Source organism: Haemaphysalis longicornis, unplaced genomic scaffold (assembly GCF_048455015.1).
Source record: "Haemaphysalis longicornis isolate Haplotype H1 unplaced genomic scaffold, Haemaphysalis longicornis Haplotype H1 scaffold_6, whole genome shotgun sequence".
Lineage (NCBI taxonomy): Eukaryota > Metazoa > Arthropoda > Arachnida > Ixodida > Ixodidae > Haemaphysalis > Haemaphysalis longicornis.
This window is the reverse complement of record NW_027526407.1, coordinates 41,561,929-41,631,481: the sequence shown is the minus strand read 5'-3', so window position 1 is coordinate 41,631,481 and position 69,553 is coordinate 41,561,929. Positions and strand designations below refer to the sequence as shown.

The 69,553-nt window shown below is 45.2% G+C and overlaps 1 protein-coding gene across 4 annotated transcripts; it reads right to left on the bottom strand.

The window, feature by feature from the left end:
• Nucleotides 1-16,496: 16,496 nt before the first annotated feature.
• Nucleotides 16,497-67,227, bottom strand: LOC144142515 (uncharacterized). Of its 4 annotated transcripts, none has more exons than XM_077674083.1 (13): nucleotides 66,957-67,227; nucleotides 66,352-66,411; nucleotides 52,642-52,901; nucleotides 51,422-51,532; nucleotides 48,008-48,163; nucleotides 46,868-47,035; nucleotides 42,715-42,876; nucleotides 36,171-36,275; nucleotides 35,740-35,838; nucleotides 35,558-35,659; nucleotides 32,067-32,150; nucleotides 19,685-19,828; nucleotides 16,497-17,931 (listed from the first exon to the last, which is right to left on the bottom strand). In XM_077674083.1, the coding sequence occupies exons 3-13, from the start codon at nucleotides 52,864-52,866 to the stop codon at nucleotides 17,593-17,595; spliced, it is 1,695 nt and encodes a 564-aa protein (XP_077530209.1). In that variant the 5' UTR covers nucleotides 52,867-52,901; nucleotides 66,352-66,411; nucleotides 66,957-67,227; the 3' UTR covers nucleotides 16,497-17,592. The 4 variants fall into 4 exon arrangements, with proteins under 4 accessions (XP_077530209.1, XP_077530206.1, XP_077530207.1 ...); XM_077674080.1 differs by having other exon boundaries at nucleotides 32,067-32,153; nucleotides 66,957-67,226; XM_077674081.1 differs by lacking the exon at nucleotides 35,740-35,838 and adding an exon at nucleotides 23,462-23,560 and having other exon boundaries at nucleotides 66,957-67,225.
• Nucleotides 67,228-69,553: the final 2,326 nt, after the last annotated feature.

Genomic DNA, 69,553 nt, shown 5'->3' with positions numbered 1-69,553 from the left:
ACATCAGTGATGCTGAACTCCCCCTCGTTCAAGGATACATTTCACACTGGAAAACTGCCACCACATGGTCCCCGACTTCACAAATGTACGTAAGTATCACTTTTGATTTTTGATACTTTTTGGTGCCTTAACGCGTTTGAAGAACCAAACTTATGCCGTGTGGGAATCGTGGGGAACCGCGGTCCGCGATCCCGAGCCGACGCGAGCTTCGGGAGAGACGCTTGTGGGCTGAAACCGGTCCGGCACTCCGCTGGTTCGTCGGCGCCCCCGATAGATGGCACCACCGGTCCGTGCGGCGATAGGCGCATAGGCGCGCGGGTGGCGCGAACCTGTGCGCGCGGGAGACCGGGAGTCTCTCGCCGGAGGCCCGGTCGGTGCAGGATTCTGCGGAACATCGCGGCGGTGGCGGATACATGGATAAATGTATCTCAGGTGGGAACTTTGTCGCGCGCCGTGAGTGCCTGCCTCCCATTCGCGATCACAACCCGGATGGCGTGATTCGTGAACGCCGTCGAGCCTTGTGCTCGCATGCTTTGGGATTCCCCAAATAAATGGCTGTGCTTCGGCACTACTGTCTACTGTGTTCTCGTATCGGCGAACCTCGCTGGGCTCCCGTAGGCATGGGAGCCCGCGTGGTTGACACGCCGGGAGCTAGCGAGGTGGCCTACCTTAGAGTGCTGGCAAGGTCCCCAGGCACACCTGATAATCCACAGCCGAAAGGGCGCCTTTTTGTGAACTTGATGCTGTTTTGTACGCTCAAATTTGTTGAGGTGGTTCTAGCTGGGACAGTGTATCGGGCGGTGACATTCTTCTTTCTCACCGGCGGACACGCATCTGAAATTGCGAGCTTATCTTGAAAAGAAAACTTTTCGTTTTCAGGCAGCAGAAGTGGTCACCCATGAACTAATACCACAGATATCAGTGAAGGCAGAGAAGCAGACCAAGCACCTAATCGAAACCCCACTCACACGTGGAAACACACGGGGGATTGCGGTGCGGACGAAATTCGCTATGATACCGCCATATTCGAGGATGGGTTTTAGAAGCGTTTTATATGCTGCTAATTTGACATGAGGCTGTGGTGTCGACAATTTTCTACGGAGGAAGCACAATTGTGCGAATGCTTTGGTGCATGTGTTTTCAATATGGGCATCCCATTTCAACATATGCGTGAAAGTTAGGCCTAATATTTCATTGAATTTTTTCGCGACACTTCGGAGCCATTGATTGTGTGGGTAAATTCTAGCGGTGACCTTTTCTGAGTTGTGCTCACAAAGTTTGTTTTACTAGTGTTAATTTTTAAGTTCCAGGCCACACGAACGAGATGTACTACAGAGCAAAGAATTTAGTTTTTATTATTCCAAGATATTACGCGCGATTGAATAAACAACGCAATCCTCACCAAACAGTCGAACGCTAACTCTAGTGTCCCTAGATAAGGCTGTAGAGTGTCGGCACTCTTTCCTGCCATTGTTCATGCTGCCGCCGTGATCATTGCTCAGTTCGCATCGCGTGACATTTGTTTACACTACGAGTTCATGGGAGCCGCCATTTTGTTGTTTATGTGTTTTCTGTCGGTCAACTGTGGTAGTCTCAGCTTGTCCTGCCGGCTCTGGGGCTGCGCGCCACTGGCCTTGTTCCGAACGGGAATAAAAAATAACGCGCTTAGCAGCACTTCAGCTGCATAAGTGACTCCGAAGATGCAGGGTTGCTGTGTCTTTGGCAGTGTTTACAAAGGACCTGGTCAATGTTAGCGGTGAGGCCGAAGAAGCGGGACTTTGGCAACACTGATAAACACCGAAATTGGTGCGTGCCTCAGTGACGGTACTCTGTATTTTATCGAATGGCCTAGGTAACTCCATCTCCAACGCAGTAAGCCACCTCATTAAACATACAAGAAAAAGTAAGGGGCCCAAGACGGAAACCTGTGGGACCCCTGAAAAAACGTCAAGATATTCAGGTTCCGATTTGTTCATGGTTATATACTGACTGTGGTTGGATAAATAAGCTGTTTCCCTCGGTATTATTCAAGATTTTATGCTAATGGACTTCAGTTTTCCAAAACTTGCTATGCCGGACATGGTCGAAGGCTTTAGTGAAGTCAAAAATATTGTATTAACTTGGAGATTTGAATCTATTGGTGATGCAATTGAGTTGTTTCAAGAGGCTGAGTGCCCGTGGACAAACCCTTGGGAAAGCTGTGTTGCTTTGAGTAAAGCAGATTGTTTTCTTCTAAGTAATTTATTATTGCTTTGTTGAGAATGTGTTCCAACAATTTGCAGCAGGAACTTGCTAGTGAGATTGGCCTGCCTGCAGTTTGTTGCCGCCTTTATAGATGGGAGTGATTTTTGCACAAAGCCAATCTTCGGGCAAAGTGGTCGTCCTGAGGGACGTTGTAAACATTGCGTACAAGAATGGAAATAGATGTTCAGAGTATTGTATAAAGAAAACATTTGATAGGTTATCAGGGCCGGCACTTTTTTGACGTTAATCTGCAAAAGCAAGTTTTAAATGCCGGTCTCTGTTATCTCTATCCCCGGCATTGCTGATGGAGACGCTGCCAGCGGTGGTACTACGACGACAGTAACTCGTGTAGAAACACCTGAAAATACTTATTGCAGAAGTTTGAAATTGATTTTGCGTCGCTTACAACAGCACCTGCCACTTTCAATGTGGTGATGGGGGCAACTGGCTTAGACAAATATCGCCAAAACTACTCTGGCTGATTTATCATAAAACTTTTCAGTGTTGTTAAAAAAAGTTATCTCTGGCTTTTTTTATTCTGATCTTTAATGTTCGTGCGAGATTACCTTTGTCAGCTGAATCATTTCTCTTTTTTTTGTATTCTTTCTTTCTTTTAATATCAATGATAGCACATGTAATCCTAGGTGTTTTCCGCTATGTAGGATTCCATTTAGTAAAAATGGAGTTGGCTTCGCAAAACTCTATTGCTTGTTTAAACTTTAACCCTATCTATTTAATGTTTGTATCAGAATAACATGAAAATTCCTGACACTATTTCTCGATGATCGATAATGCTTTCGTTGTTTGCCCTGTTATACTGCTTGATTGGAACCCTTAAGAGATTATTGTTGTGGCTGGAATTATGATTTTGGTTGCCAAATGTAAGTAACACCATATGGTGATCAGGAATGCTTTCTTCTATACACACTTCAGGCGTTAATCGTCGGGACGGGATACAAAGGCCACATCAAGTACTGAATGAGCGCTTTTATGCACGTGGGTTATTTTACAAACCGATATAGCAAGTATCTATACATTATATGTAAAAGCCGCTTACAGCCTTTTACGTCGTGACTACCAGTTATAAGCTGATCCCAGTCAATGTCACCGAGGTTGAAATCACAGTTATCAAAAGTTGAGTGCGCTCAAATACATTCTGGTAAAGGAAATCGTGAATTTAATGAGGTAATCTTTAATCGTCATTTGGTTTTCTATAGATTCCGTCTATAAGAATGGAAGTATTATTAAGCTTAATAGTGCACCAGGTACTTGTGTTGTTAGGGACGCCTTGATGGGCGAAAAATGAAAGACTATTTTTATGGCGATAGCTACGCCCCCTATCCGTACGTAGCATTATTCGTACGCCACTATCCGTACGTAGCAGGGTATAGGGCAAAGGAATTAGTTTGGAAGTATGCATGCCAGTATTTAGCCACGTTTCTGTTATAACTATTATATCAGTGGAATACAGCAACAACAACTCTTCTAATTTATCTGATCAAGATACTTCTCGCATTGAAACACAGTAAAGCAAGCGGTGTAGTATTCCTGATGTGTCACGCGTCGGAATTCCTGGCATCAGCAGGTAAATCGTCATAGGATCGGTTTATTACCACTCGCTTATTCTGTGCGTGGTCCCAAACATATGAGCTTTTTTATTTTAGGTTTTCATACACCAGAATGCCTTTATCGGTGTTGTCAGGGTTAGCTTTTGTCAATTGCCACAGGTTCCGATCCATTTCACGGACAGCCAGTGACAAATCCTGCGAAACAAATATAGTTGAACACTTCAGCTTGAAAGAGTTCCGTAGCACTGTCATTTTTTTTTGTGGAGTCATAAAATCAAATCACACAAGTCGCTCTCGCGTGGCTTTTTTCTTGCCAACGCAGTATTTGCGCTCAACCGGCGTCTCTTTTACCCTTAGCCTGCCCGCAAAGATGTTGGTCACGACAGTTCCCAAGAGAGCTCCATGAGCTTCAACCTCCTTTTCGTTTACGCCATACACAACAACTAGGCTGATTGATTGATTGTATAGATTAACGCGCCAACGCTACACAGGCGATATGACGTGCCGTAGTGGAGGGCTAAGGATTAATCTCGACCACCTGGGAATCTTTAACCTGTACTGAAATCTACAGCTCACGGGCGTGTTTGCTTCTCGCCTCCATCACAAAAGCGGCCGCCGCTGCCAGGAAGCGAACCCGGTCTGATCTGATTGTGGGGTTTAACGCGCCGACGCAACGCAGGCGATGAGGCGCGCCGTAGTGGAGGGCTCCGGATTAATTTTGACCACCTGGGGATCTTTATCGTGCGCCGAAATCTCGTACACACGGGCGTTTTTGCTTTTCGCCTCCATCAGAAAAGCGGCCGCCGCGGCCGGGAATCGAACCCGCGACCTCGTGCTCAGCAGCGCAACGCCTTAGCCACTGAGGGAAGCGAACCCGCCTCTTGGTGCTAGCTATGCAGCACAAATACACAACTTGATTGTTCCGACGTGTACGATTGTCTAAATCATCGATATCTTAAAGTCGTCTCCTTGACTTCACAATGAACGGCAGTCACTGCTTCGGCACAGTCATCAACAACCGTCTCGTGGTACTGTTTAGTGTGGCAAGAGCGGACAGTTGTGGTCTCTGTACTCTGTAGACCAGTTTGAAGAGTATATGTTGTCAAGATTTGATCAGTAACAAATAAGAGTATCTCTTACAGCTAAATGTCAGGACAAGGGTTTTCCTCGGTGTCACCACTAAGTTGCAACAACAACCCAATAATGCGCAATGAGTCAGACCAACAATCAATATGATACGCTGAGTCAGCTACGTTTAAAGGGTTCAAACACATGTGCAGGTCGCACCATCGCTTGCTCACAAAGACCTCTCCACGTTTTCCACAAGCACAGCTGTAACCAGAAACCAGCTAGGTACCCAACCTCAAAGCCCCTGTATGATCAGCGCTTCAAAAAAATGCAGGTCGCGCTTTCACAATCCACAATCCACCATCCTAAATTCCAAAATACAAACAGTAAAAGTCCGAAGCCAAACTCCCCTTCAACTATGCCTAAGTCAACAGCCAGCGCATGCGCTATGACCGCAAATTAAATCCGTTGCGAGCCCGAATGCGATGGACGCAAACGATCCCTTTTCGCGCACCGTTTGCCAAGTGAGATTAGGCAGGGTTTTGCCTGAGTTGTCCGTTGCGACATTGTGTATGCCAGGTGGTATCCGTGGCTATATAAAAGATGTTGTGGACTCGTTACGTTTTCTATGCGCACGGTTTTCGTTAGAGTATTTGAGCGCAGTCACTAGGAAGAGACTGTATAACGATCACTGCGACAATGTTTTTCCCGTTCCTATGTACAGAATTGCTCACTCGGCTGGCACGGGTCGAGATGTGTTAAAACGGGTTAAAAGAATGCCAGTTGCACCGGGATGTAAAACATTTTAAAGCAAAGCTTTTTACCTCTACCCCCCAAGAGTTCTTTCGCGACCGTTGGTGTCACCAGAAAACTCCAGCGAACAAATAAAAGATTTCACGGGCATCACCGGGAATCGAACCTGGGACTAATAGGTTAACAAAGCGAGAGCCCGTTGTCTTACCGATTTAGCTACGAGCCCACGCGAAGTCTGGGAAAACAGGTGGTGTACTCACCAAGCACATCTACGGGTTTACACCCTGCGTTCTCGCTGAATGCCACGTGAAAAGTCACAAGACCACTCACGCTCGTCTAGCGGCCCTGTGCGCACCTTGTTCATGTGCTAAGAGTTACAAAAATTAAAGGAAGCTCACACCAATGCATGGCATATCACTTCTAGTACGCCAATGTGCTATAGCCTGTGGTCTCCAGTGTTCACGTAAAAAATCACAGCTCCTTGTCGTCTGCCCTCACGCCAAATCAAGGAATACATTCGAATACTCCTTGATGGCCAGGCCATCACTCCAAGCCCCAGCGTCAAGATCCTGGGCCTACATCAGAGGCTAACACCAATAGTGACGTCTCCTTGCAGCGCCTCAAAAACAGCATTAATCAAATCATACACATGATCAGGCGAGTTGCCACCAAGACGATAGGCCTAAAGGAATCCGGTACCTTTCGATTAATTGAAGCTTTTTTCCTATCGAGAGTCGCTTACGTCAACCCCATGTCTTCTTCTCGACAAGGAAGACATGGAGAGGCTTTATATAATGGCTAGAAAGGCGGTCGAGCAGGCCATTGGTCTTGTCATGAGTGCGTCCACACAGAGGCTGCTTAGCACGGGGCTCCACACCACGGTGGAAGAGCTGATAGCAGGCCATCTTTCTAACCAGAAGGGCCGACTCAGAACTTCGGTGGGTAACCGCATGCTTCACCAGATTGGCTGGGTAGCCCAGAATGTCACTCCACTTGACGTACTCCCAGACTCTTGGCGACTAAAACTAAAGATGCTCCCTTTGCTTAGAAATATGAACCCCTCACATGATGAGGGTCACCGAAAAGCATGGGTTCAAGGGCTCCACACCACCCTCGGTGGGGATGATGCAGTTATCTACACAAACACCTCCAAACATCAAGGGCAGCAATACGCTATCATGGTGGCTACCTCTATGACCAACCTCCTTGCGTGTACCTCGCTTAGGACCCAAGAAATTACGGCAGCAGAAGAGGCAGCCATCACCTTGGCTCTCACTCAACCAAGGGTTCGGAGGGTAGTCACCGATTCCCAGCAAGCCTACTGGAATTACCAGTCGGGTTGGGTGTCCTGACCTGCACTGCAAGTGCTAAAAAAACACTCCCCAAACGGTTCCATTCAGCTCATCTGGACACCCACTCACGCTTCAATGGAGGGCAACAAATACGCCCACCCAACAAGCCTGCGCTTTTACCTCCGGTGCTATGGAGCTGCACGAGGACAGTCACCCGCTTGTCACGTTCAGGGAGATAACTTTGCATTATCGCCTTTTGAGACAGATCGTACCTTCGCCTTACCCTGACCTTTCCAGAGAACAACAAACTACCCTACGGCTCATACAATCCGGGCTCTTCCCCACAGCCTACGCGTCTTCACTTAATTCATCCGAATCGCTACGACGCTGAATGTAACTTTTTCTCAGAAATAGGAACACTCCGCCTCGTAATCGGGGTGTGCGACTTTATCCCTGAGCACCCCCCTCTCTTTCCGTCCACTACCCAGCAATAGCAATCGGAGATGCTGCTGTCCAGGCCCTCTCTACCTACTCGGCTTCAGCGGGTGGACAAAACAAAGGCCGCGCGTACTGCATATGGGCTCCACAGAAGAAGGAATTACTCCCCAGGGCTGCACTCAGGGCCGTTCAGAAATCTGAACAGAACACAGGCCGCGCGGACTGCATATGGGCCCCACAGAAGAAGGAATCACTCCCCAGGGCTGCACTCTGGGCCGTTCAGAAATCTGAACAGAAGTATTTCTTTTCCTCCTCCTCCTCCTTCTCTACCGCAAATCTCGTTGCCTCCGTCCGCGGCGCAGAGACGGAGAAGTCAGATCGTCTAACGCCGGGTTGGAGCTTACTTTAAATTTATTAACAAAGTTTCCACTTTTCTGCTACACCAATACAACTGAACCACACACCGTTCATGCATCATGCATTGATTTAACCTTACCAAGAATATCTCTTTGAAGTAATAAATGGTGTGGTTAAGTGATTTTCATTTCTCTCTGGTTTTACTATTTGTAGAGCGATGTGATTGAATTTAAGTGACGTCGCATGGGTAATCGTTATGGGTGCCGTTTACAGCTTTGCTTTCAAACCACATTCACGGGGTGGATTGGCGCGATTTTTTTCTTTCAACTACACACCGGGACACTCCTTGTGAAAACATGGATGCAAGAAAAGGGCCTTTTTATGCCGTGGGGTGAACAGTGTTGGTTATGCAACAAACCGGAAACCATTGAACATGTTTTCATTGACTCTTGGGACAGGGTCTTCTTCTGGGACGTGCTGCAACGAACGCTGAAAAAAGATCTGCCAATCGATGTCCATGGTATTCGGTATTTGTCCGTTGAACATGATGATGATGGCGTCCCACTAGATCTAATAATGTTACTAGGTCTGCACAGTATATGGAGATGCCGAATGGCAGTCCGCCACTCGGACATTGATGCGCGGCCAGTAAATGAGTATTTCCGAGAGACCATATTCTCTTTCCTTGAAGTTCAAAAGGCACGCCAATGTGTTCCAGACTGGTTGACACAAGTGGAGGAGTTAACAAAAATGAAAATATTTTAGTAGTCATCACTGTATCGTAGAGTGGAACAGTGATTTTATGTCTTAGTGTAATGGGTTTGTTTTGTTGTTGTGTATTATGTTTGTAACAGCGGTGTTTGTCTGGAAATAAAGAAAGAAAAGCGATGGTAGCGCAATCGGATAGACGCCACTTTTACAATTGAGAGACCCTGGTTCGATTCCGACTAGGGGAGGCGTTTTTTTTTCTTTCAAATTGGCTGTACATGTTGCGGTTCCCTGCCGCTAGTAACCCCGTACCCCTCAAGCCTTTGGGATGGCCAAGTGGTAAGGTACCATTTTGAGGGCGTGGAGGTCCCGGGTTCGATTCCCCAGATCCACCCCACCCGCACTTCTTTCTTGAAGCGCGCACTCTCAACACCTGCTTATGGGCTCCTTGTCTCTTCGCCACATCCGCACGGACAGAAGAACGCCTCTACAGCTCTGCTATTAGAAAGTAGTAGCGAGCAGTCGGCATATCCGCTTTGTACACCTAACGACAAATGCCTAAATCTAGCTGTGGTGAAGCAGGCCAATGAATAATCAGAAACCCTTGCCGAGTATTGTAACGTAATTGTGTCGTCCTGCTGGTCTGTGACCGTATTATTTAATGAATGTGCACCGCTCACGCGATAATAAAGCCTTACTAAAGCCGCTTATGCTGCGGAGGCACGTCTATGCTAAGATATCAAGGAAGAGTTGTAGAGGACATTTCGCTTCTTGAGATCTGTGACGCGATATCGTTGTATTGGCGCCCAGGAAGCGTTTTGGAACGGAGTTATTACTGCATTTAAGACTTGCACTTCACGAGCAATGAGTCACTAGAGAAAGTGTAGCAGCAAGTATTTTAGGGGCGAAGCCCCTTAGTTGCACGGGCTGTTGGCGTCTCCTGCCGTCGTTTTATAAAATCGTCGTCTCATGTAGTCACGGTGCTAAAACACAGGGAAACTTGTTTACGCCTCGCGCTAGAACGTAACGCGTATTAAAAAAGAGCGGGACACTCGTTTACGTCTCGCGCAGGAGAGCTTCGTGCTTCGAAGACAAGAGACCTTTACAGAAAAGCCGTATACCCCCCCCCCCCCAAACGGTTTCATCTCCGTTGGCAAAAACGCCAAGGCGCCAAGAATACTCTTATACACTACATGCGTCGCCCTTCAGCAGGTTTTACGTTAGTGGAGATGCCCGGGATTTTTAATCACCGCTTCCGAGGAGAGATAGAGGCCTCTGCGGTTCTGGGGATTATGGTGGGATCGTGAAAGATTGTAGCTGCGGGTGGTTGTCAACATAGAGAAAAAAAGCAGGGTAATGGTCAGTTTAGCGAGAAAGCGACATTGTCAGTGTTTTAAAGTGTTATGCTATATTGTCTAGGCTGGACTGAACGGTGCAGTTTTGCGTAGGGAGAGATTGAAGATGTTGGTAGTGGAAGGAGTTGTTAGAGTCTAGGAAAATGGGGTGGACAGATGGTAGAAAGCTCAAACATGTAACCTTAAGACTAGGGTACAATATGCGAAAGCGAAAGGTAACGAGATAGTACAAGCTGCCTTCCACGTGTTGATAGAAGAGGAATATACCGTATTGACGCGATTCTAAGTACCCCCAATTCTAAGGACCCTGCCCTAGTTTCGGGGAAAAATCTGGAAAAAAAAGTTTGCATGCGAATCTAAGCACCCCCTTTTCGAAGCAGCCATCGCAAGGAGGTGGATTTCAGACGAGTGGAAGAGGGCTCTAGTTGACATTGTGGCCAATTCATTTATGTAGTTTTCAATTACAAACCGTGCACTTCGACGGAACAGAAGAAGATCTCCTGGGAGATACTGAAAGCGGCAGCCCAAGCGATACAACTCACTCGAATTGCAGTGAAGGTGTCTGGGTATCATACGAAAGCGGTGGGTTCACTGTACCTATTTTTTGGTTGAATATTTGTGAAATAAAACATTGTTCCTTGCGCCCGTCTCGTCGGCAAACGGCCGCGAAAAAAGTGGTCCGGGAGGAGAGTAAGTTTTTCGAGTCTAAGAACCCCCCTCTCTTTGGGTATCGCGATCTTGGAAAGAAGGGGGTGCTTAGAATCGAGTAAATACGGTATAATGTTTGAGTGGTTCTCCCCATAGCATGCGCTTGGAAATGGCTGGGTTACGAGTAAGACGATGGATGTGTTTCCGAATTTAGCAGGGTTTAAAGCTTATGTTTCATGTTCCCGCCAAACATCTTCGCCCACGTAGATTTGTAGATACTTGTGTTGGTTTGTCATCTACAGAGTTTGGGATTCGCAGAATTGAGATCCCTTGGGGCACGGTGAGGTATCGTGTTTCTAGAGTACGATGAGGACACCTTCTTGATGTTTTTTTCGGAAATGGATCCTCGATTAATCACCGATGGCTCCTCGCGACCACGATTATTGCGGTAATTGCGGTCGCGAGGAGCGAGGTTCGTGATTTCACGTGCCTCTTTGTCGGTGCCTCGTTCTCTTTCAGACCCTTCTGCCCAGGCGTCCAGATAACATTAACTTCTTTATTGTGGATGGGAGTATCTTACCAAAGCGGTATTCTTGCTGAACCCTAATGCCTAATTATGGCTATTATGGCTACAGCCTAGAGCCTATAATACAGGCTCTAACGCCATTTTAGTCTATAATGATATTAGCGCATATATTCGGTGCTTGAGCTAGTCGAAATGCGGAGAGGATTGTACCAACTTCCGCTTCTTCGTTCCAGTGTGTAGAAGAGTCACGCAGTCACAAAAATTGCCGAAACAGTTAACTACGACAACTGCTTCTTCGTACTTTTGCACATCCTGGAATCAGTGTAGTGCTACCATAATTTTGAAATCCTGTTCTCATAATTTCGAGTCGACTTTGACCCTATGGTTTGACCTACCGGAGAGCGGAAGCCATCGTGGATATTCGCGGCTATCTTGGAACGGCTGCGCCAACGGCGGTATGCCAAACAATACACACGGTCCATTTCGCGAGCGGAACAAGCCAAGTACGCGGCATATGGAAAGGCTCTTTTCGTCGGTAGATAAAGATGACCACAAAAGGAAATATTTCACAATAATCACAACAAAATATTCTCACGGGACATTGTTACTTATTACTAAATCCTTTATATCCAACCAGCCTCACTCAGTCAGTTACCCAGCTTTCTAATCAATCCTCAAATCAATCTCATTGTTTAACCCCGTACTATATGTAGGGGTGTTTCAGCAAACTTAAGCCGGACTTTCGAAACATGCCGATGCACTCTGAGACGATGTGACCAAATGCATGTTGCTCTATTTTATATGCAGTGGGCCCCACTATTTCTTGCATCTTGCTAATCGGATAATCCATCACGCTTAATTACTCAACTTCTGAAGCAACGGAGCTAGGAAAAAAAATTCAATGTAAAGTTGCAGAGCGGTTTGAGGTATGTCCGAATAAACTGTTACGTCTTTCTATCTATTCACTATTAGTGCTTTTCTGCTTAGTGGAGAACTACAAAAAACACAAGGTGACATGCCTGCTTGCGCGCCCTGATTGCAGTGCTCCCAAACGTTTCGCGCGCAAACAGCCATAGGCGTGCTGCCGCTTGAAAGGCGACAGTTCAGCGATGTAGACGTTAGCACGGAGCAAGAATCTTATTCTTGCTCCGTGGCGTTGGCTGTGCCGTTTACGCCAGCGATGTGCTCCGCTCGCCACAGTTCGTTATAGCGATAAGCACAGGCAACCGTTATCGTTTGCATCGGTGACCTGTCGCTTTTTAAGCGGCAGTGTGCTAATGGTTGTTTGTGCTCCGAGCGTTTGGGAGCACTGCAATCACGACGAGCAAGCGGGAATCTGACGTGGTGCTTTTTTTCATCGCGGACATTATGCATGAGTAAGCTGAAAAATACTACAGAAACTATTTGTTCGGGAGCTTTGCAAACCGCTTTGCAACTTTCTATTTGGGGGTTTTTTTTTGCCTACATTTGCTGCTTTAACAGTTAGCTAAATAATCTTCACAAACTATCTAATTCGGCAAAATACAAAAAATTGTGGCTCCAATCCACGCTGTTAACGTAGTTGGACTGCGAAGCTGAAAACGACACCCACATTGATTACCAATGTGACGTCACTTGAATTCTCACACGGAGCTCAACAAAGAGTGAAACCAGAGACAAGTGAAATGTACCCGTCGCGGTGGCTCAGTGGCTAAGGCGTTACGCTGCTGAGCACGATATCGCGGGTTCGATTCCCGGCCGCGGCGGCCGGGAATCCGGAATCCGGAGTCCTCCACTAGGGCGCGCCTCATCGCCTGCGTTGAGTCTGCGCGTTAAACCCTACAATGAATCAATCACAAGTGAAATGTACTTAAAGGGACACTGAAGTGATATGTAAACATTGCGGGATTACTAGCGCAAATTGTAGTCCGGAGTCCCCAGGCCATGTTTCGACCACTCTAGGCGCGTTTACGCGATTTTATTTAGTAGAAAAACTAATTCGAAAACGCTGTCCTCCTCTCTTTACGCTCGCCCATTTTCTGTGGCGTTTTCGTGTGACGTCAGGAGGGGATGAGCTGGCAATTGGCTGCGCCACGGCTGCGCTACTGCACGGCTACCCGGCCGACAGAGTCAGTCGGCCCAGCGTTTCGTCCGCCGGCCGCCGGCGGGTCGTCGCAATCAAGGAGGTTAAAAAAAATTGCTTGGTCGCAATTCGTTCGCTTAGTTGAAACGAAGCCAGGACACGTTTGTGATTGGAAGAATGTGCCTTTATTTACTTGGTTTGTTTGTACACTGTATCTAGCTCCAAGTCAAGGTCGCTTCACACAAGCGCTGCACATGCGACGCTTCGCTGACTGGTACGCCAGTAGGAAAATATAAGGCCTCTTGAAGGCGGGAGAAGAGTCAGCGAAGTCAATATAGGTACTAAGCAAATAAAATCAACTGATATTTTTACCGTACAGCGTAAAACTAGGGCGCGGGAAGCACTTTTTTGCGCTGGGCGAACAAGCACAGCGGTCAGCAGCACGACTACGCATCTGCGAACGCTTTTCCGTCTACGAAATGCAATTGCTAGACGTGAGCTACTGTGGAAACTCGGGCGACGCTTACTGCACGATCGCAGTACAACAAATAGTCACCTTAGCGGCTTGAAATGCCAAAACTAAATAAAAGTGTAAACCGGTTGTACAATATATACCCTATATTAGCAAGCCTTCGCGTCCCGCTCCGTAGTCTGGCAGTCTGAGGCGCTAGGAATTCTTTGCAAATGTTTTGCGAGTCACGAGTTCGAATCCCCGCGGGTACGTGCTTTTTTTTTTTGTAAGTTAACTTTTTTGTTTTCCGCTGATGTTTTCTATATTGAGTTCACCTTTTTTGGGGCCGCAACGTTCATGGCTACACGAACTAGTTCACAAAACGCGCGCAGGCTGGCACTGGCGCGCTAGCGAGTTCTCGTTGGCGTGCTGTTGCCATAAGCACCGACTGCTTGCAGGCAGTGGGCACAGGCCAGAATGAACACCCTTGGCCTGGTGCGAACACGCTTTTTACGATACAGGCATGAGGGAGGCAAGCTCCAAATATGGGGGAAAAGCGCATGACATTTGGGCGTCTGCGGGTACGCGGAGGGCGTTCATGCACTGCGTAGGTCTCGGCTAGTGAATGCTACGACTACAAGCCGTCCTGGGAGGCTTATCTTGTGCATTTTACAGCCGACAACATGGCAGAAGCGCGGTACGATGATTACTGAGATATTGAGAATGCCCATCCAACAAAGCCATTGGTTATGTTTTACAGAACCGAAACCGAAACCGAAACTTGTGTGATTGCTAACCTTGGGCATCGTCCAATCACGGCGCCCCTCCTCTCAACGTCACAGCCTTAGTTGGTGCGGCCGCCGCAAACCGCGCATGGTAGTTTTTCTTCTTTCGCGCTTTGTAAAATAATTACCGATTTGTCAACCGGATAAACGATGAAAAGTGTGCTAATTTGAGCCAGTCTACGCAGTGCAAGCAAAAACGGGAGCTTGACAAATTCACTTCAGTGTCCCTTTAACCAAACTTTCTATTACTGCACAACGACATTTACGACTGCTTTATGTTCTTCTGGCTGTTCCATTGTTGTCTTTACATTGGTCTACCCAACGTAGCCTGTATTGAAAATAAGTAGCTGCACGGACGCACGCACGCACACACACACACGCACGCACATGCAGGCACGGGCGCGCGCGCGCGCGCGCGCGTGTGTGTGTGTGTGTGTGTGTGTGTGTGTGTGTGTGTGTGTGTGTGTGTGTGTGTGTGTGTGTGTGTGTGTTTGCGCACGCGCGCAGACGCACACGCACACACCCCACACGCACACATGTACGCACACACTCACGCACTCACACTTATACACGCACACAAGCGCGCGCGCACGCACACACCGACGAGTTGTAACAGCACCCAAAACCGGAACCACCGCTTCGCTTTAGCTCCACATTATCCGTTTCTTCTTCAACGCGCCAGTAACGCGTTTAGGCTTAAAAAAATGCAACTTATTTGGAACCCGGACTGATACAACGACGAGGCAAAGCACCCACGGAGTGTGGTCTACTGCGGGTACGGCAGGAGCTTTTCCGCAATGCTTGAAGCTTCTCCGCAATACCCACACTCTAAACCTTTCAGGAACCTAGGAGAACCAATATACTGCAGCTATATTTTATGTACTGGTAGTTTTCACTCCCAGGATGACATGATAAGAAAAACATCGCAGAACATTTCGAACATTATGAGTAATCGTGCTGAAAAGATCGCCGCCCATAGAGTTACGCTCGTTCCTGAGCGCCTAGTGACCGATGGCTGAACTAGGCGTGAGCCGGAAAGCTGGGGATGAATTAATGCATTTCGCCAGCCGAGTTCTCAGGGAAAGGGAAAAAGGCATCGACTCTTCCGCGTAGCGAATTTGTTAAATCTAGGTTAACAGTCGCAACTCATTGGTTACATAGAAATCCCAAACACACGGGCTTCAAGGAAGGTAAAGTGGGAAAACGAAAACCTTCTTTAAATTCAGGAATTCGTCACATAGAGGTTCAGTACATCAGGTTTATGTGTACTAAGGTCGTCATAACTATCACCTAGGCAAGTCATAATGCGTTAGCAGTCAAACACCCTAGGCAGGCATGTGCCGGAAAGATTTTTACAGATAGAGATGTCCTGGGCTGCCCGCAAGCTATTAACTATTACGAACTGAAAAATTGAAGCAACCATAGGCTCTCCTTCCTGGTGTAGCGAATGCTTGAAAAGGTACAGAGAACACGACGTGAGGTATTTGCGAAAATCTCTTCTACTGCGAAGTGGTAACGTGCCCAAAATCTGGAATCCCAGGACCAGGATTTAGAAAAAGAACGATAGCAACATAGAGAAAGGACTATAACCCCCGACAGAGAAATGACTATAGCCGCTATAATGGGATCTTTGAACAGCAGATTCAATTGACAAGTCATCGTAAAATCTGCAGTTTCAGGTACCCTGTCGATGTCAATGTAACATCACGTCATGTGTTTCACCTGGACATTTACCATCACGTCATGTCCTCGGGACCTTTGACAGAATAAACTTCGGTGGTTATACGGTACTGTTGAAACTGCTTTTGAATTATTACATCTATGTTCTTGGCCCTGCCACTACATGCTATTGTAACCGCCTTGGGTACTTAATGTGGAAGGGGAAGGTGAGTTGGGGTTAACACACAGCCTTTGGAATCTCAAGTTTCCTCTGTTTGAGGGGGAAGGGAGGAACTAAGGTGACAACAGCACGGGACAACTTCCTGTGTTCTCGTTAGTTAAGAACGCAATGCAGACTCCAAGTAGAACGTGGTGAGAATTCTCGTGTAGTGTTTCCATTTGAGAACGAGCGCTCCTCCTGTCTATTTTTGTGTGGAGGTACCAAGCTCTTGGCGATTTTAGAGCAATGAACATGTACCAACTCGTTCAGCTCGCTATATTGCTGTGATGTACTCATAATGAAATATTCCATAGCTTTGTGTAGACAATAAAGAACAAAGGAGACTTCCAGAGAGGCATTACTTTCATATTTAGACCACATTTATTCGACCAAAGAGTACAGATCTCGGATGAGCCCATTTTGTTTCAGAGCAACGACGTATTCATTTAACCGCATCATTTTACAAGCCTTATAACCGAAAATTGCGTAAAATATTTCATAAGACTGAAAGACTCAGCGATAAAGACACCAAAGTGGCATTTGATGTGCAAAAGAGACCAGATATATACAGAGAAAACATACACTGCTTTAGTCGTTCCTAGACACAAATGTTCACATTCGTGTGCGGATCCATCTTGTACCGAAGCTTTTGAATGAATGAGGGACCAACTAGCGCATAGAAGGTTTCTGGAGTAAGCAGAGGTACCTTGGCGCAATATAAAACAAGTGGTTTCGTATACCTTTGTTCCTTTTTGTAGCTTGCAATACCCTACACTTAGGCAATTTAAAACATTCGCCAAGCTAAGAATAACATCTGATTAAACAAAGGAAGTAGTAAAAAATGCCAGAATACTCGTTAGGCATCCATGAGGTGGAGTGATTGCAGCTGCTTTATGCAAGGCCAATTCTATCCTCTCAAATACCTCTTTCTGGCACTACTAATACTGGTACTGAATTATGTCGCAGACTCACAAGCTACGACGTGTATTGCATCAAATCGAATTAAACCAACAAAACTTTAAGCAAGAACCTTTCGGACAGCTGCAGCAGTTTTACGTATTCAAGGTGCGTAAAAGACATATTAAATTTTAACAGAAATACACTTATAGGCTGAGCAGTTGCGTTACATTAAATATACAATGCAATTAAGCAAATTTATAGTTGTGCAAGACCTTAAAAGGCTTGCTTAGATGTCCAAAGTCTTATGCCTGCAAGCTTTTGGTAACGTCAGTGGTAGTTACGAAGGTTCACAAAGTGTGGTTTAGTTAAGCGATTGCACATGACATGCTCGTTGTGCATCACAATGCACACAAGCAACATTAAGAAGCCTAGCGATCACCATCCACTAAGGGCATACCGTCGCCACTAAAGAGCTTCACTCCATCCCAATTCTTGTGTTTTGATGGCTGCTGTTTGTATTATGTTCTTAAGGCATGGTCATATCACTCCATCCTTTCTTTAGAAGTTGTGTAATATGGTGAATTTGGCTGCACTGTACGGTTCGGGGTTATCCTGTAAGTAAATTAGTGCATTAGACACTCGTTTGGGAATTTTGTTCAGCAGTAAAGGGAATCGCTTATCTTCTGCTGTTATGTCATTCCGCGCTAACCAAGCCTCAAAGTGATCAAACCATTCTGAGATTTTTCGATGGCATGGTTGAGCAGGCCAAGATAGAAGAAAGCTTGAGCCTTCAAGACGGTTAGCCGCACTTGAAGATGATGTGATTCCGGGGACAACGCCCGACCCTTCAGCTGTTTCGGTCTTCATAGAGTCGGACCCAAAAACGCAATTCCACACCTGTGTGATGAAAGATACAAAACAGTAGAAATGGTCCCCGGCATGGCGAAAGGCTGGAAAGGTAAACACTTGCTCAAATGGGGTAAAGCGCGAAATCGAAACCACAATGTAATTTCGCTGCACGCAAATTCCATCACCAACACGTCAGAAATGTGGGATAGCTTGGATTGAAAGCGATGCTAACTTTAAGGCACGAAAAATGCGAGAAACGGTTTGCTGATTCTGAAAGATGTCATATTTCTCAAAATATTCACGGTATGGTATCGTTACTAAGGTGAGGGCTTGACTATGTGGTGTTTCCGTGAAAAAAAAATGCCGCTACATTTGGCGAGGACTCGTACACTGTATTTATAGTAAATGTTACTAGCGGCAAACCAGCGCACACGAAGAGGGAAACGAAAGATTCCGTATTTATTCATCTAAACAGCTAGCTTTTATACAGTTCATGAAATCTAAAAATGTGGTTTAGGTACTGTATTACGAAAAATAGTGGGTAACTAGTCTTTTACTTTAAAGTGTTTATAACCGAAAGTTGTAAAACACCTGGGACAGCCAAGCCGGTATAACGCTTTGTTTAACCCATAAGATCCCAAGTTGCAGAGCACTCGTTACCTTTGTTTTGCTGATTATGATGGTTTGTGTTTAATGGCAGAAGGCCGACCAGAAAACGAGGCTACTGCCATGGCATTCATAGTCAATTTTTAACAAAGTATGGGCTGCCACATTACCCGTCACTCTAGGCCGCACACAAAACTACTATATATTAGAAAGGCATAGTTTTCTAGTTTCCAATGGCACTCAACAATATGTTTTAGCGGTTATTTCGAAAAAAAAATCTTCTGCTGTAAAAACTTGCATGCATGTCCACTTGCATGCACGCCTGCATGTCCGCAGGTTAAAGAAATATATTCGACGTAGTCAAAATCGTTTGAATATTCCTTCAGAATACATGTCAATACAAATGTCCCCTTTTGCATTTATGTTTTAGCCGAAAACGTACCGTTATGCGGCCGTTACAATGTTCGGTAAACAAACAAATGTAACCAGCAAAAAAGCTTTACAGGGCTAAATGTAGAACTAAAAATTTTGGCCTACGCATTGCTAGGAAACGTTCCATTCCAACAAAACTTTGATGCATCGGGGTAAAGTGTGTTTAGCTGTTTAGTCGTAAATACAGCATTTCACAGAACCTGGTGCCCTTCTTCTGAAGAGTAGCTCATTCCTAGTGAAAAGGCACCACCAATATCTTTACAGAAACCAAAAAGCTGTTCCCTTTGACAAATATTTTTTTTTATATAGCAAGAAAACTACTAATAAATAGCATGTTTTGCTCCCCATGTTCCTTATTATCAAGTGAAAGTGCAATTAGCCCTGCATTTTGTTATTGTAGCAAGTATCCTGCAGCAGCTGATGCCTATCATAAGCCCAGTGGCGACTCCACCCCACCTCGTGGCGAAGCTGTGAAGCTGTTTTTGTGCAGTTTTCGTGTTCTGCCAAAGGGGACGCAAGAAAGCGGACGATACTTGCTTGGCGGAGCCATTTCTTCTTTTTATCTATTTTTGGTTGTGTGAATCGTTGGCCGGGTTGCCATTTGATGATGATTGTGCTGTTTAGTGGCGCAAAGGCAACAAGGCCAAAGAGCAACATAAGTTGATGTTGTGCACCGGATTCGACTACTCATTCAATTTTATCCTGTGCAGCTGATTTGTACCCGCTACGTTCAGTCGTCGCTTTCACCAAGATTACTATTTACCCATTCGGAGCTCTGTTCCGTCGTTTGCTGGTGGAGGGAGGCTCCGTCGCCCTCACGAGATGAAGTTTCGTGGTCTGCTCCTTCAAAATATCCTGCAAGGCTTGAAATGCCACCGAGCAGCTGCCGAACTCCATTCAGAGGGACCTGTGGGCAGATTTGTACAGTGAAGCTGTTAGTCTTTCGGTGGATGGGGCTTTCCCGGACCTTCATGCCCAGACAGAGGTGAAAGCGAAGAGAAGGAGCGCGACATAACTGCTTAGTGAACCCGAAGTGCAACAAAGGAAATCTGAAATAAAAAGAGATGATTAACCCGATAAAGCCACTCACGAGCCGTTGAAGTTAAATAATAATGATGATGATGATGATGATTGGGTTGTATGTTAAGCAGGGGAGAGCAGATGACGCAGTATGTTAAGACGCACTGTGTTAAGCAGGGGAGAGCAGAAAATGGAAGGTATGAAACGAGCAGCTTCGCACCTCCGAGGTTAACTTGCCATCTATTTCTTTTCAACTGACCATTTTAAGAGAAGCTTATTACTTCAAGTGCAATCCAAGAAAACACCTGGTAGTGTTCCTTGACCTTCAAGCTCAGCCAAGGTTCGGGAAGCAAGCACCTCGCGTGATTTCGCGAACCTAAAGGGAGTCCCACCGATCATGTTTACAATGACTCTTGGGTTTTGAAAGCAGCACGTATTATTAATCGATACAGAAAAATACTTCGAAAAGCACTTTAGAGGAACGAGTTCCGGTCAGCTTGCAATGTCAACTCCGCATAACAGGGATTCGAACTTATGCGTGATATGCGTATTTTTAAAACTGCGATACGTCAGCACACTTCAGAAGACTGAAATATTCGTACAAAACTTTCAGTGATAGACAAGAACATTTCACTCCCGTACCGAAACATTTTTTCGAAAGACTGATAATTCGCCTCGATTTGAAAATGCGTTAAACAAGCTACATCTTTATATAAGGGAATTGCACAAACGGCAAGGTGGGAACAATCGGAGAAATGCATGAGCATCTGCGTTGTACTATTGGCGTCAAATGAAACGCGAACACGAAAATATGAATCAAAAAACGTAAAATTGAAAAATACTGTTCGTTGAAGTATCATAATGGCGCGCTATTGGTATACTCGGAAAGCCACATTTCCGGACTTCGTTTTGTAACCAAGCCACGCGTCATTTTGCAACGCGTGACGCGTCAAAAAAAAAAGATTTCTTTGACTCATGCCAAGCAACGCGTCAAAGAAATCGCGCTATTTGCGTGTTCTGATTCATATTTTCGTGTCCGCGTGTCATTTGACGCCGATATTACATCAGTTTTTTATGGTTGACTTTAAACAGTACAGAAATGCATTTCTGGGAAAACACTTTCAGGCGCCACATAAGCGGACCATGAAAAAGTAGCTAGGCTCTAGGGCATTTAATTAAATACATCGATAAGAAACTATTTCTACAATAACTATACTCCTGCGGGGAGGAGACCAGAAGAACCACACGAACCTTGTTCCCATCCTCCATAAACGAGGCTCGGGATGATCAATACGGGGTGGTACCTGGGTATTGTAAGGGGCTGCGCATTGCTCGTATTCACTGACTTCACTGACAAGGCGCGTATGCAGACCAACGTGTGGGAACGCCGTCATTCGTTACGTCAGGCTCCCCGAGATGGCCGTACATGTCCATGCTAAGGAAATGACTTTTTTCACATTACAAACTCTACCTCGCCGAACGCACAGTATTGCTTAGAGTCCACTGTGAGTGCAATTACTAACACCTCTGTTCACACCACCGTTGAGAATCGTGTTTAAATGGGGCAGACGATGCACGCCGGTGTTTTTTTTTTTTCCGAGTGCGGGCGCTGTAGCCAAAGCCGCGCCATGTCCGTGGCGTATTGGCCATGTTGTGGCCGTTTCCAGTGTTGCCAAGGGAAGAAATTGAGAGCTTAACGTTTCAACGAATACCACCTATATCGCCGGGCGCGACCATGAACAGGTGCGATGCATGCTGGTCGCTTCGCAGCTTATGCTTGAAGCGATTGCAATTGTTGCCACTTGTGCGAGAGGTGGGCGAGTGCCGCGGATCGGTTTTGCATGTTTCCTGCTTGGGCAGTAGATTTTTGAAGTTATTCGCCGCTCAACCAAGAATTCCGTCTTTCCCGTTCTTCCCACGAGTCGACCACCCTCAGCGCTTCGGCGGCTTTCGCTGTTGAAAAGACAGTTGGTTCCTTTGGCTTGTGCTTTTGGGTTTCTTGGCTTGCCCCGAAAGGCCGGCAGGTACCCCTCCGCGCCCCTTCTAGCTCAAAGGTTGGGTGTTGTTCAATTTCTAGGCCCTACTGCCTCTTCGTCTTCGTGGTCGGAGGAGGCAGTTGCCCGTGAGATTGAACGGTGTGGTTCAGAATAGCTGTTGTTGTATTGTGACGTCCCGTGCCCTAAACGCATTTCGGCAGAGCTATGTGCCCTCTCAGAGGGATTGCTTACGCGTGGCGAGGGCCGACCCTTCCTTACTGCTTGGCTGGCGCGAACCCGTAGATAGCACATTTGCTGCTTTCTCTATAGCTAGGACAGCGCCACGGTTCTTTCGACCCAGTCCTTTTGGCTACGAATGGCTACTCAAATGATCTGTGGAAAGAGGGACCGCGAAGTTAGTGAGCTGATTGAAAAAAAAAATCACACCATCTCCACGCTGTGAACGATGCTGAAGTTGGGAGGCACTGGGACGCAAGTTGTGTGCATTGTGTGGATGAGTGTTATCGTGCGTGCACGATGTTGAACTCAAAGTTTAATTAATGAATTGGGGACGCAAGTTCTGTGTATTGTGTGGATGGGTGTTATCGTCCGTGCACGACGATGCACTCAAAGTTTAATAAATAATTTGGGGCGCAGTAAGTGCACTGTAAATGACAAACGCCACAGGCAAGAAAAGTCGCGTCCCAGTGCTTCACACCCTCGGCATCGTTCACGGCGTGGACATGATGTGATTTATTAGCCCGAAAGGATACGAAGTGAAATGATGGCTTGCGTGTTTTGAATGTGGTCTCGTGTTTGCGGGTAGCGCCCTCTCGTGTAGCTCGCTTTCGTCGTGGGGAGACACCGTCGGACGGCGGACGGGCATTGCGAGGTATTAAGGTGCTTCGCACGTAAAAGGAGCCTTCGGTACAAGGCGATATGTCAAAAATGTGGCCGCAATGCCGGCCGCTGGAAGCGTATGCTCCGAAGCGAGCAGCACTCATCGTACGTCTTCATGACATGGCGCTACCGTCGTCTGTCGGGCGACCCCTGACGCACGAGTCTTCTCTAGTGAGCCCGCACCCCGGAGCAACTCACGTCACACTCCACGAAGTCCACGGACCACCCCGCATTGGTCGCCCCAAACCCGTCTCGGGGAGTGGGGGAGCAAGGAGTAATCATGGCCCCCTTGGAGGTGAGCACCACGAGCTTTGAGTGCGTGCAAAAATGGAGCAGTTCACATTTATATTTCCCCATTATGTAACAAACTAGTCCTGTGTGTACTTTCTTATTTTCTGCTATTCGAGGCAATATACCTCCCTAGTGGCTTAGTTTTTTTTCAGTACAATTGACGACAAAGGGGTTTTTAAACGTGCTTAGAATTTGAAATAATTCCAAATCGGCTGCGTTTTTGCGATGTCTGGTAATTTCTTGTAGGTATAATTGGATCAATGGGAGCGTTAGCTTCACCTTATTATTTTCTGCCGAACTTAATATTCAAAAATATTTATGTGCTACAAAGATGTACACGCATAAAAATTTACCTCTAGAGTTCCTTTGTGGCTGTCACAAGATAAAGGGGTCACTGCACTTGCGACTTCTGTAACACGCTGCAAGAGGCTAGATTGTAGTGCTTCTTCAGCCTGAAAAAGCAGAACGAAAACATAGCGATATAAATGATATAACAAACTATACTTTTGTGAGCACTCCTTTGCAGCCCTGCCCGCCGTTTTCTTGTTTATGGAAATATTACTTAGTTGTACTTTCATACCAAGGGCTTTTATGGGTGCGTGGTTTCCCTGCATCACCGAAGCTTAAAATAATTTGCGAGCTCTAACATGCAATACTGAGAGCTTGTGCCAGGCCTACACTAGCCAAAATTTATTTTCAATTCCCTTTAACTACATAGTTTCTCCTGTGATTGAATATTCGTGTGAATAATGGCAGGAACATTTTTTATTGAAGTGTTGCACACCTTGATTTCCGGAGTACTCCTAACGGGCGTAGTTCTTGTGCCAGTAGACAGATTGGCTGCTATCTTTATCCGATGTAGGCAAACTACAGCAAATGGATGCGAGAAAAAGAAACGGCAGCGGAGCTACAGTGAAGCTTGGATTTATATTGTTTCCCAAATTTGAAAGCATCGGCTGTTACGCTGATTTTTCCTGCACTACAAAATATTGAGAAATAAAAGCGCTGACAATTATCGAAGCGTACTGTCATTTATCAGCAATCGCATGGCTTAATTATTGTGCCTCCTCGGGCATACGTTACGCCAAATCCCAATAAAATATGCTCATAGCTCTCACGAATTACATAAACATGGCTATAATCTTGAGCGAGCGGTATAATAGTTGACCCAGCCAGTAACAATGTTTTGCTTTCCTCAGCAGAGCACAAGCATACTTGCGATGTGATGGGGGTGCCCACCGCAGTGGCTCAGTGGCTAAGGCGTTGCGCTGCTGAGCACGAGGTCGCGGGTTCGATTCCAGGCCATGACGGCCGCTTTTCTGATGGAGGCGAAAAGCAAAAACGCCCGTGTGTACGAGATTTTGGCGCACGTGAAATATCCCCAGGTGGTCAAAATTAATCCGGAGCGCTCGTCTACTGCGCGCATCATCGCCTGCGTTGCGTCGGCACGTTAAACCCCACAATCAAACAAATCAATGTGGTGGTGGTGATGTTCCTGAAGATATGGCTCTTATCCACTCAAGAAGGTTTGCCAGAAAAGGAGCGTTCACCGAGAGAAACTATATACTCAGTATTTAAAGAATATCATTTAACGAATGAAATTAAAACAGGCGTTTCTGGGGAAAAAATAAACAAAAAAAAACTGCCCGAACATGACAAGTAGCGCGACAAAGTGTTGAAACCAATATAAATGAAAACAAAAAATAAAAAAAAACGGGTGAACTATCTAAAGAAATAAAACGAGAAGTTGGTGAAGGAGAGGCAGAAGACGGGGAGGCACTGATAGCAGTGATCATAAACGCTGAGATCTTCTTGAGGGAAGCCGGGCATGGCCATTCTTGGGGCTAGCACGGGAGACGGCCATATTCCGTAATGAATACGTGTACGGCGGAGAAAAGATCTGCGCGGCTAAAACCCAGCACCTTCGCCCCGAACGATAATATTAGAGGAACACACAGTAGGAGGGACAATTAATTAAACCTGTTTTCCAAGTATTTTTTTGTATAGAGGAGTACCGTCGGCCGTAGGGGAAAACGTGTTCTGTGGTATCTAATTCGTTACAAAATAAATGCACATAGTGCCGAAGGGGCCAGATTGCAGGTGTACAAGTTATAATTTAAATTTGGAACACCACAGCAAAGCTGGTGAGGGTAACCTCACAAGCCCGTGACTGACTGACCCGGCACTTCCATGAGTGCCGGAGGTGCTCGAGGTCAGAACTTACGTTGCAGTTTTTAAAGGGAAGCCACGAAGATGATGAAATTTACAGGTACGTAATGAACATTCTGCACCCATCATTTAACAATCGGCGCTGCGAAAAGGCATGCTTGAGAAAAAAAGGCCCATCTCCCCGCGAGGGGGACTCGAGTAAATGCGTCGCATAGGGGGTGAGTGTATTGCGTTAACGTTTAGTGTTTGGGGAGTTGGTGGTAGTGAATGCGTTGTATCAGCAGCTTCTTGACGTAGTTTGAATGAGTCAAGGATATAAGGCGCGTTCGTAGCCTTTGATCCTGTGTTGGTTTTGTGGCGCAGTGGGAAGAGCACCATGTACCTCGCGTTCCGCCCACAGGTAGTGAATGCGTTGTATCAGCAGCTTCTTGACGTAGTTTGAATTGGTCAAGGATATAAGGCGCGTTCGTAGCCTTTCATTCTGAATCGGCTTTGTGGCATAGTGGGTAGAGTACCATGTACCTTGCGCTCCGCCCGCAGGGTCGTGGGTTCGAAACCAGGCGCTGGTAACTGTTATTTCGTTTTATAGTGTAGGGGGAGGGGTGCGGACCTGTTGTTGAGAGCGAGGAGGGTAGCGTGATGCGGGAGAGTGGGAGTGGGGGAGAGGGCGCACCTGCGCGCTGAGCTGTTGCGGACGGACGGCGGACGCTACATGTGAGTTAAAGAAATGCTCTGCATTTAAAAGAAGACAATCGATGTCAGCAGCATTGGTGAGCCCGTCTGCTAGCGAGCGGTGCCACTTTTTCACTGAGTGGTCAGGACCAATGCACTTGTGTACAGGCCAGCGTCGCCCTTGCCAACAACAGTAGATAACCGTTCTTGAAGTGCCGCGGTTTTTGCTTAGTAGGGCGACGGTTTCCTGCTTAACAATTACAACGGATTGGATTTGTTCTTTCATTTCGAGTCATGCTTTGTTTTGTCGGTCACATCCCTCTTCTGTCACTTACGTGTGGCTACAGCCATTCGCGTCTGTTTCCGAGACCAGGCGCTACCGTGTTAGATGGTATTCTCGAGCCAATTTCTACTTTTACAAACATTTAATTTCCGTCATCCAATGTCTGTCGTATATCTTTTTTACAAATTATCTCTTCTGATTATTCGCTGCCTTTTTATTTAAATCCTTACGTTTCCGGTTCACAGCTTTGGGAAGCGGCTACATTAACCTCGACCTAATTCTATTCCACTATACGATTCCTAACATTTTACTATATACTCGTTCGAGAAGCCTCCATTCAGTCACATGCGTTTCGGCGGAGCTGCGCCAATGTTCATATTTTTGTCAGGAAAATCAGCCATGCAAGTTCTAATACTTTTCTACACCTCTTTCATGAAGTTTCAGAGCACCTTTTTGCGAAATTTGAACCTCTAGTACTGATACGTTTCCAGTTATAAATGTTTTCTGTTTTTTTAGCGCGGTGGTTACCGTGCGCGCTGAGTCGCACGCTAACAAAACAAACCTAGCTAACTTCCGCGACAGGTGACCCTTTAGAGGCCGACTTGCCTGATCACGTTGCTGTTCCGATAGTTTCAAAACGTAAATCAGCTCAATAGGCCACTAGGCGCAGTTTTGGGAAAGTTACAACCAAAAGCCAAAATGTCAACCAACAGTCCTAGTACGTTCGAGAAGCTTCCATTCACGCCGGACACGCTTACACGGAGCTTAGCGAAGTGAGCTTGAAACTAGCCAGCTGAACGCAAGCTGAGAAGTTCAGCTTCTCTTGGGCAGGTTCTCTTTGGCGAGCTGAGCTTCAAACTACCTATTTATTCGTAGCTATACACTTGAGCATGGAAGTGGCTTAGGTTTCCAACGTCCACAACTCAGTGGATCTCATCAGTAAGTCAGCGATTCAGCTTACTCCTTCAGAACCACACATAACAAACGAAACCAGCACGTCATGTAAAATTAACCAGCACGTCATGCAAAATATTGGAACATATAATCTTGAAACACTTAACCGTTTTTTTAGAGACTAAGGGCGTTTTGTCATCTTGCCAGCACGGGTTTCGCAGCGGATTATCGACTATCACGCAACTAACAGAAGTTGTTCATGATTTAGCATTGTCTATTAACAATTGCACGCAAAGGAATATACTACTAGACTTTGCTAAAGCATTTGATTCCGTATGTCACAATAAATTAATTGCAAAACTTCGAAGTATAATTGGAGATGGAATATTAACAGATTGGGTTAAGGACTTCTTAACTAACCGTTCGCAATATGTCCTGTATGACCATGTACCATCAGAAACCTTGCCTGTTACGTCCGGAGTACCACAAGGATCCGTTTTGGGGCCTTTGTTATTTCTTGTTTTTATTAACGATAACACAGACAGTATCTTTTGCAACATTAGGCTCTTCGCCGACGACTGCATTATTTACAAAGAAATTAACAGTCATGCAGATCACCTTGCACTAAGCGATTCTTTACACCATCTTTCCAACTGGTGCGACATGTGGCAAATGTCGATTAACCCCAAAAAAACAGTGTGCATGACGATAACCCGACAAAAAGAAGCTATCCAGTATGACTACAGCATTAGAGGCACCAGGCTTGAAAAAGTTAATGAACGCAAATATTTAGGCGTCACGATTATTCAAACCTCAGATGGGATGGGCACATCTCTAATATTACTTCAGTTGCTCTGCGCAAGCTCTTTTATCTTCGCAGATGCCTTCGGTTTGCCCCTCACTCAACCAAGCTTTTAGCCTATACTGCTTACGTTAAACCGGTATTAGAATATGCTAACACAGTATGGTTTCCTTATACAGTCACTAACATTCAAAAGCTAGAAAATGTACACAGGAAGGCAGCAAGGTTCATCTGCAACAAATATAAGCGCACTGATTCTCCCACAAATATGTTAGCAAGCTCTGGCCTCCAAACACTTGCGATTAGAGCAAAACAAGCGCGCCTTAAATTTCTTTTTCAGCTACTTCACAACCATTATAAAATTGACCTATCATTGTATATTCGTCCATCAGACTCCCGTGTTACCAGGCACAAACATTCACACACACTGCAAGAGTACTCCTACCGCAATTACACGTTCAAGCACTCCTTTTTTCCACTTGCAATAAGGGAATGGAACTGTTTAGATCCCTTCTTAACTAATGCGAAATCGGTATCTGACTTTGCACCAAAATTAAAAAATATGTTCTGTTAATGCGGCAACACTCGCATCACCAGCGGCATTGCGCCACCCGTGAAAGCGTATTAGTGGAGTATATAAGTGTTAACTGGGGTGTTTGCAAGTTTGCTATTATTTGCCTGTGTACCACTGGATTTCATGCACAATTTCTCTTCTTTTTGGTGTTGGTTTCTTTGTCTTAAGTTAAAAAGCGTGACTTGATTATGCGTTTTCTTATGAGTGTGTTCATATTGTAAGTTTTCAAGTGTGTTGTTCAAGAATATCAGCTCCGTATTCTTCCTATCTAATTAAAAGTAAACAAATTTGTCTATTTTTCGCTCTTATACTTTGTATGATTGTCATTTCACTACATTCCTGTATCTGTTTTCTGCGCTGATATTTATTTATGTACCACCTGCATGTACCATCTGTATGCCCACCTGCTATGGTCTCGGAATGAGACTGGCAGTATTGAAAAATAAATAAATAAATAATTAAACCGAAAACGCTGGCTCCGTATCACTAGAGGTGTGCTCGACAACGTCGTCGAGAGGAAACTTCTCTCACTCTCGCTATTTTTCGTCTGGCTCGCTGTGGCCAACCCATGGAAGTATGGAGTTCGGCATTCCCCAAAATTAGCCATCATCCCGTACACCTCAGGAGCTGCACTAGAAAGGTTCAACTATGCTAGGAAGGCTCTTGGGGACATAAAAAGCACTCCCTCAGAAGAGATGAATCTGGCAACCTTGGTGCAGTACTTGGCAGCCATAACCAACTACAGTCTCGGCGCTCACTCCTCAGCAGCTATAGAACACCTGTCCACGGCGGCGGTCAGAACAGCGATACAGTAGAGGGTGCTAAGAGTCTCTGGACCCGCACAGGCCGCCATTGGAACTTGACCCTGGCTACGTTCAACGCACGCACTCTGTTTAGAGAGGGAAACTTAGCGGTGCTACTAGAGCAGCTCCCTGACATTAAGTGGGACATTGTAGGGTTAAGCGAAGTTACAAGGACAGGAGAAGGGTTCATGGAGCTCCATAGCGGGCATATTCTATGCTACAGTGGACCCTAACAGAAGAAAGAACAGGGGGTTGGATTTTTAATCCACATAGAAATAGCAGGAAAAGTGCAGAAGTTTTTCAGCATTAGTGACAGAGTCGCGGCAGTTGTGATCAACTGAACATGCGATACAGGTTAAAGATAGTACAGGTCTACACGCCAACAACAAGGTATTATGATGAAGCCGTAGACAGCTTATACGAGGACGTCGAATCATCAATAAAGAAGGCAACAACGTAGTTCGCAATTGTGATGGGAGAGTTCACGCAAAGGTCGGTAAGAAGCAAATGGGAGGAATACCAGTTAGAAGCTTTGGAATAACCAATCGGAACAGTCGAGGATATACACTGGTGGGATTGGTAGAGAGAAATAACTTGAGGTTAATGTTTACATTCTCCTACAAGCGAAAAAATAGGATATGGACACGGAAAAATACCGATGGCATAACCAAAAACGAAATTGACTTAATTCCAAGTGACAACCCCGGTATCGTGCAAGATTCGGAGCAGCGATAACAGGATGGTTAGATGCGAGCTAAGGTTGAATCATAGAAGTGAAAGAACAAAACTCGTGAAAACTAGGGAACCCCGCGTGGAATCAGTCAGAGGCAGATCGCACGAGTTTAAAATAACTCCTGAAAACAAATCCTCACTTTTGAACAAGCAGAACGAGGTCAGTGTAGACAGGCTAAACGCCAACCTAACCGCGGCACTCCATGAATTAGCAGCAGCTGTGGACGAAATAGCATGTAGACAACAACTGAAGGACGATCTAAAAGAACGAAGGAACCAATTTCAAAACGTAAGAACATGAAAGTGTGAATTACGGTGGATCGGATTGAATTACCCTAGCTGTCAAAACTGAGTAACAGAAGTAAAACAAAAAACATTCGTGCATATAACATCAGTATGATCGAGGAAACGCTGCAAATAGGCCTAGTTTAAGTTTTTTACAAGCGGTTTACCAAAGTTATAATTAGCCGCGTAGGTGACAGCCTGGATTCATAACAACCCAGGAGGCAGGCTGGGTTTACGAAAGGGCACTCAAATATGGGTAAGATCCACGTCGTCAACCAAGTGATAGAAGAATTCGTAGAGTACACTCAACCCCTTTACATTGCATTTATAGATTACAAGAAAGCATTTGATTCCGTACTCCCCACTGCCGTTTTAGAAGCTATAAAAAACCAGGGAATAGAGGAAGCGTAAGTAAGATTTCTAGAAGACATATATAATGGATGCAGGGGCAAGATAACCCTCTTCAAGCCAAGCAATAAATTTCCGATCCGAAGAGAGTAAGACAGGGCGATACCATCTCTCTAAAACTATTCATAGCGTGTCTGTAGGGGGTATTCAGCAAGCTTGACTGGAAAAACATAGGAGTAAGTATAATACTTGAACCATTTCAGGTTTGCGGATGATATAGTCTTGCTTAGTGAGACTCCACAACACATGCAAACGATGCTCGAGGAACTACAGTCAGACAGCACTGCGGTAGGACTAAAAAATGTGAATAAATATAAAGTAATGAAGAATAAGCATGTGAAGAAAGTCTTCAGCGTAGGAAACGAAACGCTGGAACAAGTACCAGAATACAACTACCACAGGCAGATGATTAGGGCTGACCCCAAGCACGAGAGAGAAATTTGGCGGAGAATAGGCATGAGCTGGGGAGCACTCGGCAAGTACTCCCAAATAATGAAAACTAAGCCATTTCTGTGTCTAAAAAGAAAAATCTACAACCAGTGCATACTGCCAGTGATGACGTACGGAGCTGAAACTTGGCGCCGTTCTCAACAACTAGAAAGCAAATTTAGGTCAGCTGAACGGGCCGTGGAACTACTAATGTTAGGAATAGCACTCAGGGACAAGAAACGAGCTACCTAGGCCAGAGAACAAGCTAGAGGTGACATCATAGTTCAGATGAAGAAAAGAAATGGATTTGGGCTGGCCTTGTAGAGCGGGTAACCGACAACCCATGGAGAACTAGGGTAACAGAGTGGATGCCAAGAGACCAAGAACACGATGGAGGGACTAAATACGAAACTTCGAGGTAAACTGCTGACTCGAGTAGCGCAGGACTGGAGCGGTTGGAGGTCAGTGAGAGAAGTCTTCGTCTTGCAGTGGACCCGAGCCGGCTGATGATGATTATGGAGATGATGATGATATTCACATGTATGGCGAATTAATGACGTCTGTATGCGTCATTGCGTAGGAACAAAAACAAGAAAATTGATCATCTATTCAAAGGCATCAGCACACGGCATTCCGATTGGAAGCGGGAATAAAAGAATATGTCCCTTCAGTACTTCTTTTAGGGCAATGTATTTTCTGAAGGGGCCTGTAGGTAGGGCATGTTCCCGACTGTTTTATTACGCGATTTGACTAAACCGTTCTGCGAGCCAGCCGTTGCCCTCGTCTTACTTGTTCAGGTTCTACCGGCATAATTCAACAAGTATGTTGCAGTCCGGGTGATACGCACTTGAGTATGATTGCTCAAAAAATAATTTATGCAGAGAGAAACCCAGAAAAACGTACTTACCATCTCTGAAATTTCTGACGCCATGGTGCATGTTTCTGTGCTTGGAGGGTCAGTACGACCGCTAAGAACCGTCCAGTCGTCCATCTGCTGAAAGAATGGCAAGCTTGTAGTGTCACAAACGTTTTCACTCAAAATACGGTAGTGTGTGCATATGATCAATCAGCATACTCGGCAGCAGGAGAGTTTTAGGCGGTCAGTGCGAACCTTTGAAACGTGGTTTTTATAACGAAAAAGTGAAAACATATAAATAGCTTTTTGTTCATTACTTAACCTCTAGCGCAACATAAATATGATAGCTTGCGGAACCTTACAACGTTTTTTATCAGGGGCGTCACCCTAAATTAGCTGGTAGAGAGCTTTGTAATTTCGCTTTAGTTTGAAGTTATCGCTGATCGTGGGACGCTCACGCGTTTCCGCAAAAAAGTATTCTGCTCTTTCAAGTTTTCATACATCAATGATGTGTTTTGATAGGGCGTCGTGTGTAAAATTCAGCTTTGGTGGCGTGCAGGTTCTGCTGGAATACTAGTTTTATTTTAAATACATGACGTATACTCGATTTAAATCAAGTTCACGTTACGTAAAAAATGTACAGGAAAGTTTGCCGTACATGCATGCTAACGGATAAATTATCTACTGGAATGGAATAATAATATTCTGGATACGGGCTGCTAATGCCAAATGAAATGCTACGTCTCCTTTCGCTGTACCATGGTATTTTACAAAATATGCTCTGGGTTTTACAAGTGCGGGCAATCTCGAGCGTAATAATAGCGAACGTAACGAAAACAAAAACGTACTAGATAATGTATCAGAATTTGTTTGCTAGTGAGTGTGCTGCACTGGAATGATTCGTTCTCACACGCCCGGGGATTTACAAGCGCGCTGCAGCGTGTTTAGGATTTGATGCGCGCTAAAATATTTGTCGTGGTTAAGAGTATTCTAACAAAAAAGGACATTAAATACTGGAACACACAAAATTTTTTGAATACGATTTGAACAATATTCATGTCAGCGCACTGAACAGTTTTCAATCTGTGCCCACCCAGGATTCGGCGTTAATGACAGTGCCGCTCTTCAGCAGAGCTCATTGACAAGGTGGAGTAACACTTGCTCCAATTCGATAAAATACAGGTTTACCCACGTTAATTGCACTCAAATTGTTTAAAGGATATCTTAATGCATAAATGCATCTGGTTGTTCGTAGATACAGAGATTTTGTTTTTACCCTAGTTTTCCCTGTTGCCGTAATAGTCAGGGGTCCAGGAGAATAGTGAGTTAACACTTGTATACGATGTCTGTATGATTTCCGCAGGAATTTTCTTGTAAAGCTTACCCTAGAAAAAAACTAGAGAGAAGTCGAAGGTACAACAACAGATATCTGTGAATCTGCTGTTATTACTACCGCGTTACTGCTGGCATTAGTGTCGCTGCGTCCACATGATTGAGGATGCTAGGCACACAAGTGGTGGGCGCACAAGGCACAGGGTTAGCGCACACTGTTGACGTGTTGTGACGTCATTGTAACGCATTCACACGAAATCAAAAATCAAACTGGGGAGATGCATAGAATGAATACGAACGTGCCACTACATACAAAATTTTGCGAACGAAAAGTTGGGCGAGGAACGTAAATGGCCGGCAATTTTCTATATTTACGAAAAGAAGTGCCCGTCTGACTGTCTGACTCACTGAGTGTTTCATCAACGCACAGTCAAAACTGCAAATCGCAGACTTGAAATTCCGGGAGTACATTTGTGTTGTGGCGTAGGGGCCCACTGAGGCGAGATTTTCCGAAATTTTGCTCCTAACCGAGAAAAAGAAAGAAATTGTGTTGCCGTAAATTCGTGATTATCTCGCTCACGCATTCACGTATCGACGTGTTTTTTGCTGACCTTGTATAACCCTTAAGAATATCTAAGATGTAGTTTCAGTTTTTCGCCTTAACCAACACTATTGGGGCGATTCCGCATTTCGGAACAAAATAGGTGTTCTTAAAGGTTCGCAAAAAAAATGTTTCGCTGATTGATTTATCCAACTGGTGATAAAAAGACAAACGGATGTTTTTAATTGCAGCCCTCTCGAAGTGGAATTCAGTTCAATTTTGCCGTGTAGCATAACTGTCGCCATCTCTTCGGAATTTTTGCAACCACACGCCTCCCGCAGTTATGTATTATAAAACTGTGACTAATGTTTATTCTCCACACCTACTCCGTAATACTTCCCATGAGTAAGTAGTCCACCCGTTCGTGCAATTAGCATAGTGGCCCAACCCAGCATCTTCCGGCAGTAGCGCTAGTAGAGAGCAATATGGGGAAAATAAAAATGAGAAACCCAATAGAATGTCCATGTGGCGCGTCGGCGTACACGGCGAGCCAGCGGCGAAAGAAAAAAAACTAATTAAAACAGAAAAACAGGGACTTGCGAGAGCATGTGCGAGTACGCCTCTTAACATATATTATGGCGTTTATTATTTACATCACCCACAGGTGCGCGCTTCAAATTTTTTGTGAACGCTTTGTTAAAACGAAGCTGATCTTTCTCTTGATGGGCTTTTTTTCCGTCCACCAGAGTTCAGTTGCCAGCACGTGCTGTACTTTTTAGCACTGCAGTTGGCCGGAATTTAGAAGTTTGGTCCTGTTAGAGTAAAATTACATTTAGCTCACGTTTACGCGTGTCAGAAAGCACTCCCAAGTAATGAAAAGTAACCTACCCCTGTCACTCAAAAGAAAAATCTACTAGTGCATACTGCTGGTGATGACATATGGAGGTGGCACATGGCGTCTTACTAAACAACTGGGAAGCAACCCTCGACTGGCCAGGGAACGAATAATGATAGGAGTAACACTTAGGGACAGGAAACGAGCTACCTGGTTCAGGGAACAAACTCGAGTAAAGGATATCATTGTTCAAGTGAAGAAAAGGAAATGGATTTGGGCTGGCCTTGTAGTGAGACGAACGGACAACCGGCGGACTATTGGGGTAACAGACTGGATACGAAGAGATCGGTCTAGAACAAGGGGAAGGCCCTTAATCCGATGGATGGGTGGAATAGTGAAATTCATGGGTAAACTGCGGACTCAAGCAGGGAAGGATCGGTGCAGTTGGAGGACACTAGGAGAGGCCTTCGTCTTCTAGTGGACCTGAGTAGGCTGATGGCGATGATGATGGAACCCCAAAATGGCACGACTGCACTTGAACCAGCATCGTTAACACCAAAACAAATTTGTGCCAGGATTGGGCGTCATGGGCCAGAATTATAAACTGCTTTCAAAGGGCTTACGAGGATTGATTGCCTTGCGACTGATGTATGCGCACCTGTGAAGAAATTGTGAAATTTTGTGTTGTGTCAGTTTGCCAAAGTGGTAGCACAGCGCCTGTTTGGGAGCAACACCTTATAGAAATCAACTTTGCCCCTTCATGTTTTGTACATGAATATATGAAACTGTACTGTCGTTTTAATCTTCTTGAAAATGCTGCTGCAGCTCACTTACCGATTGTGAGTCACTTGATGTAAAGGAACTTAGCAAAGCTGCTGCTTCTCCATAAGGGTTGTTTGATCCAACAATTGAAGTGTTCCTTGAATCTGGTGCAATCTATAGTGAAGACAGCACAAGGGTGCATTATATGATCAGCCAGCCGTTCCATAAGTCCCCACCCCCGATTTATTGCTTACCCAACGTGGATCACATAATGGAGAAGAATTTTTCAATGTTACTTCTCGTGAAGGAGCACTTGGAGCTACAATAGGAGTGTTTCTTGAACCTTCCGCGAACTATACAAAGGAAATTGATTGATTGTAGGGTTTAACGCGCCGACGCAACGCAGGCGATGAGGCGCGCCGTAGTGGAGGGCTCCGGATTAATTTTGACCACCTGGGGATCTTTAACGTGCGCCGAAATCTCGCACACACGGGCGTTTTTGCTTTTCGCCTCCATCAGAAAAGCGGCCGCCGCGGCCGGGAATCAAACCCGCGACCTCGTGCTCAGCAGCGTAACGCCTTAGCCACTGAGCCACCGCGGCGGGTTATACAAAGGAAAGGGCAGAGTGGCAATACAAGGTCTGCTACAAGTGCTGTAACGTCACATCGCTGATTTGGTTACTTACACAACCTGGATCACATGACAGGGGAGAATTTTGCACAGTTGTTGCCTCTAGAGGAGGGTCGTATGGTCCTTCCATAGACGTGTTTTTTCTTGAATCCGGCGTGACCTATATTGAGGAAAATGCAGTGTTTGTAAAGAAGAATCACCACTGGTTCCAGAACGACACATCGCCGATTCCTGGCCTGCGGCACACGGAAGAACAAATAGCAAAAGCGCCCATTTATTACTTACAGAAGAATTTTTAATGTTGTTCTAGAAAACGGGAGTTGGCAGTACGGTTGGAGTGTTTTTTGAATCTCCCGCGAACTAGAGGAAATATTGTACAAAGTTACATTACAAGATCATCCCGAAGTTCTTTAATGCTGCATCGCTGATTTGTTTACTTACCCAATCTGCATCACAGAATAAAGAAGAATTTTGCACAGTTGTTGCCTCTTGAAGCGGGTTGTATGGTCCTAACATAGGCGTGTTTCTTCAACCTTGCATGATCTATTATAAGAACAATGCTGAGTTGGCAAAGAACAGCCAGTGGATCCACAACACCACATCGCCGATCCCCGGCCGACGGTACATAGAAGGGCAACCATTTAAGTAGTGCGGCAACAACGCATGTTTCAAAAAGTACGGCAAAATATAAAAACAGTGGCTGACGTTTGTTCTTGCACCCGGAATTGCTAAGAGTTTCTCGGAACTTCAACTTAAATATGAGCATTCGTGGGTGGTGGGATTGTCCGCAGTTTGTTATCGATGCGATGTCAAGACAGCTATTTTTATAGACGTTTTGGAGACACTAACACTGTCTCGCCATGACGAACACTGAAACGTGCAATTCAGGCCTGCGTGAGGCTCGCTTGCGTTGTTCCCCGTATCAAAGGAACTATTGTTAGAATACTAAAGGGAAAGCAAACGAAAGGATGGAGGAGTGCAAAAAACGACGGAAGGCCGAGAAAAAGACATTTGGGGCGAAGAATGGACTCTAGCAGCGCAGCACAGGAGTGGTTGGAAGTCAATTGAAGAGGCCCCAGTCCTACAGTGGACCTGAGTAGGCTGTTGATGCTGATCCAAACTGAGGCGTCCATCGTACGCGTGGCATAAAAGGTGGTGTGGACGATGGCTGACCAGAACACCAGATCAAAAGCGAGGAAAATACACTTAGGTTTGTGTGGGAGTTCAAAAAGGCTCGTACAGAATGCGAGAAAAACGAGCAACCCTTGCACAATCCCTGAACCTTGTTTTTAGCAAACAAAAGGCGATCCTGGTGAATGCGTCGCGGCTTTCGACATAAACTCGTGTGTTATAGACGTGTATCCGGGCGTACCGCAGCAATTTCAGCAAGTTGATTACGGAAGTATCAGGGCACATTTACACAGGGAACCATGGACCTCACTCTCTTCATCTGTGGCGGAAAGACTCTGTGAATGATCACTTTCATCTCTTCTCCCTTCATCGTTACTGCGCTCGTCTATGCACTGCAGCCTCGACTGGGACGGTCGCTATGGATCGGGGGATATGCTACGGGAAGAAAGAAGTCGGAGGTGGCGTTTTAGCCGTGTGAATCCGAACTCCTAACAAGACGAGGATCCTAATGGCAGGTACCCTAGGTGCGCATGCTTTCATGGCCACCCATTAAATCATCGGCTGATCCATCATGAAGCTTGTCTTCTGTCTCAGCTCTCGTAGAATTTTTGATACCTAATATGTAGGGCTCAGCTAGAACTGGGTGGATTGAGTAGCACTCGCTAGAGGTGACTGCAGATTTTTGGGAGAAGCTTCGTCCTGCAGTGCATACGACCAGTCTGATAATGATGATGATTGTGATTAAAATACAGGGCTTAAATAGGCAAAGAAGTAAATAACATATCAACTGGGGATTACAATACTCCCTAAAACAAAATTTGAGCGCAGCACGAGCTGCAGTCTTTTCGTTGACGGGGCATAGCTTCTTCCTTTCAGGAAGTGATCGTCATCAGCGAAGAATGACGGCGCTTCCTATTCTCGGGTTATCTCGCAGCTCGTCGCCTCCGACAAACATGTCTATCGAGGCCTCGGTACCGAGAAATAGAATATTGTAATAGTGGCAAAAGGAAGGGAATTTTCAATGGAAGGCCGGGAAGCCAGAAAACTGGAACTCCCCAAGGGGCGCTGCTGTAGAATTCTGGAGGGGAAACTGTGTAGAGGATACAGTCCCCGCGTTTCCCTCGTGGTCCCTGGTTTCGAATTTTGGCGTTTTCCTGGATTTTATTCTTTAAAAAAAACATACAATTTGAATCAAGCAAGGGCTGTGTGTCCAACACCCACTGATACGCTCGTGTTACCGGCGCAAAGACATATGCGCTCAAAGGGAGCAAATTAAAAAATGCTCGTTAAAAATAACAAAACGTAAACGGATAAGATTACTTTAAGGGCACGCCGACTGCTTACCGAAGTTTTGTTAAGGTTTGAATAGATTTGTTGCTCAGTTTCGCGTTTTATATTTGTTCCCTATTTATTTTCATGTTCAGCTGGGTGTGCCCACCATTACACATTGGAGGGAGAAGAAGAGAAGAACGTAAGAGAAAACTGCAGCGACGCAGAAAGAAAAGGATAAGGACAACAGTAATGAAAGGAGGCAATCGTCCCAATCATGGCGAGAAGAGTACTTTAAGAGAGGTAATTTCGAAAGTAGCAAAGTCTGTTCACGCGAACAGCGAATATGAAGGGCTAACGATGGCGATTGTACGGTAGTCAGGCAGAAAAAAATAAGCGTTAATAAGAGCAGATTCGAAAATGCGGGCAGATAAAATAAATATTGGTACTTCTGAAAAATGATTGCCTGCTTTTCCGAAGATGAGCACTAGCGAGGTACTTTATCTGCCATGCAAAACGATAACAAAGGTTGTTCATTTGCTGCGCCCCACGTCGTCTAAAATGATGTAGAAGATACCAAACCACTCCTAATTACGAAATCAATGCGCAGAATTGAGCTAAGGGCAACGTATATTTTTAAAAATCACGCGTGTTGGCAAAATAATATTGCCGTTGCGAGGGCTGAAATCCGGGGCGTTCGTTCCAAAACACAGGATACTGCGCCTAGGCTATGGAGGCATAACAGTGGAGTCCCTAGACAAGCCAGATAAATGAATAGAATGAGTGGTCCAAGAAAGCCTTAAATGGCAATTGTGCTCACTTAAAATGCCGGGCTTGTACCCAAAAGAAAATGGGATTCTCGCCTGCATTGTGACGAGAGATTGTCCTGGAATCAAGGGTCGCATTATTTTACTCGATATTTAAAGCCGGATGTGTGGGAGAAAAAAAGACGTGGATAAACAAAGTGCACGTTTTGGAAAAATGCTCTCATGCGTTCCGGCTGGACAGATAAAATTCAAACCAAGGAGCTTGATGTCCTTTTTATACTCCAGGCCGGCCTAACGTACTACTGACACGAAATTTAAAAGCTGAGATATCTATGTAAAATCTCCCTGTATATATGAACACATGTATGACAAAGTTCCTACCGTACACATTCAGTATACATAATTTAAATCAGTTTATTTCTTTGCACGCACGAGGAAGATCAGACCGTATACACTTCCGACATTGGCATCAGCATGACGCGTTCTACGCTTTACTCGAACCTGCCGACGTCATGGATCCCGTGACCTAGCCAAAGTGCTTCTGGCTGTTGTTGGCTCTCCGGCTCGTGCACATGTCACAGTTTGGGACTGACGTCATGTTGCCTGGGCGTGCTCGACCGGCCGGGGTGCGACGACACGAGAGACGTCAAGAGCGCCGTCCTATAACGCTGGCTGCCTCGGTGTTCGTTTCATTTAAACCGAAACTTACACGAATAAACAATGCTGCATATAAATATTTACGTTGCTATTGGCCGTGTAATGCGTCTATATATGATTACTGGGCTGGTTGGCACCCATAGCAGCGAGAAAAACGTAACACGAAAATTTCCTGCAGCGCTGCTTTTAGCACTCATTGTCAAAGTTCATGCAGTTTACAGTTTTCAATACGCAACTGTGTTACGAAAAACACGTTGCGGGATTCGAGTAGTGGTGTTATGATGCGCTACATGAAAATGCCTAAGGAATGCCCCCCTCCCCCCTCCCCGTCTGGCGCATCATCGCAACTTCGTAATTCTAGCGAAGGTGTGTGCGAAATTGTCTTTGTGAAAGGTACAAAATAACGAATGAACCACAAAATTGTAACAGACTTGTCAGCGGCAACTGTGAAAAAAGCACATTCATTTTAAAAAGAAAACTCACAGACTTCAGTGTACACAAGATCCTTCATTGGTGTAACGGACAATTTTGTGAATTTATGGATAATACCGCTATGGTCCCTGGGGATAGTATTTTTCTTTTATCTGCTAAGTGACAAATACAAAATTGTGCAATGGTGTCGCAAATGCACGAGTGAGGACCGTTACTGACGTCTTTCTTGTCATTTCACTTAAGAAATGGCTTTATCCTGGAATAACAACTATAGATTCTTCAGCAAAGCACTCCGCGCTATTGCCGAGGTAGTAGATGACATTGCTCATCGATGAGGAAACGACTTGTAGCGAAACAAAGGTATTATGCGTACCACATGGCGAGAGGTGGTCACTGCGGTGGCGTTTCGCCGAAATAATTTAGCGCATTATATCGGCTGAACAATATAACTTTTCCGGATGAAATTCGCAAGGCAGCCCGTTGATTATCGCCAGATGAGGAGTCATTGTTATTATAATCGTCAATGGTGCACAACTTGCATCATACACGATGGCAATCAGCAGATTACAAGAAAGAGGCAATTACACGATAAATGATTCGTCATTCCGCCGCTGGGCACGCAATGCGTCCGATCTCCAGGCGACTATTTTAAATTTTGTAGTTTCAACGTCCCGAAGCTAGACCATAGCCATGATGCGCGCCGTAGTGGAGGGCTACAGGTTAATGTTGACCCCCTTGAATCTTTAACGTGTGCCGAAATCTCCAAACATGCCATATTCGGTTTTCGCCTCCGCCTGAAAAGCGCCCACCACGGCCGGGATCGAACCCTCGTCCTTGAGATCAGCAGCACAATGCCTTATCCATTCCGCCACTGCGGCGTGATACAGGTAAAATATAGGTGATCGTTCTCGTTGTAACCTTCGCACCTGACGAGTACGTGAACAGAGAGAAGACCGAAAAACCACGGTATAAATGAAAATTAAATTGAAGGCAGTGAAAGCAACGAACACGTTGTCAAATAATTCGTATACGGTTCTTGGTGTGGCGGCCACGTACGGTGGATGGGATTGTTCTTTTTTTGCCTCCTACTACAGTAAACGTAACGGTATACACGTTCTACAACAAGACAACAACAGATAGCATTGATCAAACTGCCTAATGTATTAAAACATAGGAATTCAACAAATTCCTCTCCGAGTCTCCTAAAGGAAACATGGCACTTCGAGATCAGGTGGGATATAAAATCTTGTGATAAAGTCGTTCTCTCTTCACGGTGGCAAAATAATTGTTATTTAGCGACTATTATGCCTCTTTAAACCCCCATTTCTGACTTCAAGCGTTCCTCAACGCACTGTGTGTGCCAAGAGAAACACCTAGCGTTAAAAAAAAAACTTTATACACGCCTGAAATGCTTGACAGGCTGACAATGCAGAAATAAGTTCAGTAAAACGCATTTTTGGACAATTTGCGCGTACTTGTTCTAAAAATTGGAGCGCGTTAGACACAACGACACAGGAGATGCATGATAAGGCAGATGCGATAATAACAAAAGGACGGGGCACAAGTCAAGCAATCTGAGTGCTTGTACTGCCGCGTTTCTTCTGTGTCGTTATGTTTATCGCACTCTAATTTTTAGAATGTGAATACATCGCTCCAGGTAGCATTAGCGTTTTCAAATATTGTGTTAGCGCTTGTTCTGTCATTGACAAAATTATCTAGGGAAGACGTTCGCAGCTGGACCAGTCACGTCCGGAAACCGTGTGCATGAACTCCGGCTACAATATTCGCTAACAACGTGACTGCATAGCCTTTACATAATGAACCAGTTGTCTACGAGTTGGTTTGCACCAAAGCAGTGGGCCCGTTTAAAAAAAGTAGTGCTCCAAGAAAACATGCGGGCGACATTACAAATTTCAAAGTGTTCTACTCATGCCATGTAATCACCTGATCATTAAGCAGTGGCGTTGGAATGGGGTGGGAACTTTCGAAAGCCTTGAGAAACACATGTGTGAATAAACAGAGTTACATGGTCGTTCTTGCGATTAATTTATAACCAGGGTCCGCGCACTGCGCCCAGGAAATAATATATCAGTGCATTTTCAATGCGAATTGCTGAGTGCACACAGATTTTGCTGAGTAATTGTAGGGATCACATTTTACTGCGTACATTCCCTTAAAACATACATCGATCGTCCACGGTAAACTGTGAGAAGCATAATTGTTGCTCATGCATTTATCACGCGACGTTAAAAGTAACTATAAAGGTTACATTTTTTGTGTCAATATTCGGGTGGGCAGCACCCATAATAATGGAAACGAAATGACCTGAAGATCGAGACTCACCTGAATGTTTCCAGGAATATTTCCCACAGATGAAACTGTCGATCGCTCCTTTTTTTGTGCACAAATCTTGTTGTGGAATTTTAAATTCTTTCTCTTTACATTCCGCTTGCAGACGATGCATTGCAAGAGACCCTCGTCCGAATCCACGTTGTCACAAATCGGCTGAAAGGTAATTCGGGTGCTTATTCCACAACTACACACAAAATAAAATAACTTTGGCGGTTGTGAACATGAGCAGTCATGTTATTAACCCTTATATGCTGTATATTAAACTGAAAGTGCGTTGCTTTTAGAAGCGGTCACTACAATTATTGCAAATCCTGTTTTCACCTGACGTCGTTGTCAGTAGAGCTTTCTGTTCCCGAAGCAAACGCAGAAAGAAATTGTTGACTTTGTGGATCACACCAGAAAGATAACCAAACTAAAAATTCCGCATTTTGAGCCGTTTGCGTGTGGTTTAGGAAAGCCGACGTGGTGCATCTGCGAGATGAATTCAAGCGTTAAATAAATAATAGGTTTCAAGGCAGTAACAATGCGCAAGAAGCAATTTTTGTTACGTGGAGATTCTTGTCGCTAAGCTGAGAATATGGGAAGGGCTGTGATAATTCTAAAGTCGTCATTTTAATTGGATGCCAGTGTTGGCTGGGGACGATTTTTTGGTAACTGCTTGTTAAGAAGCAGTGAGAACAGTTTTATATAGGCTGAACGCATACTTGTACAGAGACACCGCGTATTTATTACATGATTTCACAATGTCAACTTACAATCTCACTAGAACTATTTCAAATAATTCATGTTTTATTTGACAACCATAGTATAAAATTAAAAACTATAAGTTCGGGCACACACGCCTCAACTTATCTTTGAGCATGCCAAAACACGAGTGAAATTAAACAAATTTGTATTTAAGTTACCGCCATTGCTTTATAAAAACAAAAGATTGTGTTCGACAACACAAACGTCATTGGATGGTCCGATAACTTATTTCTGACATCCATTTTTCTCCTTTAGCATGCCGCACCAACGATGTTTCGTGCAGCAAAATTAGAAAAAGGAACTTTTGATTGCTGCAGGGAATATTAACAGTTGCGGAAAAGCAATAGGACTTTCAGTAAACCAGCGCTCACATTATTCATTAATGACACGGCATTTTCAGTGCGCGTTTGAACATGTCTTATGAATAAAAAACCTTACTGCACATAATAGCGTGATCTCTTTTCACACGGGCACTTTCATACGGGAGCATTCGAATCCGAGGGGACCATTTTTTTGCTACAAAACGCGGCATGCTTGTTATCGCATTACTGTATTCCCTGTAAAAATTCGTAGAATGCGGCTGCACTGAAATTTGGTTCTTACGAAAACTTTAAAGAGATTCGGCAGGGCTACGTAAAGTAGACATAAGTGGAGCTGAGTTACGCCAGAAACCAAAACAGAAATCTATTCAAACCATCAGACAGCTGCAAAAAAAGGATGCCAGAGAACCAAACTAAACCTTGCATAAAAATGCTGGAAAAGCTCTAAGAAAAAGGCGATTTATACATTAAATATGAGACGTTTTCTCCGCAGTAGGAAACATAACTAGGCCGCAGTTTCAAGGGTTAAGGCTTCAGCTGAACAAGAGATTGTTACTTCGTTACTTTATTGTTACTTTGCGCACACACCGTTGGCAGACGTAGAAGTTGCCTCAAGGTTGGAGTTGAATCAGTAAGACAATTTAGAGTTTATTTTCGATCTCAGGGTACAGGTAGGCAAATCTTGCCTCGTCACAGACCCTTTGCCTTTTCAATGGTAGGAGACCAGACATGGAGTGATGGTAGCTGCACTTTTATGGGCGTCTCACTAACAAAAATTTACCGCGTGGAGAAGGAAACATTTACGTACTATCTGATAATTTTAATTTTATAACGCTACTCTTAACGCCGTATTGGAGCATCCCTATAGGGTGTAGGTAAAGGCGAACTGGTACTAAATGCTGTACATTCACTTGCGAAATAAGAGGAGGACAGACGACAGTAGCACTTCGTCTCGCCGGCTCTCACCTCTGTCTTCGCCTTTATTCGCATGTAAACGTATAGCAGGAACTACCCGAGCCAGATGTTTCTCTGCGAAGTTTTGTGTGGCTCGAATCGCGGGATCTTCTGTTCCCATTGAGCAAAACAACGTTAGCACGAGTGCCGAAAAGGGGAGACGAACGAAAACCAGTGGAAAAGGCTGTCGCACAAGGTAAACGTGATTTTAGACTAGTTGCGGATGTTTGAAATATGACACATTCGGAATAAAGATGTGTTGTTTAAAATAATAAACGCAAAAGCCGTTTTACCACCACGTGATGGATGGGAGGTGTACAACTACGTCTCCTGCTAACTTTGCTTATTTTGAGCTATCGACTTCAAATTTCGGTGGACATGCATTAGATGTCTACTAACAGTGTGCAAAATGACATACAGAAATGTTGACTAGTTCTTAAAATAAAATTATGAGTTTTTTTTCTATTTTTTTCTGTGCTTAAGGAACAGTTTCAGAAACGTTTTTACAGCTAAAGGGCTGAAATGTTTTCTATATGTATTAAATGCCACGGGCTTTCTTCTGAAGCAGAATAATATTTGTGGCCATTGCTGTTGGTTTGTTAAAAATATATGCACAGAACAAACACAGTTTCTATTAATTTTTGAGAGAAGGAAGTGTAAATAAAAAAACCTTTGCTGATAACGTGCTAATTCTGGTTAAGAATGTGTATATAGCATTCATAAAGAACTCGCACAAGAATGGTTTCGGAAACTCAAGTTGTGGAAGAAAAAATGTTGCTTTTCTCAGCGGAAATGGTGTTTTGAGCAATCGCACATGGAGTTTTACGTTTGAAGTTTTCAAATTGTCGCTTCTTGCATGACTTCTGAGAAACCCAAGGCTATGCTACTAGCACAATGGACGTCAGGCTTAGATGATCGCTCTAATATGTCGAAAACGAGACCAATTACGTGCGCTCGAACAGAATAATAGGCGACTGACCTGATGTAAACCAACGTTTCGCAAATCATGTGCAATGCTATTTTAAATATTTCAGTGCAATTGCGGCTCAGAGCGAATCTCAGAACAATTCAACTAACAGCGCGCTACAATTTAAGGTAATTATAAAAATAAACGTTATCAGACATTCTAAAAGAAAAACAAACAATATAAACAAGACTGTGTTTTATACGAAACTTCCATTTACTCGGCGGGACCACTTGGGGCGCGTTTTGCGCCTTTTTGCAAATGACTTAGGGTGCGCATCTAAGAATGACACTTCGTGGGGACGTCGTCGAAGTGTTAGAATATTTTGGCACCACAATTCAAATTTTTGAGTCGGTTTTACTACCCATCCCCCCTTAGCATATCGAAACCCGTAGTGATCGCATAAGTAGTTTTGGCGACGTCTTCAAGCGACACTGATGTGACGTCAGCGTCCATTCATATTCGAAATACATATAAAAAGTCATGTGTATAGATATAAATATATATGTGCATGTATATAATACATACACGAAGTACATATACGCAATACATATGTACCCAACTTTTCGTGCATACAAGTATAAAAAGTCGTGCACATAAATATCTTTGTGTATACTTTTAAGTACATGCATAAAACATAATATAACGAACTTCGTTTTGGGATAGCGCACTGTAAAACACATGAGGTGAAATCACCGCTCGTACATTCGAAGAGGACCCGGCTCATAGGGTATTCCGTTATGTGGTGATATCGCTATGGGAACTCAACGCATTGTGGGAATGGTGCTGTGCGGAATTATTGCTGGTGATAGCTACAGCTCTCCTCTCCACCGCCTTAACAACATGTAGTAAAACCTAAGTTGTATTTGTATTTGTAAATGTTGCAGAGCCCTTGTAAACGAGAATTTATACATTTATTGTTGAACATCTTCCTCGGCGAAAATAAAACATGTCAGGCGTTTGTGGCATGGAAGCGAAATAATACTGCCCACTGACTATATTTCCCATTTTACAGATTAGGCTTATCATAATAAAATGTTCACGCGTAAGTGCGGTGTTTTTTTTTCCGACAGTTTTTGCCGCCACAACAAGCAGGCAACGCAGTACCAAGTTAAAGGAAATTTTTTCTGCGTAGAGCCCATCCGGAGCAGCTAGTTACCTGAGCTTGAATCACTGTTGCGCCGTCGACTGTTCTGTTGTCCATGTTCATTTTTATGTCTTTCGGCGGTGATGGTTGCGAACATGAATCACGTGCATGCGAAACTGACGTGGTCCATATGGGCCGTTGCCTTGTGTCTTGGTTGTCGTAGCACAGTTTCTCGTGTGCCTGTGAATTTGAGGTAGACGTGAAGGAAGCAGTCTACTACTAAATAGACTCAAGTAGACCACTTCCTCATAATATGCTCAACTAGAGCTAGACAAAAAAAATATTCACTATTGAAGACAGCAAACAAACGTTATCGACTGGTTTCCCAATAACTATAACCGGTGCCATACTAGTATAAGAGCATATAGATCAGCAGAAATTTCACTTCGTAGTGGGTAACTTCGTAGTAATCGTTGCCGTACTATCAACAGTTGAGTTATTCGCCAAAGAATGTTTCAACCAGAGGCTTGCTATGTATGTTGAGGACATGATGAAATATATCCGTTCTTTCAGTTGAACGTGGGAGATTCCTCGATAGAGATATTTGTACTCAATTTCTAACTTCGCACATACACGGATAGAGGAACCGCCATTGAAAATGACGTGTCGGCCGTATATTACCTTTGTATTCAAAGTTCATTTACTCAGCATTGTAGTCTCGTACGAAGTTGAAATTATCAGCGTTCTAATAATCGTGCCCCATTTTTTCGCACCAAAAAAGAAAAGCGGGTTACTAAACTCCTTACGTGCAGCGGAAACACTTACAAATGAAGCAAGGAATCGACTGAGCGCGTTTTAGATTTTCGTATTGGCCATCAGGTTGGCAGCTTCCTCTGCAGGCGTAAATATTTTGATCGAGCCACAGCTTTTTGATTGTGTTCAATACCGCTGTTGCTATCTGAACGACAAATTCTGTTTTTGCGAATGGTAGATTTTCTTTGACACACTTCGATTGCAGGGTCCGCGTTCTAGAAACTTGGCACACGCTGCTGCTTCGCCAAGATCGCCCTTAAAGAATGGAGAGTACACTCCAGGTTGAAAGCCCGTGTGGGACCATTCAACAACAATGAAGGAACTGTGGTCCCATAGATTGTTATAAATTTTCCAAGATCAAGGTGTCAACACAGTCGGGATGTTTAACTCAAAGCTTACCTCAAGGGAGGACCTCGGAATGGCTACATCACAATATCGGCATTGCACGATTCCCTGCGGACAGGTGTTGATGTGACGCTCCCAGTGCGGGCCCTTGACAATGCTTCCACACGACAAACAGGCGATGTTGGTTCCGGCACATTCGATGTAGTGGTCCTGTGTATCAAACTAGTATTGTTTGGCTCGTAGCAACTTCAACAAAATGCAGTAAAATAAAGTTTGAGCGTTGACATGTATGCGTGGACATATCGTGTTTTAGCATCAGTTGGTCTAGCAGCTTGTGATGTGTAGTCAGAAGGCGCCGGTCTATTGTAATCAAACCAGAAATCAAGAGGACAAAAATAAAATAAAAATAAATACACAAAACAACTTTCCAGCTTGATGAAATTTTAAGATCGAACAACAAATTGTAACGACAAGAAAACCAAAACGACAAAATAAAAAGAAATCAATTTTCCCGCCATGAAGGGAAGACTTGCTGTGCTCCCTGCAACAAGGAATATAAATTGATGAATGCTCCGAGACCAAGTAATAAAAGAAATCGAGGCGAGTAATTGTTCGGCGATGTTCTCCGGAACTGTCCGGGCCAAAAGCATTTCATCACTTTAAACTACTGATGCCCTACCATAATAGTTTTTTATATAACAGGATGTCGCGTTACGGCCAGAAATTTGGGGGGTTTCGAGATGTCGAGATTATTTCTGTTTCTGTTATAAACCACCAAACATTATTCTTCTGCTTCGTTCATGCAGATACAAAAATAGGCCGCGTATATTCACACTTGGCTGGGAAGGTTTTAGAAAGTTGTCGCTTTCAGCTTCTGCTGCGTAAGTGCCTGTCACCTGTGCTCGTCCCCTACCAGCACGATTCTCCCACGATAAACTACGTGGATCTTTATTATTATTATTATTTTTAGTACCCACAGTGTTTTGCGGCATTACTGGGGGGGGGATGCACATAAAATGGCGCTCGTAAAAAGTACTCATTAACAAGCCGAAAAAGAAGGTACAACACAGAATATATACATTTCTAATGGCCCTGAGATATACACGCCAAAATACTGCATTAGTACGATAGACAAAAGGAAAACAAGGCCCTCAAGGCACTCCAGGCACTCGTACACAAGCGGGAATGGAAGGTGCAAATAACGATAAAGCAATAAAAAACATATAGATTAGACTCGGCATAATTTAAACTCTGATAATTCGTACTTTCAGTTAATTCAAAGAAAATTGAAATTTTTGGTTGGCTCGCTATACTTTCAATGTATTTAAAAGCCGGTTAATTCAAACTTTGTCATTCGGTTAATTCATACTTTTTGCGTGTCCATTACGAAAAATTCCTACTGCTTTTCCGCCAGTATAAGAAAATTTCGGTGCTCGTTTGATTATAACAGTCGAAAAATGGAAAATCAGCGCCTCAAGCCTTCAAGGAAAAGGGCGTTGCCAGAAAAGAACCGTTTCAAACGAAGCACAAGTAAGGTAGACAGGGAGGTTTCTCAACCTTGAAACCCTATTTACCGTTTTCACGATTCGAATTCGAAGCCAAAACTACGAACAGGCCTCAAAAAAACGCCTAAACATGATTGACAGCCTACACTTCTCGAAGCTGTCGAAACCACGCGGGCCACGGTCGCTAAGACAAAAAGAAAAAAATTGTTGCGGCTTAGTTCAGCGAACCCTGGATATGCAAAGCAAAACCTTGTCTTAGTCTGGTTGAGTATTGGTTTCGCTTGGTTAACCTTTGATGTAGCTGTATTACCGACCAAGGCTCAAAGCCGTTCGGTCCCGTCCAACGCGCACACAAGGAGGCGCGGGGAACGCGCCGTTCCTCTTCGCCGGTTCGCGAGACGAGTCACGTAGCCCGAGATATTTTCAGGTCCACAAGCCTAATATTTTCTTTAGGCTTGTGGACCTGCCCTTTACGGCTGTCCAGAAATGAGGCACACTGCGGTTGAGTACAATGACAAACTCTTTACTCACATCCTCGTCCGGGCATACACACGCACACCAGCCAAAAACACTCTGTCCGTCCCCAGTCCCGAGTCCCCGCGCGCGGTTCTTCAGCATCACCGCCCGCTCCTTTACCCCACTGCCCCATGTCCGCCAGCGCCATCTCTCGGGCCCCGACGTCCCCTCGGGCCCCGACGTCCCTCCTCCTATGGCAGGCGAGGAGGGCAAGGGAAGGGAGCTCGCGGCATGGGCATGGAGGAAAACTTTTCTTTCCTCCATGGGCTTGGGGCTCTGGGCAACACCCTCTAGGCCAGAAGGTGTCGTGCCAAGGCGCTCCCCACAGGCTCAGCAGTGTTAACAGGTACCAGTGTTAGTGGTTTTGAAATGTTTTGCCTATATAAACTTCTACTTTCATATTTCCTTTATCTTTTTGGCGGGTGGATAAATCGAGGGACAGAAAGGCAGGCAGATCGATCCTTTCGTGCTTTAGTAGCCCCTCCAAAGACTATCGTCTTTGTTACTCTCTTGCCCGCAAATACGCTATATACATTTCATCCACTGCTGCCCTCAACCTATGTTCCCAATTAGGGGTGCAAGGCTGTAGGCCTTGCTTTTGTTCGGTGCGCTCATCCAATGCACACAATAAAAATCTGACAGCTGCCTTCCATCAAGCTGTAATGTAGTTTGTTATTCTTGATTGCCCTTTGATTATATACTTCAGCGCCATCTGTCCTAATCGGGATGGACTAGACCATCTGGTGCGACGCCTTAGTTGCTGAAGAGACTACTAAGAACGCCTCAACGCGTTCTTTTCAGCATTTGTCGCATTTGTGTCAAATGCTAAATTCACCATCGGGTGACGTGGGGTTGCCACCAACCTCAGCTGCTCGGAAAGAATCAGCTGTTAGTTGTTTTTTGTGTGTTGCAATTTTCATGACGAAGCCTAAGGGTCCGCCGAGTTTTTATTTACTGTAAAATACCGTGCATACAACAAAATGACGCATTTTCTGTCGTGTAACTAGCGACAACCTGTAAACATACACGCAACGTGTTTGACATCTGCCTGCCACGGCTTTGCCTCAGTTTATGGTGATATCCCTCGCCCTGCGGACGTTAATATTTAAACGCAGTTATTGGCTCGCCATCTTTGCGCACCGCCAAATTTCTTGTCCCATTGAGCAATTTACAGGCAAAAGAGGCAGTCCACAGGCCTTGATAGCATTTTACCCCCATGTCGATGAAAGGGACGCACAGAAAAACCAAAACTGTTCTTTACAGGGAAGATTTACGTGCAAACAATTCCCCGCGTCATCATCACTGCTATGAACAAGGCATTTACAATTTTTTATTTTGTCTTGCTTTATTCTCGCCTCAAATCTAAACTCCTTGCACATTGACCATATGATTATCCCCACTTTTTTTACCACCCCGTTCCATTAAAAAGAGACAGAAATGAGATTACCTTGAGGTCTTTCAAAGCACAGGAGGCCTCACATCCATTGCCATCATTACTGTTTGGACAGAAAACAATTTTGTCCCTCATTACGCGACGGATGTCAACAGCTCGCACCATCTGCAAACGCGAGAATTTATGTATTTAAGAAAAAAATTCAAGTGTAGAGCCTTTGAGGAGTTGTTGAAAGGTGATTTAGAAAGGACATGCGGAACAAAGACAGAATGATCGCATTGGGATGTAACTAGTGTTTTTTTACAACTTTTATCAGTCTGTCGTTTTTATGTACGTCTTCGTGTGCGAAATACCAGTTGTACGCGAAAAGTATAAAGGATGTGCGTTTGTGACAACAGTAAATAATCAATAATAATCAATAAAAGGCAACGTATGTATTTGAACGTTGATTGGGAACTGCAAAAATCAAAACTTAATTCAAACAATGGAAACTTAAGTTATTTTAGTGAATAATTTTTGCATATACCCCTACGTGAAATACAGGGTATCTGTCAGAACTCTACCCGGCGATCAGGAATAAGTGAGTCAGAGGTGTTGCGTGGCAATCGGAAAGCCTGTGCAGATAAATTTTAGGGCAGAGATAGTTGCCCTAGTTTCCTAGGGTGGGCCTATAAATATATGGCGACCGAAATTATAACACTATGATGCAATTCTGAGGGCGAGAAAATTCAGTAGTTCTGTAAAACCAGGGGGTGAAAAACTCTTTACGACGACGTTACTGTGTTTTGATTCAGGGGTATATTAAGAAATGAGTAGGAACAGGAGAAGTTATGATGGGACCAACCAGAGTTGTTCTTGTTGCTTTGGCTGTTGTGAACCATATTTCTTCGGAACGTCATTGCATCAATATTTGAACGCAGTGGTGTACCGAAGTGTGTCCAAGGCCGGTTTGTCTTCCTTACCTCCAGCATTATAACGGGGAGGTATATTATTGTGATATGAAAAAAGCGCTGAGGCGCTCTTCACCGGTGCTGGTGAGATGCAAATAAAAACTATAATGGTTTCTACTCAACAGGCGAGAATTTTTCCAGCGTTTTTAACATGTGTTTATGGCCAACAATGTTTCCTGAAAAATAAATAAATAACGCATACTTTAATTAGGCTTTCCATCTGCTACACTTGAATTTTCGTGTTGTAATTATATTATATTCAAAATCTATGCTGAGCCCAGGTAGCATGAACATGTTGAGTAAACCGGAGATGTGTGAAATTACCTCCTCTACGGGCACGTCTCTGTTTTCTTGCTTGCAGAGTATCGTCTGTCGTTCGCCGCACTGGAAGATGCACACGCTGCAGAAAGCGTGAGAAGCAGCGTCCTGGAACATGTCCTTGGAATACATCCCGCATTTGGAACACAGACACCACATTGAAACGCCGTCCGCGAACTTCACCAAGAGCGGTCCCCCTGGCAAGTCCCGGAACATTACTTCACTCTTCATTTTCTCTCTCTCTCTCTCTCTCTGGCACGTACACACTGAAAAAGGATTCACAGGTATTGATTTTAGGTTTACAAGACCCAAAGCGACCGCTGTTGCGCTACGGCTTTTCGATTTTTATGGTTATCAAAGAACAATACGATGTCTATTTAATAGGTTTACTATACTTTATGACGCAGCACATTAAACTTGGTGGAGGAGTAAACATTTGTCGTCAACACGTTTGATTAAATGATTTATTGATTGTGCTGTTTAACGCGCCGACGCTACACAGGTGGAGAGGCGCTCCGTAGTGGAGGGCTCCGGATCAATTTTGACCCCTTTGGGAGCTTTAACGTGCACGGAAATTGCGAACACACGAACGTTTTTGCCTTTCGCCACCATCAGAAAAGCGCCCGTCGCAGCCGGGAATCGAGCCCGCGTCCTCGCGCTCAGCAGCACAACGCCATAGCCACTGAGCCACCACGGTGGGCCCGTCCAGACTACTCAAAAGGTGAGCCTGCACACACTCACTCTACAACTACCACCATCATCACCATCATCATGGTAGGCAAGTACCAGTCTCCAGGCCACGTAGGGGACATATCGATAATTGAGGCCCTCGTTTCGTTGTAGGTGCCCCTGAAGGAGCATGCCAGAAGTTGTCAAAAATAGGGAGGGGACGACTTCGGCTTGTGATTCAATGTGAGGGTGTTTTTTGCTACTGCCACAAGTTTTGTCTTCAAGGACCTCGGCAACAATTCCGATAAACACCTTCGCACTCTCCTTCGGGTCCGGAAACATTGTGAAAACTACAGTTGTCACCGGAGCGACACTGCGTGATTTGCTCCTAGCAGCAGATACGCCCCCCGTTTCTGTTTTGTTGTCGTTTCGATTTTTGACTGTGGCTACCGAATTGGAGAAACTGAAGGGAAGCAGGCGAATAGCCATTACAGCGTTGAAGTGACGTAATTCAAGCCATAGAAGAACGGCATGACCGAGAAAGAGGGAAAAATCTTTTGACCATGTTTTTAAGTTATCTGATGATAACAGAGCAAAAATTTCTGCCTGAGGTACTTTGTGACCCCCGTTCTAAGTACTGGTTGTTTTATTTGACAACGTTTTGAAATCATTAAGTAATTAGATGATCAATTTGAAAATAGTGTTGCAGGGCCCCTTCAACATCCGGCCTCACAACAAAACGGACAAAGATGTATCAGTGGAGCCGCAATGTGGCCTTTAACCAAACCTGGTTGATCGAATGCAGGATTAGGTAGTGGTTTATGGGAAGAGGGGCATGGGGAAGAGCACACTGGCCTTCAAATAAAGGAGAATAGGGTAGTGGTGAGGGAAAGTGGATAGCGGAGGAGGGGTTGGAAAAGGGAGGGCGTTCGCGCTACCTTCCAAGCCCGGTTTGTAAAAATTGCGCGCCGGACTTTCGCAGTCTTTAGCCCTTTACGCACGATCCCATGGGCCAGCAGTGCGGGGAACCTGGGTTTCGTTAATGTGGAGATTGAGCTGTTCAACCAGTGTTCCGCATACTTCAGGGCACATGCCGCTCTTTTCCCCCGAGTGAAAATTTCGGATGTCAGGCCCTAGTCACTGGTCATGTAATAACAACTCCCATGCTACACGCTTTTAAATGCGAATGCATTTCTTAGTCGAGCCATGTCAGGCGGCGTGCGCCGTCCACGCGCCCGCATGTGTTATCTCTCCGCTCTCACCCCCTCTCCCATAGCAACAGCTGCGAGCGAGCGCGCGCGCTCCTCCTCTCCCCTAGCAACCGAAGCAGCTGGTGCGGGCGGATCAGCGGCGAGTGAGTGGAGAGGAGGAGCGCGCTCGGGCGTGTGAGGGCGCTCGCATCGCGGGAGCTCGCCGGAGCTCCCGCGTGGTGTTAAATAAATGGTTACGCTTCAAATCACCGTCTCCTCATTAATTATAAATTCCGCGCACTCTCGCGCAAAAGAAATGCATTCGCATTTCCTCACGATTCCCTTCGGGGAGGTGGGGTGAATTTTTTTCCGAGATAGCTTGTTCATAGAACGTTTGGACCCACTCTTGTGATGTGAGTTCTCCCTGGCTGCCAAGGCACGAAACCTTACCGGGTTTATGACGGAGGGTCTTCCACAGACACTTCAATGACAGCTTTCGGAAATTCGAGCGAGTAGCAATAGGCGAGTGTAAATAGGTGAGTGAAACAACGGTTCACGCACGCACGTTGTAAGAAATTCGTCTTTTATATCAACACGTGAGGACTGTTTAAACGAAAAGTGGAGAGAAAAAAAGTTCGGATAACAAAAAATTATCAGTGTCTCATACGAGAAACGACGGGTTGTATATGAAAAAATGGCACTGACGCAAACATTTTTGCCGTATTTCTGCTGGTGAGTTCCTGTGAGCCCAAAAAATATAACGTCATGACTAAGATTTGCCAAACAGCTGGTTGCTATGACTTATAGGGACATATATTGTGTCAGTTTTAATTTTGGCCCTCTCAAAGCCCGTGACAACAATCGACATTTCCGTAGATTCTGGTTAGCTGGTTGATTGATTGGAGAGGTCGCTCCCCACTCACATTGCGGCGATTGGTTCCTGCAACCCTGAATTTGTTCCACGACCATTGCCTTTGCTGACAGCAGATGCCCCAGGAGAGTTTCTCCAAAGGAAATAAGATCTTCGCTTCGCTACATGAGCTATAATTCCAACGTGTGGAATGGACCTCCCTATTAGACTCGCTCGCTGGGAGGAGGTCTTGCTGCGAAGAATTCATGTTAATGCAGCCCTACCTCCCGCAGTTACCCGGGAGTGGCCACCACGATACCATGCCCCGTTCGCACAGAACTGGCCCTTTTGCACGGCGCCGGCCTAAGATGCGGACACAGAACATTTGCTGTGGACATGGCCTTCATTGGAAGCGGCCAAAACACGATACTTTCGACGCACAGGCCTCCACGCTGGCATACCACGTGACCTTCATTGGTGGATATGGGGACCCCACCACCGCTCCTTCCTTGATGATGATGGTTAGTGTTTAATGGCGCAAGGCCAACGAGGGCAAAGAGCGCCAGAGAAGACATTATTTAATCAAGAGAAGTGATTACCATACAAAGGTAGGTATAAAAAAGTGTAAACCGAACATAGTAAAATCAATTAAAGAAAATGGTGATGGCTGGTGTATAGGGCCAGATTTGATTATGCGTGATAGGAAATGAGGTTTAATAACTTGACCGCTGACAAATACTCAAACACACGTTTCATGGAAACCATGGCATCGTCACCTAGAAACAACGATGGATGTAGGGGAATATGTTGTCTGTAGAGTTCTCTGAAGTGTTTGTGTCGTGTTGTGTGAAGTGCCTTGCATGTGATTAGGATGTGCACTACGTATAGGGCCTCTCCGCACCTGCTGCACTGGGGTATAGAACATCCCGTCAGCAGATAAGAGTGCGTCGCATGGGTGTGCCCTATCCGCAGCCTACCCAAGGCGACTTCCATGTGTCTGTTGTGTGAGTCAGCTGTGTACCGTCCCAAGTGTGGCTCTATTACATGTAGTTTGTTGTCTGTCTGTTCGTCATAGTGTGTTTGACATGCTCTGCGCAGGTGTTGTTTTATGTGTGGCTTGACGTCTGTGTAGGGTATCGTGGTAATGTCTACAGTGTTCCTGAGTGCAGCAGCAGTGGCCCTCTCGTCTGCCAACTCATTCCCAGCGATCCCTGCGTGTCCTGGGACCCAGCAGAGGACCAGCTCATGCTTTTGTGCATACACGGACATGATAGTGTTGAATACAAGATTAACTATGTGGTTTTTGGGGGGCTTGTGCGATGACATTGCGCGAACAACACTCAAATAATATGTATAGATGATGGAATTGGGAATTTGAGTTTCAAGAATGTGTCGTACAATCAGTAAAATTCCCTACGCTTCTGCTGAAAAAATTGTGTGCACGCTCATGGTTCTGGCTGCATTGAAATTTGGACCATGAGCAGCGCATGACACCATAGTGGAGGTTTTAGAAGCGTCACTATAAAATTCTGCATATGTGTATTTAAACTGCAAAGACAGAAAGTGCTGTAGTATTGCAGCTCGTGGTACACGATTTTTGTCAAGTCTCATAAAAGAAAGGTCGCACGACACAGGGCGAACTTGCCAAGGCGGTAAAATGTTAGAAAAGGATGACCTGTACACATCTAAAAACAAAGCCCTGAGATCCGAGGCTCGCTCTCTCACTCTAAGTGAAAAGGGCAGAGGAACGGATGGGTGATTTACAAAGAGCAGAGATGTTGATGTATCGTTAAAGACAGGATAAAAAGGATGATTATTCAGCGACGAAATTTTAAAAGCATAAAGCAAGTTCATATACGTTCGTTGGTTCTCAAGGCTCCTCTTATCACACTCGACATGAAGACTCTCGGCAGGGCTAGTGCGAAAAGCACCCGAAGCAAGACGAAGGCCCAAGTGTAGCACTGGGTCCAGAATTCGCAAGGCTGTCTTAGTCGCCGACCCATACACCACACTGCCATAGTCTAAACGAGACCCAAACAAAGCAGTATACAAGCGAAGCAGGAGTTCTTTGTCGGAACCGTAGGATTGGTGGGAGAGAACCTTAAGTATATTCATTGTTTTGAGACATTTATTTTTAAGTTCCTTGATGTGGGGAATGAATGTGAGTTTGTGGTCAAATACAACACCTAAGAACTTGTGCTCCTTGTTCACAGGAAGCGACACGCCATTAAGATGAATGTCTGGGTCCGGATGGACCCCGCGCTTCCTGGACAACACAACGCAGGAGCTTTTTACAGGATTCAATTTAAAACCATTCTTGTCTGCCCACCCGGCAAGTTTCTTTACACCAAGCTGGACTTGGTATAAAGAAAGACTTGGTATAAAGAAAGAAATAAAGACTTGGTGGACGCAGATTGACATATTGCATGATTTATAGGATATCTGGACGTCATCTACATACATGGAATAAGAGATTGTAGGTGGCGGTGCCTTACCAAGAGAGTTCATTTTTACTATGAAGAGAGTGCAGCTCAACACGCCACCTTGTGGCACGCCATTTTCTTGCATGTGAATGTTTGAGAGTGCACCACCGACTCTTACTCGGAACGTTCTGTCTGACAAGTAACTGACAAGAGCGTTCAACATGTTACCCGAAACACCGAATGACTTGAGGTCACTTAGGATCCCATAACGCCAAGCGATGTCGTATGCCTTCTCAAGGTCGAAAAACACAGTTAAACAATGCTGCTTATGCGCAAAGGCATCCTTGATGTACGAGTCAAGAGCCAACAGTTGATCGTTCGTCGATCGCCCCATCCTGAAGCCTGCCTGGCAGCTCTCGAGAAGACCGTTGTACTCAAGGAAGTACACGAGCCAGCGATTTATCATCTTCTCGAAGAACTTGCACAGGCAGCTCGTCAGGGCAATAGGACGGTAACTTGAGGGGGACGACGGGTCCTTTCCCTCCTTCAGGAAAGCTACAACTATAGCCTCCTTCCAAGAGTTTGGAATGTGCCCCGAAAGCCATATCTTGTTATATAGGTGTAAGAGTGTTAGAAGAGTGTCCGCGTGCAGGTGTTGTATCATTGTGTATGTGATGTTGTCTGGGCCTGGAGCTGAGGGTTTACACGTGCTCAAAGCAGCCCTGAGCTCATGCAGTGAAAACTGAGTTATAAGAAGATTTTGACCTATTGTTATCTAGTATGGGCTTCTTTTCGGCCATTTGCTTGTGTTTCATGAAAGTGTTTGTGTAGTGTGCTGAACTAGAAACGTGTTGGAAGTGTTGTGCGAGTGTGTCAGCTTGGTGTTCGAGTGTGTCTCCTGTAGTGCTGACCAGAGGCAGGCTGTGTGTTTGTTGTCTCTTGAGTTTGCGTATTCGTGTCCATACTTTCCGTGTGTCTGTTTAGGAGTTTATTGATGTTATGAATGTACGCCAACTCTCTCGTTTTGCCTCACGGAGGACACGTTTTCCTAATGCCTTGGCCCGTTTGAACAAGAGGAGGTTTCCCGACGTGGGGTACCGACGAAGGATACCCCACGCCTTGTTCTGGGCCTCACGCGCCCGCCTACAGTCCTCATTCCACCACGGCCTCCGCTGGTTGCGCGGGGCACCAGAGGCGTGGGGAATGGACATTTCGGCGGCGTATAGGATGTGCGCCGTGAGAAGTTGGGTAGCTTCTTCAACGTGTAGGTGTCCTATGGATGTGTGGTGTAGTTTGGATGTCTCTGTAAATGTATTCCAGTTAGCTCGTGCTTCATTGAACCTATTATGGGAAGATGAACTGCTTGGGCCTTTACCTATATATGTAAGTGAGGTGGGGAAGTGGTCACTGCCATATGGGTCAGTTCCCACACCCCACTCGAGAAGAGGAAAAAGAACTGCGGAGCCAATAGCCAAGTCAAGACATGAGTATGTGTTGTGTCCTATGTTATGATATGTAGGCTGTTTATTGTTGAAAAGGCATGCTCCAGAGGATGTAAGAAACCTCTCTATCAGGCGACCCCGGGCATCCGTATGAGAAGAGCCCCAAAGAGAATTGTGAGCATTAAGGTCACCTGTTGGAATGTAGGGTTCGGGCAGATGGTCAACCAGTGCCTCGAAGTCAGTGCTCAAAAGTGTAGCATCAGGAGGAATGTATATGAAGCATACCGTTATCAACCTATTAAATATTATTAAGCGTATTGCTACAGCCTCAAGGACGGTATTCAAGGTGACAGGGTGGCATGCTAAGGATTTTCGGGCGATTATGGCCACACCGCCAGAAGAGTGTGTGCAGCCATCCCTGTCTTTCCTGTATACGAGGTAACTATTCAAGAAATTTGTGTGTTTAGAATTCAAATGTGTTTCCTGAACTCACATTACACTTGGCTGATTGGTATGCACAATCTCATACACGTCGTCAAGATTACTTAGAAGGCCTCTGCAGTTCCGTTGAACAATATTTTCTCTTCCCATTATTTAGTGTGAGAGCTACTGGAGTGTATATGTTTATATGTCGTCTTTTGGGGCTGTGACTCTTGGATTGGCTTTCTGGGCCTTTCTGTAGGCTTGGACGTCGGAGGCCGATCGTTCGCTGCGTTGCAGGCAAGAATGGCACGACGTCCATCTCGTCGTCCGATGTCCTGGGTGTGCCTGTCGAACCAGGCCCCCCGGACTTGGCCCCCCTTCGAGGGCCCTTCGTTTGATCCGCCACCGCCGCAGGTATCGGAGGCACCAGACGTGGCACGGGCGGTGCGGTGGCGGTGGGAGCCGGTGCGGGGTCCGTGGTGTCCATGGCACCCTCCAACGCACTCGACGATGGGGAGGCAGGGACGGGAGCGGCACCGGTCCCGACGGAAGAGGTTGCCACCACAACCGCTGCTGGCTTAGCGAGCGGTGCGGAGGCGGGTTGGGCTGCCAGAGGGAACCCAGGGGGGGGGGGGGGGGGGGCGGGGGCGGGACCACGTCCGACTCGCGGTACTGGGTCCCCGCCGAAACCAGACGCCGCTCCGCCCCCCGGCGAGCTGCGTCGGCGTACCTCCCCAGGGGGAAGGAGGCGAACCTATTTCGCGCCTCTGGGAAGGTGATGTTTTCCGTGACCTTGATGTTTATTATTTTTTTCTCAAGCTTGAACCGCTCGCAGGTTCGCGAATATGCAGCGTGAGGTCCTTGGCAATTGGCACAGAGCAATTGATTGGATGAACAGTCATCAGTGAGATGGTGTTGGGCACATTTAGCGCAGGTTGGCTGGCCCCGGCACGAGTTAGTACCGTGCCCGAACCGCTGGCACTGGTAGCAGCGACGCGGATTCGGGATGTCAGCTCGGACGGAGCACGAGATAAAGCCTGCTTTAATGAATTCAGGAAGTGTGGAGCGGTTGAAAGTCAAGATTATATGCTTTGTGGGGATTTCCTGCTTGTCTCGTCTGATGGTGATACGCCTCACTGCAGTTGCACCCTGATCTTTCAGGCCTTCCAACAGATCAGCTTCGGTCTCATTCAACAAATCGGTCTCCGAAATCCCACCCTGAGAGCTGTTGAGGCTACGATGGAGAGTGACTCTGATGGCCAGATCTGCCATGCAGGTTTGCGACAGGAGGTTAGTGGCTTGTTGCTGCGTCTTGACATTGACTAGGACTTCACCGGTACGGAGTTTCTTAGCATCGAACGATTTTCCGAGGATGCCTTCAAGGAACTTAGTGATCAAGAATACGGACATGGAAGAAACAGGGTTTGTTTTGTCAACTGCCTCGAAAACCAAGAATCGAGGATAGTTGTCAGGTTTCGGAATGTGGATTGTTGGAAGGGATGTGAAAGGAAATTTCAGTGCGGCCCCTTTTCGGGGGCCGATCATGTCTGGGGGGGGGGGGGGGGTTGATTATCCATATGGCATAGGAAAAAGCAGGGAGACGGGGGTGCTTTCTTCTTTGACCTTACCCTGGTAGTCAAAGAGGTCCCGGAGCTCCCTGCCTGGTAGACAGGCAGGGAGCCCATCGGCCGGAGCTTGACCAAGGCACCGACAGCCACCGTTAGAGGTTTCTACCCTTCACCTTAAAAACACATCACCACAGTAGGTCACAGCTTATGTTGGGGGGCTCGGGGTCCGCGGTATCGCCAGTACCGTCACCAAGATTACTCAAGGTGCCCCGTGCGGGGACCGCTCCCTCCTTGCGTTTCTGCGTGAAACGGGAGTTAGACTATAATTGTAACGTAGTATTGTGCCATCAGGTGTACAACCGCAATAAAAAGTAACCGAATATGACCCCTGCTACTTCATTTCACCCAATAAATGGTCAGAGACTCAATTGTTCGCGACAATTTTCGTGAGTTCTATTTGTTGTTCATTAAAATGTCATCCTGGGTTGGTGTTTATGAATTCACGGTAAAAACATAACAACGTCGCCTAATACTTTGACGCGATTCCCTGCAAGGTAAAAAAACACATTCAAGGCACAGGCAACATTATTTTTTAGACCAGCGTCAGGCATGGTGCAAGTAGAGATTCTAAACCACAACACGATGGTTATCAAATGGCAGTTTTTTGTAGAGTTCAAGTCTTTGCTGGGAGTATAATGGGCAATCTAACATCACATGGGAAATATCTTCCTCGGGCACTCCGCGTGCGCAGGATGGTGGGTTTGCAGAGCAAATTTGGAACACAAACGCCTTTGTATAAGCAACACCCAGTCGCGTGCGATGAAACAGAGTTTCCACATTCCGTGAAAACTCCACATTCAACGGAACTGTTAGGCTGGGTCTATTGCATACAGCAGTGATCGCTTCGTGTCCTGATCAAACCGCAACTCTTCGGACCGTTGCTAACTCAGCTTCCGTATAATGCTCCTTATATCATCGGCGATGAGCGGTACGGCGAGCTTGTCACCTAAGTCGTAACCAAGCTTTGCGAGTCTTTCTGCCCTCTCACTTACTTTCAAGCCGCTGTAGTTGAGTATCCATTGGAAATCTACGACATGACCTTTATCACAGGCCGTTTCAAGATGTTAAGCAGTCGTAAGAGCCAATATAAGGCACCCGTTTCTGGCCTGAACGTTTGATACGAGCACAAGTGCTGACGTTGAGTCCGAGCGGACACTTTTCTGCCTCGTGGCAATAAACTTTACCGCCTATAGAATGACACAGAGTTCAGTACTGGTTTATGAATATTTCAAAACTGCATTATGCTGACACAAGCTCTCGGTGCTACAGTGTTGGTATTTCGCGGTACCTCAAAGGTAGCCATGGGGACACCAGGAACAGGTGCAGGGGATTCAAGTACCTAGTGTATGAAACTAATTCATTTTTACTTGTAATCAAAACACCAGCCTCACAGTTCGCTTCAAAAGCAGTGAAATCATCTTTCCCGCCGCTTCCCCCTAGCTCAATTGAAGATTAGTTGCGGCTCATCCAAAATTTCCTAAATGACCTGGTTGGTGGGGCTCATCAGACCAAAGTGAAAAAAAGGCGCCACAATCCCAACAAACTGTTCGTTTTCCCGCGCGGTCTTGCCGCAACTTTTCCAACTAACAAGCATGCAGCTGAGAGAAAAGGGCCGACCACTTGGAGTTTGCCTGGCCGGAAGTTTCTCTGACACATACATCACTAGATGTGCTTGACGTCACACAGCTTCTGAGGCACTATTTTCATTCTCAAAACTGCGGCAAACATAATGCCTTCAAAAACAGCCAAGTAAACTTTGGCGCCTATAATTGCGGGAAGGCATCAGGGCATCTTTCTTAAGCAAAGCATACCAGATTTCTGCAAATCTACCTTTTGCATCACTGCTCTTTCAACGCATGCTGGGGAAGTTTTGTTGGCATAGAAGAGCGCAGTTTATCGCAGCGCTTATTTATTAGACGGGACCATAGAACCCCTTTTGTCCAGAATTGCATCCCCATTAATTTTCGTGTTGAATGTTTGTAAACCCTACGTTTTTGGGAATTTGGAATGCTCTTTCTACACGAGACAAAGTGTCCCGTGAGCGCCGCGCGTGAGGAGGACTTGTAAGGATACGTAACTCCAGACACTCTAATGGGGGTAAACTGCCCCAGAATCATAAACCGGGGCGATACTGCGGGGCTGATACATGTTTCGCTATACGTAAATGACTTTTCATCTATTTTAAATATTCCGAAGCGTTAATTTACATTGCTGACATGGGTTTAATTTTTGCAGAAGAATATTAAATGACCAAAACAATAAAAAAAACGAGCAGCCAGAAAGGGTGTGATCACGGTTTTCAACAACCAACTCAACATTATTATTACCAAAATAAAATATACAGTTTTTCCTTCCAGTGAACAAAATTAAACCACAACGAGAGAAAATTAAGTTAAACAGCGAGCCGACACTAAATAGGAGCTGCTCTAAGTATCCAAGTATATGTTTTGCATCTGACATGCACTGAAAAAACCCAATAAAACACGTTTGTTCAGAACTACCGTACGGCTGCCACATTCTTTGGAAGGCAAGAGAATGCTTTGATTTTTTCATTCGACCTATGCTCTATTTTGTTTTTGTTCGCAGTCTGTTTTGTGATTGCATCGAGTCTTGGGGCAACACGTACCCAAATAATCTTGAACATGTAGTACGATTGCAAAATAGAGCTTTAAGGATTATTCAGTTATCAAAGTACAGGGAACCTAGCAAGCCACTTTTTCTAGTAGCCTGTATTCTACGATTTATTTTGACGTATACGCTAAAAGTACCTCAAACAATTCATACAATTCTGAAACTGAATGAGCCCTTAACCCATAGTATTTTTATACTCCGGAAAAGTGCCACCAGAGCTGTAAGTGATAACCTTTACAACTTACCTGTGTGTCGCAATATTTAGGGTCAAAGAATGGTTGAATTTAGTGGTGCCCTAATTTGGAATAACGGTCCTATTGAAGTCAATAATAAGAGAAATTTTTTTGAGTTACTGAAAGCTTATTCCTTGAGTTCACAACATTCATGAAAAACATACTTTCATTGCAAGTGAACATCATCTGACCTAGCGTTGAATTTTGTTATAAACCCGTGTCAGCGCATGTGTTTTTGCACAGGTTATTTTATTTCTCAGTATGAATTTGTAAACTTTTATTCTGGGTTTGTGAATGTCAATCGTTACATTTGTGTAACTCAATTGGCTATTGGTGATACCATTCTATGAATTTTATTGTTGACGTGAGACATGTTCGTCTCCATTCGCTTCAATACATTGCATTGCATCTACCTGTAACGACATACCCGAGACTAGCCTTTGCCTATATGTGTCCAGTGCAAGTGAATGCACTGCATGTAATTTATGAAGAAACCTCATGAATAAAACCTCAAAGAATAGGCTCGCACCAGAGTTTTCGTACTAGTGGCTAAGGGTCGAATGCATTTCGACTATCGCTTTTCTTCTGTGCCCTAAATAACTCAGTTTTAGTTCGGCCCTTATCCTCCATGTTGCATCCTTCTCCGCGTATTGAATTGCTTCCCACGGTGGTGTTGCTACACCCAGACCCTAAATCTCCCAAGTATCAGTGAAAGTAACTAGACCCCTGTCGTCGTATGCATGTTTCTCTGGTAGGTAGTAAGTGCTCTTGTGTGCACGATAATACACTGAGCGAGGAGTGCTTATGCCGCAAATAAACTTACTGCTGCGGAATATACCGGTTACCAACGGGCTACAATTTCATTTTCAAACATTGAATAAACTAGGTTCGATCTTCCAATCTTCAATACTTGCGAAAACATTTTCTTCCAAAATCTTTTAAAATCGAGGATAGCCGTTCCATGCATCTTTATGTAAGGAACAAACACGTCGACAAACAAAGAATGGCGTACATCTATGGTACGAGTTAAGGGGTATCACAAATACGCTACACTCGTGTAGAATTGATATGACGGCAGCTGACCCTTGCTTATCTTCGAACAAACGTGTACAGATTTATTGCGTTTACAACAGCGATAAAAAGGAATACTGGAAACGCCTTTTATGTAGAAGTGTGGGACTTGTTAACAGTTAAAAAACCTGCAGAAATGTTTTCGTCTGTGACCTGTCACTCGCGCAACCGGGACCTTTTTGCGGAATATTTACCTCCAGTGGCGTAGTATTCATTCACCATTTCAAAGAAACAAAAGCACCATTTTTTATGGTTTTTCGCTTGGTTGTGAACATTCGTAATGATATTTAATAAGTACACGCGAAGCTGAGCACGAGGTCGCGGGTTCGATTCCCGGCCGCGGCGGCCGTTTTTCTGATGGAGGCGAAAAGCAAAAACGCCCGTGTTTTCGAGATTTCGGCGCACGTTAAAGATCCCCAGGTGGTCAAAATTAATCCGGAGCCCTCCACTACGGCGCGCCTCATCGCCTGCGTTGCGTCGGCGCGTTAAACCCTACAATCAATCAAATAAGTACACCCGAAATCTTTAGAACAGCAAATAAGGTCAAGCCGGCATTCTGCACACGCAGAGCCTTGTATAGGATGGCTGGCAGTCACAGTTTGTAGATTTAGAGTACCGACCACTTGATGGCGCTTATCGCACTATTGTCTTTGCTGGTGGTTGTCACAATATTTGGTAATGGCACCAGAGAAGACACGAACAGATACGGTGTTTTTTTATACCGAAGCAGCGAAGGATAATTATTACCCCATATACCACCACGTTACTTGCCGTGTAATAAAACCTTAGCAAACAGTGGAATTTAAATACCACAAAATCTGTATAGCAGGTAATTGAAGGTGTAGAGGGCGTTTCCGGCTTAATTTTTAAGTCGACAGTTGGACAAAAAACTTGTTCTGCGATTGGGGCCTAGGAAACCAGGATACAATTCTCGTTGGAGCCTATAACTCTCCGTATGCAATGAAATGCTGTTCTGTTGGTCATTTATGAGGTTGTAGGGCCCTCGATAAAACTTTAAACCCTTTGAAAATTTTAAAAGTGCATCGAGTAAACATGATATGCTAGAGCTCGAGCAAAGACTTTCTTTTTCACCCGCAACAAATAATCCTATATCACTTCGATTATACTGCTACGGATATTTCCTCAATTCACCCACCTGGTTAAATAGTTACGGTGCTCTTTGGGCTGCTGCAATTACGTGGGAATCCAGTAGTGCCTGCGGAACACCAAAATTTAGAAGGATAACGCATCGCTCCTTTGCTGTAGGCGGGTGTGTTTACTCGATTTGACCACAACATCGCTACCTTTGCCACAGTTACGGGGTTAATTTTGCATATTCCTCGCCTTGAACAAGGTAGTTCGATAGCAAATATTCTGAAACGTCGTAAGTGGTTAACGTTACGCCATTCTGAGAACGCAGCTGGCTTTAAAGCACAAGATTAGTAAAAAGAGGAAGCATGGATAAGGCTGACGCGCCGCAATAAACTCGAAAATCTCGTTTTCTACTCAACGCTTTATTTTTGGCAAAATCCATGATACACGTTGGAGGATAACAGCGAGATAACAAATATGAATGAAAGGTTTCATGATTTCTGAAACGTTGGTGTTGGAATCTGCAATTAAAGTATCGTCACCTCCTAACATGTCCACATCGATAGGTTCATTCAACACAGAGCCTCGGAACCACCACCTGGAAACACAACCTCCCAATTTGTCGAAACCATCGAAATGGAAGGAAATAAACATAATCCAACAGCGTACCTTTAGCGCAGCCAAAAGCGTCGGCTTCAGAGAAACGTTGAGAACACAACAAGCTTGTTCAGAGACAATCCGTGGACGATCCAAACCGAGGCAACCATTACAGCTTCTAGCGACAGTAAAACAAGCAGCGGAACGAAGCGTCGAGAGGGACGGTTATCAGTTTCTTGATTGTCGCACATAGCAACGGAACACGGCAGAGCTCCCAACATATCCGTTCAAAAACTGAGTCTATGCAGCAAGCGTGTTTGCTCGGTTTGAGTAACGCCCACAGTACGCTTAGATAAGAAGGCAGAGACGACCGTCGTGTAACGTATGCATTGGAACTCGATAATCTCTGCTATTGTGATACATTCAAATACGAACAACGGAGCGCGTGGCTTTCATTACACACCGCGCATGGTGGCGACGAACCGCGTATGAGCAGCAGTACGAACAAGTTACGAGAATTCGCCGCCAACTTTGGCATGGAAAGACCATCTGTCGGCCTGTGCGGCTTTTGATTTCTGCTTGAGCCGCGATCGGAGCACGCTCATGTGGGCGTTATCAAACTTATTCGCTGCGCCTAGGGAAGACGGCACATGCAGCTATATTGCTTTATTTTTTTAATTCGTGCCAAGCGCTCAACAGGCGATGGACAGACGATGGTTTTTGCATACCAAGGTTGTTCACGAATTCGAGTAACTTCTTTCTACTGCGCATATGTGGCGCGTCGCCACGCGAGGTGCACGGCATGTACTGAAAGCCACGCAGTCCGTTTTCCGTATTTCGATGCATCACGATCATTCTTGACAGGACCACGGGCCTTCAACTACTGCAATATTTCTGACGATGATTTTCCTGCACGCCATCAGAACAAAAAACTTGAGGATCTCCGTATGACCACGTTTTCTTATCGCACTTAACAAAATACTAGATTGCAAATTTCAGTAAGGGGTATTGTGAACAACATGGTGTTTGTCGTTTACTCATAGAACGCGGAACGCGGCATCAACAAAGGGTAGGTCAGTTTTGTCATGGCAGTTCTGCACATGGTACAAAGACGGGGCACTACTTTCTTTGTATGCATGTGTCACCGTGCAAGGTAAGAGGAAACAATTAATGCTGGGATATGCTTCAAATGCAGATCCTGAATGAGGGGTTCTTGCCGCCTTGCGGGAAGGGGTTGTACAGCAAACTCGTCGTATATTTTGAAATTAGCGATGGCGCCATCATTCTGTGTTTGAGCGAAACGGACTCGTCAAGGTACGAGAGAGAGAGAGAGAGAGAGAGAGAGAGAGAGAGAGAGAGAGAGAGAGAGAGAGAGAGAGAGAGAGAGAGAGAGAGAGAGAGAGAGAGAGAGAGAGTCAAAGTACGACATCTGTAGGCACGTTGCTTATAGGCACGTTGCTCTGATCTTGCCGCACAAGCAGCAGCGCCCTTATCCCTATCCAGGTGGTTCTGGGCATCATTTCCATTTTGAAAGATGCCCCGCTCATCACGACGCCTGTTTGTAAGGCCGGGTGCAGACTGTTGCCGCAACTGCCGTAACATCATTAAATAATGACGTCAGTTCACGTCTCACCCAACTGAACTTTGTGACACCCCGTTTTTTTTACGTCCATAGCTCACGATACGCCTTTTGCGTCGGTAGTCTGGACATAGCCTAACATTCAATTTATATAAGCATCGCCGCCCTGCCCAAGATACCAGAAGCACATAGTTATCACTGGAGACCGAAACTTTAGGGAAAATGCCTATTTTCCCCTTGAGTCCATATCAAACCTATTTAACATTAAACACGAACTAAGGGAAGGGTAGCATTTTAAGCAATAATTTATTATGGCTATAACGCGTATTTTAACTATCAGGGCCTATATTTTTAGGGCTTTTTAGCGCCCAAAAATGCCTTTTTGTGTTATATATGCCTTTTTTGTTTTTCGATTCAATGGTCTGTAAGGACAGTTCTCGCTTCAGCAGCCCGGAACGGGGTGTTCATCGCACCCAGTTTGCAAGAAAAATCCGCGAGCCGTGCCAACAACCCCAGAAACGCAAACCGTGCACGAGCCACCACCACCTTAACCTCGCCACATCGGCCGATCGGTCAGAGGGACGCACCCAGCGACGAGGGGCGTAGACAGGAAGTGGAGGGGGCATTTTAGTGCGGAGATCGTACCTACACTCTTAACGAGCCTGCCTGTTTGTTTTGTAGGGTTGGCGTCACTGAGAAATGTGTGCGGCTGCGACCGCTTCCTGTCAACTCTTCCCGTAATGTCAGTGACCATTAGAATTATGTGCCCCCCAGTGATGGTGTGAGAGCGTCCCTGTTACTGCTTTGCGCTTTCGTTTCTTAAGCAGAGCGGCCCCCCTCTGAAGCGGGCGCTACCTGTCACTCGTTCTACAAGCTGACGAACGATGGAGGACAGCGTTTTGAAAGAGTTGTGTACACCTCTCTCTTTTCTGCATGTTTAGGTTTGTTTTTGTTTTGCGTTTTCTTTCTGTTGCTCTTTTTTTCTCTCTCTTTCTTTTTTGCAAACCTTCACCTTACCTCACCGAGAGTGTGTTTGTTGCTGCCTTTCTCCACAAATCCCCCTCTCTCTTTTTTCGGCGTCGTTGGACTA

Bases quoted from the DNA above. Each gene is read 5' to 3' on its own strand.
- LOC144142515 (XM_077674080.1), bottom strand. From the start codon at position 52,866: ATGAAGAGTGAAGTAATGTTCCGGGACTTGCCAGGGGGACCGCTCTTG. The intron at 47,036-48,007 runs GTAAGCTTTGAG...TCAAATTCACAG, and splicing joins TTCCGAGGTCCTCCCTTGAG to GCACACGAGAAACTGTGCTA. The intron at 17,932-19,684 runs GTAAATAGTAAT...TTCATCACACAG, and splicing joins CGGAACAGAGCTCCGAATGG to GTGTGGAATTGCGTTTTTGG.